Source organism: Nicotiana tomentosiformis, chromosome 6 (assembly GCF_000390325.3).
Source record: "Nicotiana tomentosiformis chromosome 6, ASM39032v3, whole genome shotgun sequence".
NCBI lineage: Eukaryota > Viridiplantae > Streptophyta > Magnoliopsida > Solanales > Solanaceae > Nicotiana > Nicotiana tomentosiformis.
The window spans coordinates 118,198,355-118,270,443 of record NC_090817.1 but is presented as its reverse complement, the minus strand read 5'-3'; the positions used below and the strand labels follow the sequence as shown (position 1 = coordinate 118,270,443).

Here is a 72,089-nt window from a genome sequence, read left to right as displayed (position 1 = left end):
ATATTTTCATTATTAGATTAAAATGCAATTTGTGCAAATTACATGATAGAAATTAAAGAGCTATCTTAGCTATTAGAAATAAATATGTTGATCAACTAAAAGGTTGATTGCTAAGTTTTATGGTAAAAATAAAATATTTTTCAGTTTTGACTCAGCAGAAGATGATACCAACAACAACTACCAAGAAGAATACTTAAATACTTTAATACGAAATGGCCTTCTATTGTATATGTTTGCTGTCAAGTTCATTATTTCTTGCGTATGTTAGTGTCATCATATATATAATAGACTAAGTTAAAATTGATCTTCCATTGCATATCGGTTGATTTTGAAGAAAAATATGCTTGTCATGCTACTGAAAACTTAGATCCACTGAATAGCTTAGGTAATAGTACGCATATGGTATATAGAAGTTTTGACAATAACGTCATACATGCAGAACTTATGATACTGATCAATGTGCTTCCAAGTATGTTTTTATCCCCGAATTCAACTTTCGTCTTCCGAAACTAAAGAATATCCTTTTAAATTTGTTTGAAAATAATTTTCAGTATGTTTATATTTTTGTAGTTATAATAAATAAAGCACAAGGACAAACATCCTAAATATTGAACTAAATTTACCACAATATGTTTTCTTATACGAATAACTATATGTTGCACTTTCAAGAGAGATATCAATATCGATAGCAAGAGTTCTGGTTATGGCAGAGTAACCAAAGCATTAGAAGGAAACATATACAAAAAAAACATCGTCTATAAAGAAGTATTCGATAAGATGCCATCACATTAGATACCTTTAAACTACAATACATAATTATCTAGTTAACATGACTAAAATTGATTATTTATGTAAGTTATGACGATATCCTTTCATTTTGAATTCACGTATTATGCTAATCTAACAATATTTTTCGATATTTAGATAAATGTTGTAGTATTATATATAAAATTTATCTCATTAATTAAATTTATTCCTTCATATAAATAAATATTTAAATCATCATGTGCCATTATTAACATGCAACGCACGTTTATAGATACTAGTTATTATAAAAGCATGAATAAAATGTTGGATTACAAAAATAACCTTTTAATACTAAGCATAATGACTCACAATAAAAGGACATAATCGAAATTTTAGACATTAGCTTTGTAATCTTATTAGTTTTAGGACATAATACTACACGTTAGGAATCCTACATGATTACCTTTAGGATTCCTATTTGTATAATTATTTTCGGGCATAGATATATAATACTACATGTTAGCATGTAAACCTAATATTTTTAGGAACATGTTAGATTTTCTATTAGTATAATTACTTTCGGGATATGGACATATTTTTAGCCATGTAATCCTATTACTTTTAGGATATACTTCTTAAAATATTTCTATTACTAATTTAATTTGAAAATGTATTATATTGGCCAAATCCATTTATAAACAGAAAAGCATATATTATTATAAAAGCACGAATATAATATTGATACACCAAAATAGCCCTAAATTATTTAACAGAAGAACTCATAGGGAAAAGACATAGTTGTAATAACTTATTTTTTTGGGACTACAACAACTTCTATGTTAATTTTTTTAACATTTAAGATTTTAAAATTAATACAATCTTGTCTATTGAATTCTTATTAAAAATATGTAGGAAGGTTTAATAAAATCAATTTCATAAGAATCCTCAATATTGGTAATACATTACCACTATATAATATTCAATACCAAAAAAAAATAAAAGAAATGCTAAACGGGCTGCTTAAAGTGTTGGAATTGAGAAAACAATCATCACAATAATATATTATTATATTATATTTGAACTGCTTTCCTACTCAAATAATATTTTTTATTATTAATTTTTCGTATAATATAGAAATATATACCCAATTATTAAAGAACAACTAAGAAAAATTTTTAAGAATATAAATGTGTGAGAAAAGAAAGAAAAAGGTTGGTAAGATCCAATACCACTAATGATTTTGCAAATATAAAGTTCTAAAAGTGGAATGTAAGATGGATCTTTTTACTCTTTGAAAATAAAATTTATGGTGGATAAAATTATAATTACGGTTAAATATTCAAACATGAGATGAACTAATATTAAGAATCTAAATTAATAGAAAATAAATTATATTTTATGTTAAAACTAAATAATTAAATCTTTTAATTAATTATTTAGCAAGAGAATCCAATTAAATTATTTTTTAAATTCATCATATGAGTATAATTATTTTTCAAGCTAAAACAAATCTTAGGGTACATAAATTTATTCCATAAAAAGAGTGTTAGAGATTAAAATAATATATCACAAAGTAAAAAAGATTAGTATAATATTAAGAAGGTCATGCAAGTATTTGAGGAAGCACAATCAAAACTAAACTCTGAACAAGAATAAGCTTTCAAGACTATATTATAAAAAGTCGACTCTGGTATTGTAATGACCCAAGCGGTCATTTTGACTTTTAGAACCCCGTTTCCCTAAATAAAACTTCCCGAATGTGTTTCTAATAATTTACGACTTGCGGGGATGATTGGTTCAGAATTTGGAAGTGATCGGGTTGAAATCGGAATAATTGGTTCCTTAGTTTGGCTTTAAAAGGCCAAGTTTGACTTCGGTCAACATTTTGAGAAAACGATCCTGGAATCGGGATTTAATGGTTCCAATAGGTTCGTATGATGATTTCGTACTTGGGTGTATGTTCGAATCGGATTTTGGATAAGTAGGGAGCGTTTTAGCGCTTAATAGTGAAAATCAACTATTTGAAGGTTTAAAGTTCTTTAAATTTGGTTTGGAATAGGTTTTGGAGTAATCGAGGTCCATTTTGAATTTTGAGTCTGGGAATAGCTCCGTAGAGTAATTTAAAACTTGCACACAAAATTTGGTGTCATTCCGAGTAGTGTAAGTATATTTCGGCGCATTCGGAGTAAGTTTGAAGAATTTAAAATTTCTAAGTTGAATCAATTTGGTTTGGGGTATGATTCTTAGATTTGATGTTGTTTTACACGTTTCGAGAGTTTGAGCGAGTCCGTTTTATGATTTTAAACCTGTTGGTATGTTCGGCCGGGGCCTCGGGGGTCCCGAGTGTTAGCCGGACGAGGCTCGGATCAATTTTGAAATTTTGAAGAAGAGTTGAAGCCTTCTGCTTCTGGTACATTCGCACCTGCGCTTGGACAGCCGCTGGTGCGACTCTCGCAGATGCGAGGTTTATGCGCAGAAGCGGAAAAGGGAAGGGGAGGCCATCGCTGCAGATGCGAAATTTTGGCGCACCTGCGATCGCGCAGGTGCAAAGCAGTGTGCGCAGATGCGAGCTTGGCCAAGGCTAGTGAGACTCGCACCTACGAGAAACTTCCGCAGGTGCGATAAATCCCTTCGCATGTGCGAAAAATCTGCTTGGACAGAACCTTAAAATGGACGAATCTCAGTCCATTTTTGTCCGTTTTTCTTCTATTGTTTTGCGATTTCAGAGCTTTTTGAGAGAGGATTTCAACTAACAACTTGGAGGTAAGTTAATTCTACACCCCTTGAGTTAAATACATAGATTATGGGTAGATTATAACCTTTAAATCTTAGAAATCAAGGGTTTAGATGAAAAACCTAGATTTTTATAAAAATGATATTTTAACCACGAAAATGGTTATGGAATTGGATAGAAATTATATATTTGAGTTCTTGAGACTAGGGGTAACGTTTTCATCCGAAACTTTCCGGAATCCGGGCATGTGTGCCCGGGGTGAATTTTAGGAATTTTACCATTTTGGATAGGGTAATTTATTTAATAGATGAATTTCGAATTATTGAACATATATTAATTATTTTATATAACTTTTGGATAGTTTCGGATTTTTCGGCATCGAGTTGATGTTTTTACGCGATATTTTGATCGGAAAGTGGACTTCGAGACAAGGTAAGTCTCTTGTCTAATCTTGTGAAGGGAAAATTACCCCATATGTGATTAAATTAATAATTATTGCTAATTGTGGGGCCTACGTACATACGAGGTGACGAGAGTCCGTATGTAGCTACTATCTATGCTAAAAGTCCGGGTAGTTTAGGACTCAAAGCATGAATTATGTGTGTAAATTGTATCCTTTATTTAATTAAATTATTTGAAATATATTGTGAATTGTTAGGGATAGATAGTAAAATATGGAAATCTTATATACTTAATTTTATGCTTAAATTAATTAATTGTTAAAAGAATTGTTCATCCTCTCGAATTTACCAATAATAAATATACTCTCCTTCCGGAGGTACATAAGAAAATGTCCTCCTTTCTTGTGGAGCGGGCCGAACACCTCGGTAGTATAGATACATCTATGGATCGTGCCGCACGTCCCTCGGCAATGTACACGATACTTTGGATCGAGCCGTACGACCTCGGCAGAAATCGTGCCTAATAATAATTATACGATGCCTTTTATTTTAATTGCAGTTTGTGAATTTAATTAATATATTGGAAATTATCGCATCGAAGGAATTTAATTATTTTTACTGGTTAAATAAAATTATTGTTAACTCTGTAAATCATGTTGATTTTGATATTGTAGTTTTATTTCAATTATTATTATTGACCCTTAGTGAGTGTCAAAGTCGGCCATCTCGTCTCTACCTGTGATGACCCAAAAGGTCATCTTATATTTTAGAACTCGAATATGCGCTCTTAAGCCTTTAAAATCTCATTCTTACCCTCCTTGATTTGCGTGCACAGTCCGGGCAGGTTTCCGAAAAGCTTTTATGTTGAAAACTAATGAAAATAATAATTTTTGCCTTAAAAGTTGATTTTAATTGACTTCGGTCAACTATTTTGGTAAGTGGGACCGGATCCGTGTTTTGACGGTCCCGGTGGGTCCGTATCGAATTATGGGACCAGGGCGTATGCCCGGAATTGAATTCGGAGGTCCCTAGCTCAAGTTATGAATTTTTTATGAAAATTAAAAGTCTGAAAATTAATTGTTTTTAAGAATTGATTGATGTTTGGCATTGTTAGTATCGGGTCCGTATTTTGGTTCCGGAGCCTGGTACAGATTCAGGAGCCCGATACAGTTTTAGTACGAAGTTGATTTGACGTGATTCTGACCTTCGGTTGAGAAAATAGTAATTTTAAAGTGTTCTTGACAATCTCATTCGATTTGGTGCTAAATTCGGAGTTCTAGGTGTTATTTTGGCGATTTGATCACGCGAGCAGGTCCGTATGATGTTTTTAGACTTGTTTGCATGTTTGGTTTGGTGCCCCGAGGGCTCGGGTGAATTTCGGATAGGCCACGGGATATTTGGGACTTTGAAAATCTGGTATTTTGCTGCAGCAGGTGTTCTGACATGTCCTTCTTCGCGTTCGCGAAGGTCCTCTCGCGAACGCAAAGATTAAACTGATGAGGCAGGTATTTCTTCTTCGCGAACGTGAAGGCTTGGTCGCGAATGCAAAGTGATGGGGGCGTTACCCTTCGCAAACGCGAAAAGCCCATCGCGAACACGTAGTGAGGGGCATTGGGGAGGGGGAGTCAGCCGTTCCTTCATCGCGAACGCGAGCAATGCCTCACGAACGCGAAGGCCAGGGGGGAGTAACCATCGCGAACACGAGCTGGGTCTCGCGAATGCGAAGGCTTGGCAGCCAGTACCTTCGCGAACGTGACAGTGCTATCGCGAACACGATGAACACTGTCGCCTAGCACTTAACAGAATCCAAAAACGGGATTTTAGCCAAAAAAACTCATTTTTCTCAAAAACCAAACGGTGAGAGGCGATTTGTCAAGAGCCATTTCTTCCCCAAATTGTTGGTAAGAGATTCTAAACCATTTTCTTTCAATTACCTATTACATTTCTTGAATTTTCAACCTAAAATCTAGAGTTTTCATGGTAGAATTAGGGGTTAGGGTAGAAACTAGGGATTTCGAGAATTTGGGGATTTAGACCTCAATTTGAGATCGGATTCCAAAACCAATTATATATTCGGGCTTGGGGGTGAATGGGTAAAAGGATTTTGATCCGAACCTCGGGTTTTGACCAAGCAGGCCCGGGGTCGATTTTTTGACTTTTTGGAGGAAAATTTGAGAAATTTAATTTATGCAATATATTTGATTCCTTTAGCAATATTTGATATTATTGAGTCGTTTTTGAATAGATACGAGTGGTTTGGAGGTGAATTCCAAAGGAAAAGATGTGATTGAGAATTAAGTGGCCTTCAGAGCGAGATAAGTGTTGTGTCTAACCCTGACTTGAGGGAATTAGGAACCTTAGATTACTTGCTAAGTGAAATTCATGTGAGCGGCATATATGTGAGGTGACGAGTACTTATGTGCCGCCAATTTACCTGTTTTCCATGTTTCTCTATTTTTCCTATATTGTCTCATTCCTATGCCTAATTGCTACATGTTTATACTAGTGTTGTTAAATTGATCGTCATTATTATGTTTACGGATTTTCTGTTGGTAATCGAGTATTTATTTAAAAGTTGAGATGTATATTGTGGAACCAAATGTTGAAGTTAGTGTTATTTTATCTCCCTGTTGTTATTTATGCATTGCATTATGGTAAGGGAGAGTGTTAATGCACGAAGGGTAATGTCGTGCCATGATATGAGAGTTAATACACGAAGGGTGATGACGTGCCATATTGTGAGTGTTTAATGCACGAAGGGTGATGCCGTGCCATATTGTGAGTGTAAAAGCACGAAGGGTGATGTTGTGCCATATTGTGGGTGTAAAAGTACGAAGGGTGATGCTATGCCATGATATGAGAGTTAAAGCACGAAGGGTGATGTCGTGCCGTGTCTATTGATTTTTTGGTAAGATTGAGAGTAAAAGCACGAAGGGTGATGCCGTGCATTTTTCCTTACTATATTCACTATTCATGTTGATTCATGGTATATTGACTGCTACGGTGATCATTTTGTTGTAGTTCTTTATCTTGTACTCCCCTCAGTATGTTCCCCTCCCGACATTTCCTGTTTAGTTCTTCATTTCTGTTCTTTGCATTTACACTTTTAAATTATACAGGTTGATTTGTAGGTGTCTTGCCTTAGCCTCGTCACTACTTCGTCGAGGTTAGGCTCGACACTTACCAGTACATGGGGTCGATTGTACTGATACTGCACTTTACACTTTCTATGCAGATTTTGATACCGGCTCGGGTTAATCGAGATTTTGCTATTGGTCCGCTGTCCGGAGACTCAAGGTAGATCTATCGGCGTTCACAGACCTTGAAGTCCCAAACTATCTTTTCTGTTCTACTATTTCTTTCATTCAGACAGTTGTATTTCTTTCTGACTATTACTTGTAGCAAATTCTAGAATGCTCGTGAATTGTGACTCCAGATCCGGGTGGTAGTAATTAATACAGTTTTATGATATTCCGCACCTATTATATTTCATCTTAGTTAATTATTGTTATTTACTGAATGGAAATAAGGAATTAGTTTAATGATTCTCTAACGTTGGCTTGCCTGGCAAGTAAAATGTTAGGCGTCATCACGGTCCTGTCGGTGGGAAATTTTGGGTCGTGACACTACCTCTTCGAGATTAGGCTTGATACTTACTAGGTACACGTTGTTTACGTACTCATGCTACATTTGCTGCACTTTTTGTGCAGGACCTGAAACAGGTGCTATTGTTGGACCTATCGACGCGCACCTTCGATATCCAGAGGCTTAGTGGTGAGCTGCCCTTCTCAGCCATTCTGCAGCAACTAGTGCCTCTTCCTGAATTTTTATTGTGTCTATTTCATTCCAGACAGTATTTGTAATTTTTGTATAATTTACTAGATGCTCATACACTTGTGACACCAGGTCTTGGTACATACACTTGTAGAATTTTTGGAACTGATTGTTTTAATTTACAAAAAATCTTTTCATATTGTTTAAATTCCTCCAATTAAGAAGAGTTTAATTACTCGGTTAATTTTAAAAGAATTGAATATGCGTTTAAATTACTAGTTGGCTTACTAGCTGTAGTGTTGGACATCATCACGACCTATAGGTAAAATTCGGTCGTGACAACATGGCATCAGAGCACTAGGTTCACGTAGGTCTCACAAGTTATGAGCAGACCTAATAGAGTCTTGTGGATCGGTACAGAGACGTCTGTACTTATCTTCGAGAGGCTATAGGGTGTTAGGAAACTACCTTTCTTCATCTTCCATCGTGCAATTGATGTAGTACTAAATATCTTTCTCTTATTCTCTCACAGATGGTGAGAACGCGCTCTAATGAGGTTCCAGACCTGGGAAGAGCTATTCCCCCATTTGCTAGAGGCCGAGGGAGGGCTCCAGCTCGTGGTAGGGGGCGAGGACATCCCAGGACTATTCCAGTTATGTTGCCAGTAGGTCCAGCAGAGAATCCCATTATTAGGGAACAGGGTGAGGTGCCCGTGGCAGAGCCAGCTCCGGTGGATTTCACATCTGCACCGGGATTTCAAGATGTCATGGACACTATGACTCAGGCAAGTTTATTTCCCGCAGATCCAGCCACATCTCAGGCGTGCGGGGGAGTACAGACCCCTACCGCGCAGGCTCATGGGCAGGCAGCTGTTGTATATCAGACCTAGGGTGCACTACCCGTGGGTGGAGCCCAACTAGTGGCAGTAGCTACACCTGAGACCAGGCTAGCTACAACCGTTGATCCGTAGAAACTATTGGACAGATGGACTAGACTATATCCTCCTGTCTTTGGGGGTGAGCGACATGAGGATCCCCAGGATTTCATTGATCGATGCAAGGATAGACTGTATAACATGAGGATATTAGAGTCTCGTGGGGTTGACTTTGCTACTTTTCAGCTAGAGGGCAGAGCCCGTAGATGGTGGAAGTCTTATCTTCTTGGCAAACTAGTAGATTCTCCTCCCATGACTTGGGACAGGTTCACCTGTATCTTCCTAGACAGGTATATTCCACCCTCCCAGAGGGAAGAGTTGCGGTTTCAATTTGAGTAGCTCCAACAGGGTCAGATGTCAGTGATCGATTATGAAGCGAGGTTCTCTGAGTTATCTCGCCATGCACTTATGATACTCCCTACTGAGGCGGAGAGAGTGCGGAGGTTTGTTGTGGGTTTACATACTAGAATTCAGGCCACTATGGATCGAGAGGTTGAGATGGGTACTTCTTATGAGCTAGTCGTGGAGATAGCCCGGAGGATTCAGGGTGTGCGTCAGCAGAGCCAAGAGCAGGTTATGAGAGATAAGCGGTTTAGATACTCTGGAGAGTTCATAGGTGCTCCGTCTTGGGGTAGAGGTCAGTTCATGAGAGGGCAGTCCATCAGGCCCCCATATCCAGCACCACCGCCTCCTCGAGGCGTTCCAGTACGACCTTATTTCAGTGCTATACCAGAGAGTTCTTATCGCCCACTAGCTATTCAGGGTTCTTCCAGCGGGTATTCAAGTCACCAGGGCCAGATTCTTAGTCAGCAGCCCATTGTACCTAAGAGGTTTTACAAGTGTGGGGATCTTAGTCACATACAGAGATTCTGCCCCAGACTTCGGGGTAGACCAGTGCAGCAGGGTCAGCAGCCTATGATTACCGCACTAGTTTCTCCACCAGTAGTTCGACCACCAAAAGGTGGAGGACAGGTGGGTAGGGGCCGTCCTAGAGGTGGAGGTCATCCAGACGAAGGCCAGCCAGTTGGCGCTCCAGCTCAATTCTATGCTTTTCCGACCAGACCAAATGCAAAGGCCTCAGATTCCGTGATTACAGGTACTATTTTTGTTTGTGGCAAAGATGCCTCCGTATTATTTGATCCAGGATCTACATATTCATATGTGTCCTCTCTATTTGCTCAATTTATAGGTGTTTCTCGTGAGTCCTTGAGTACTCCCGTTTATGTGTCCACTCCTGTGTGCGCTTTTGTTGTTGTGAATCGGATCTACCGGTCTTGTATTATTACATTATGTGGTTATGAAACTAGAGCAAATCTCCTATTGCTTGAGATGACCGATTTTGAAATTATCTTGGGCATGGACTGGTTATCTCCACATCATGTCATCCTAGATTGCCATGCCAAGACTATTACCTTGGCTATTCCAGAATTTCCTAGGTTGGAGTGGAAGGGTTCATCTCTTAGTGCATCTAATCGGGTTATTTCTTTTTATGAAGGCTCAACACATGGTTGAAAAGGATTGTTTGGCTTATATAGCCTATGTTCAAGATACTACTGCAGAGACTCAGACTATTGATTCAGTTCCTGTAGTTCGAAAGTTTTCTGATGTATTTCCTTCAATTCCAGGCATGCCACCTGATCGTGATATTGATTTCTGTATTGACTTGGCTCCACATACTCGGCCTATATCTATCCCACCATATCGCATGGCTCTGAAAGAATTGAAAGAACGACTTGAGGAGTTACTAGCCAAAAGGTTCATCAGACTGAGTGTATCGCCTTGGGGTGCGCCGGTATTATTTGTGAAGAAGAAGGATGGTACTATGCGAATGTGTATTGATTATCGCCAATTGAACACAAAGTCACTATTAAGAACAAATACCCATTATCGCATATTGATGATCTATTTGACTAGTTGCAGGGTGCTAGGGTGTTCTCTAAGATTGACTTGAGGTCGGGGTACCATCAGTTGAAGATTCGGGATTCGGATGATCCAAAGACTACTTTCCGGACTAGATATGGTCATTATGAGTTTCTAGTAATATCCTTCGGTTTAACTAACGCCCCGGCAGCGTTTATGGATTTGATGAATAGGGTATTCAGGCCATATATTGATTTGTTTGTCATTGTCTTCATTGATGACATCTTGATCTACTCGCACAGTAAGGAGGAGCACGAGCAGCATATGAGAGTGGTGCTTCAGACGCTGCGGGAACAAAAGTTATATGCTAAGTTCTCCAAATGTGAGTTATGGCTAGAGTATGTAGCATTTTTGGGGCATATTGTATCGTACGAGGGCATTAAAGTTGATCCCAAAAAGATTGAGGCAGTTCAGAATTGGCATCGTCCCACGTCGGCGACTAAGATCAGGAGTTTCCTAGGTTTAGCAGGTTATTATCGTCGGTTCGTGGAGGGATTCTCATCTATTGCAGCACCTTTGACCAAATTAACCCAGAAGGGTGCTCCGTTCTGATGGTTCGATGAATGCGAGGCGAGCTTTCAGAAGCTTAAGACAATATTGACTACATCACCAGTGTTAGTGTTGCCTTCCGGTTCGGGGATGTATATAGTGTATTGTGACGCTTCACGTGTTGGCTTGGATTATGTATTGATGCAGGAAGGGCGAGTTATTGCATATGCTTCATGCCTTTTGAAGCCCCGCAAGAAGAATTATACAGTGCATGATTTGGAGTTAGCTGCGATTGTTCACGCTCTAAAGATTTGGAGGCATTATCTTTATGGGGTGTCTTGTGAAGTTTACACTGATCATCATAGTTTTCAGCATTTGTTCAAGCAGAGAGACCTAAATTTGAGACAGCGCAGATGGCTTGAGTTACTAAAAGATTATGATATTACTATCTTATACCATCCGGGCAAAGCAAACATGATTGCAGACGCCTTGAGTAGGAAGGCGGGGAGTATGGGTAGTTTGGCTTTCATTTCAGTAGAGGAGAGGCCATTAGCTTTGGATATTCAATCCTTGGCCAACAGACTTGTGCGGCTAGATATTTCAGAGCCCAACCGAGTTCTTGCATGTATTATAGCTCAGTCTTCACTATTTGAACATATCAAGGCTCGCCAGTATGATGATCCACACTTAATGGTTCTTCGAGAAACGGTACTACGGGGTGGTTCCAAGGAAGTTACTATTGGCATGGATGGTATTCTGCGACTCCAGGATCGTCTATGTGTTCCTAATGTGGATGTACTGAGGAAAAAGATCTTAGAGGAAGCACATAGTTCTTGGTATTCTATTCATCCAGGTGCTACGAAGATGTATCGTGACCTGAGGCAGCATCATTGGTGGCGACGAATGAAAAAGGACATCATTGAGCATGTAGCTAGGTGTCTAAATTGTCAGCAAGTTAAATATGAGCACCAGAGGCCAGGTGGCCTACTTCAGCAGATGACTTTACCAGAGTGGAAATGGGAACGCATTACTATGGACTTTGTAGTCGGGTTACCGCGGACCTTGTAGAAATTTGATGCAGTCTGGGTGATTGTTGACAGGTTGACCAAGTCGGAACACTTTATTCCGGTTGTGACTACGTATACTTCATAGAGGTTGGCCCAGATATAGATTCAGGAGATAGTTCGGTTGCACGATGTGCCAATTTCTATCATATCAGATAGAGGCCCTCAGTTTACTTCATATTTCTGGAGAGCAGTACAGAGTGAATTGGGGACCCGTGTAGAGCTCAGCATAGCCTTTCATTCGCAGACCGACGGGCAGTTAGAGCGGATAATTCAGATTTTGGAGGATATGCTCAGGGCATGTGTGATTGGCTTTGGAGGTTAGTGGGATCATTTCTTGCATTTGGCCAAGTTTGCTTATAATACAGTTACCAATCCAGCATCGATATGGCTCCATTTGAGGCTTTATATGGTCGGCGATGTCGTTCGCCCATCGGATGGTTTGAGCCCAGTAAGGATAAGTTATATGGTACTGATTTGGTGAAGGATGCCTTGGAAAAGTTAAAGTTGATTCAGGAGCAACTTCGTACAGCGCAGTCTAGACAGAAGAGTTACGCAGATCAGAAAGCGCGTGATTTATCATTTATGATGGGTGAAAAAGTTCTCTTGAAGGTTTCGCCAATGAAGGGAATCATGAGATTCAGGAAGAAGGGCAAGTTGAGCCCAAGGTTTATAGGCCCATTTGAGGTGTTGAGACAAGTTGGGGAGGTTGCTTATGACCTTGCATTGCCTCCCAATCTATCAGGAGTTCATCCGATTTTCTATGTATCTATGCTCCGGAAGTATCATGTCGACCTATCACATGTGTTGAATTTCAGCACAGTTCAACTAGATAATAGTTTGGGCTATGAAGAAGAACCAGTTGCCACTATTGATAAACAGGTTTGCTAGTTGAGGTCTAAGAGGATTTCTGCAGTAAAAGTCCAGTGGAGGGGCCAACCAGTCGAGAAGCGACTTGGGAGGCCAAGGAAACCATACAGAGCAGATACCCACACTTATTCGGCACTCCAGGTACAATTCCAAAGTCGTTCGAGAACGAACTTTTGTTTAAAAGGTGGAGAATGTAATGACCCAACCGGTCATTTTGACTTTTAGAACTCTGTTCCCCTAAATAAAACTTCTTGAATGTGTTTTAATAATTTATGACCTGCGGGGATGATTGGTTCAGAATTTGGAAGTGATCGGGTTGAAATCGGAACAATTAGTTCCTTAGTTTGGCTTTAAAAGGCCAAGTTTGACTTCGGTCAACATTTTGAGAAAATAACCCCGGAATCGGGATTTGACGGTTCCAATAGGTTTGTATGATGATTTCGTACTTGGGCGTATGTTCGAATCGAGTTTTGGATAACCCGGGAGCGTTTTAGCGCTTAATAGTGAAAATTAACTATTTGAAGGTTTAAAGTTCTTTAAATTTGGTTTGGAATAGGTTTTGAGTAATCGGGGTCCGTTTTGAATTTCGAGTCTGGGAATAGCTCTGTATAGTGATTTAAGACTTGCACGTAAAATTTGGTGTCATTCCGAGTAATATAAGTATATTTTGGCGCATTCGGAGTAAGTTTGAAGAATTTGAAATTTCTAAGTTGAATCAATTTGGTTTGGGGTATGATTGTTAGATTTGATGTTGTTTTACACGTTCTGAGAGTTTGAGCGAGTCTATTTTATGATTTCAAACCTGTTGGTATGTTCGGCTGGAGCCCCGGGGGGCCCGAGTGTTAACCGAACGAGGCTCGGATCAATTTTGAAATTTTGAAGAAGAGCTGAAGCCTTCTACTTCTGGTACGTTCGCACCTGCGCATGGACAGTCACAGGTGCGACTCTCGCAGATGCGAGGTTTATGCGCAGAAGCGAAAAAGGGAAGGGGGCCATTGCCGCAGATGCGGAATTTTGGCACACCTGCGATCGCGCAGGTGCGAAGCAGTGTGCGCAGATGCAAGCTTGGCCAAGGCTAGTGAGACTCGCACCTGCGAGGAACTTCCGCAGGTACGAAGCCGCAGGTGCGATAAATCCCTTCGCAGGTGCGAAAAACCTGCTTGGACAGAACCTTAAAACGGACGATGCTCAGTCCTTTTTATCCGTTTTTCTTCCATGTTTGGGCGATTTCAGAGCTTTTTGAGAGGGGATTTCAACTAACAACTTGGAGGTAAGTTAATTCTACACTCCTTGAGTTAAATACATAGATTATGGGTAGATTATAACAGATAAATCTTAGAAATCAAGGGTTTAGATGAAAAACCTAGATTTTTATAAAAATGAGATTTTAACCACAAAAATGGTTATGGAATTGGATAGAAATTATATATTTGAGTTCTTGAGATTAGGGGTAACGTTTTCATCCGAAAATTTTCGGAATTCCGGCACGTGGGCCTGGGTGAATTTTAGGAATTTTACCATTTTGGATAGGGTAATTTATTTAATAGATGAATTTTGAATTATTGAACATGTATTAACTATTTTATATAACTTTTGGATAGTTTCGAATTTTTCGGCATCGAATTGAGGTTTTTACGACATTTTGATCAGAAAGTGGACTTCGAAACAAGGTAGGTCTCTTGTCTAATCTTGTGAGCGGAAAATTACCACATAGGTGATTAAATTAATAATTGTTCTTAATTGTGGGGGCTACGTACGTACGAGGTGACGAGAGTCTATACGTAGCTATTATCTATACTAAAAGTCCGGGTAGTTTAGGATTCAAAGCATGAATTATGTGTGTAAATTGTATCCTTTCTTTAATTAAATTATTTGAAATATATTGTGAATTGTTAGGGATAGATAGTAAAAGATAGAAATCTTATATACTTAATTTTCTGCTTAAATTAATTAATTGTTAAAAGAATTGTTCATCCTCTCGAATTTACCAATAATAAATATACTCTCTTTCCGGAGGTACATAAGAAAATGTCCTCTTTTTTTGTGGAACAGGCCGAACGCCTCGGCAGTATAGATGCATCTATGGATCGCGCCGCACGTCCCTCGGCAGTGTACACGACACTCTGGATCGGGACGTACGACCTCGGCAGAAATCGTGCCTAATAATAATTATACGATGCCTTTTATTTTAATTGCAGTTTGTGAATTTAATTAATAAATTAGAAATTATCACATCGAAGGAATTTAATTATTTCTGCTGGTTAAATAAAATTATTGTTAACTCTGTGAATCATGTTGATTTAGATATTCTAGTTTTATTTCCATTATTATTATTGGCCCTTAGTGAGTGTCAAAGTCGGCCATCTCATCTCTACCTCTTCGAGATTAGGCTTGATACTTACTGGGTACACGTTGTTTACGTACTCATGCTACACTTGCTGCACTTTTTGTGCAGGAGCTGAAAAAGGTGATATTGTTGAACCTATCGGCGCGCACCCTCGATATCAAGAGGCTTAGTGGTGAGCTGCCCTTCTGAGCCATTTTGTAGCAACTAGTGCCTCTTCCTGAATTTTTATTCTGTCTATTTCATTCCAGACAGTATTTGTAATTTTTGTATAATCTACTAGATGCTCATACACTTGTAACACCAGGTCTTAGCACATACACTAGTAGAATTTTTGGACATGATTGTTTTTAATTTACTAAAAATCTTTTCATATTGTTTTAAATTCCTGTAATTAAGAAGAGTTTAATTACTCGGTTAATTTTAAAAAAATTAAATATGAGTTTAAATTACTAGTTGGCTTGCCTAACTGTAGTGTTGGGCGCCATCACGACCTATAGGTAAAATTGGGTTGTGACAGGTATAGCGGGATTATCCTTTGTAGATGCCTCCTGCAGAATCGAAATAATATCATGTCATGCATTACTTGTAAATGTCAGATCAATAGGCATGATATTATTAGCAATAAGAACAAGTAGTATACCAACAACGATTTTACTATGAGGTCGTACAACTTACTTTAGATTTGATATATATCTTCAAATACCTGAAATAACCATCACAAATCAATCAAAGCTGAGCAACAATGCTAAATTTATAAGGAATGCAAAAGTGATAATATGGGATGAAGCGCTTTTGGCTAAGCGTCAAACTATCGAAACAATCACCCAGAGTTTTAGAGATATATTGGATATCGATGAACCGTTTGGTGAAAAAGTAATAGTTTGAGAGGTGATTTCTGTCAAGTACGATAAGTAGTTCCAAAATTGACCAAAGCAGAAACTATAAAAGCTAGCTTGCCAAAATTATACTTATGACCTCAACTAAAAAATATTCAAATGACAAGAAATATAAAAGTAAGAACATATCCAACATTCAGCGACTTCTTGCTTCGTGTCGGAAACGAACAAGAGCATATAATAAAAGATGATTTGGTTCTTCTAGAATATTTGGTTATCAATCCCAATGATAATAGTAGTGCATTTAGTAAGGAAAATAATTTCATCATTAGATTAAAACGGAATTTGTGTAAATTATAATAGAAATTAAAGAGTTATCTTAGCTAGTAAAAATGAATATGTTGATCAACTAAATAAAAGATTGATTGCTAAGTTTTATGGTAAAAACAAAATATTTTTCAGTTTTGACTCAGCAGAAGATGATACCAACAACAACTACCAAGAAGAATACTTAAATACTTTAATACGAAATGGCCTTCTATTGTATATGTTTGCTGTCAAGTTCATTATTTCTTGCGTATGTTAGTGTCATCATATATATAATAGACTAAGTTAAAATTGATCTTCCATTGCATATCGGTTGATTTTGAAGAAAAATATGCTTGTCATGCTACTGAAAACTTAGATCCACTAAATAGCTTATGTAATAGTACATATATGGTATATTGAAGTTTTGACAATAGCGTCATACATACAGAACTTATGAACCTGGTCAATGTGCTTCTAAGTATGTGTTTATCCCCAAATTCAACTTTCGTCTTCCGAAACAAAAGAATATCCTTTTAAATTTGTGTGAAAATAATTTTCAATATGTTTATATTTTTTAATTATAATAAATAAAGTACAAGGACAAACATCATAAATATTGGACAATATTTACCACAATATATTTTCTTATACGAATAATTATATGTTGCACTTTCAAAAGAGATATCAATATCGACAATAAGAGTTCTGGTTATGGCAAAGTAACCAAAGTATTAGAGGAAACATATACAAAAAAATATCATCTACAAGGAAGTGTTCGGTAAGATACCATCACATTAGAGACCTTTAAATTACACTACATAATTATATATATAACATGACTAAAATTGATTATTTATGTAAGTTCTGATGATGTCCTTTTATTTTGAATTCACGTATTATGCTTATGTAATAATATTTTTCGACATTTAGATGATTGTTGTAGTATTATATATAAAATCTCTCATTAATTAAATTTTATTGTTTCTTCATATAAGTAAATATTTAAACCATCATGTACCATTATTAACGTGCAACGCACGTTTATAGATACTAGTCTATATAAATATATAAAGCAAGGATTTGACAAGGTGATGTGGCATATCTATTTGGCCAAGAAATTCAATTATCTTTTTTATCAATTTTTTTGACTTTTATCCTTTTCCCCATGTATATTTTTAAAAATCCATAAGTCACATCTTTAAAAGCAAAAGTCACGTCCTTTCCTTTTCTTTCTCACTACGAAAAAAGTTTTTCAGAGGCAGAAATTCAACAAAATTAAATATGAAAAGTCACATGTTTTTAATTTCTGGACGTTTTTTTTTTCTTACAACACGTCCGTTGATAATATGCCACAGTTTAGAAAATTTCAATCTATGTAACGATTGCAGGGCTACCCGTATTTAACTTGCCAGAGAACTTTTTAGTCTGCTTTGGTTCAGATTTTGCAGAGAAACTTTTCGTTCTCTTCACAGCTTGAGGGAATAAATTTTTAAATTTATTATTTACACATTTTCGTATTCTGTAACCAAATTTAAAATAAATGCATACACCTTGGCCTTTAGCAACCTACAGATTTAGAAGATTAAGAAAAATTAATTGCTGACTTGCCACGGTTGTGGGATTAGAATTAACTATTGGTAAGGTAAAATATTCGTACCTTTCGTTGTTTCTCATTTTTTGTTTTCCTGAAAAGGTTGTTCTTTTGCACAGAAAATTCATAGAGGAGACTCCAGTTAATAGACATTGAGGTGTGGTTTGTATGGTTGTTACCTATTATATTGTATCGTATCGTTATTCTAAATACGATATTTGTTTTTATTGTTACTTAAATTTTATTGTATCGTATCGTTAAATTCGTCGTTACATAACGACGAAATGTGTCACTTTATGTAACGACTGATTTGGTGTGGTCGCGTTGTTACCTTGTCTTTTTATCTCAATCTCACCATTCATTATTATTAAATTTTATTTTATCATTTACATTTTACCCTATTTTTTATATAGTAATTTTACCCTGTATCATAATTTTTTTTTATAATATTGCAAGTTTATTCTTCATATTGCTGGTGTGTGATATCATGAAACGATGACAAACGACACAATCTATCCAAACATTGTACTTAGCAAACGATACGATACAATACAATACAATACAATACAATACAATACAATACAATACAGTACGATACGATACATTATGAAATGATACGTAACAACCATCCAAACAAGTTAAATCATTCTTTTCATATATTTATTAGATTTATTTTCTTTTTTATATGTGCTTCTGTATACTTTTATTTTTAAATATGAATAATAATTGTTATTTTATGCTTTCTCTAATGTTATTGAACACCAGAACTAACACTCTTTGTACTACAACTGATTTCTTCTTTATTACTCCCCGATCCACAATAAGTGATCAATTTACCTTTTTATTTTGGTCCAAAATAAGTGTCCATTTATATAATCAAAAAGAAATTAATTTATTTTTCCAAAATTTATCCTTATTTACATATTTCAATGTGTCAAGGTAATAATTAATTAAGGTTAATTTAGTAAATTTTTTTTTCTCTAGGAGTTTGTATTTCCTTAATGGGTGTGCCAAAGATAAAATTATCACTTATTGTGGACCGGAGGGAGTAATTAGGATTAATTTGTTTGTCATTTACCAACATTGATCGTGTGTATTTTTCCTCCTCTTTTTATATTAATCTGATATTTGATTTTGCATATTTTTGTTTAAATTAAAGGTAATTAAATTTGATTATGTATTTCTTTTACGTTTAAATGCATATTAATATGATTTAATTGCCTTAAACGGCTTGACACTGAATGATTAAGCATAAACATCAAAGAACCCCATTAACTTTTAATAGTTGGGAAAACAATATTACTTTTCATTTTTTATTTTTTTGAATGAGAATGATAATCCCCTAAAGAATATTTGAATATTTGATCCCAAAAATGGTGGATTTGATATTTTTCATGTTCTTTTTCTTTACAATTTTATTCTATCTTCTTTTTTGATATTCAAGTTTACATATACATATTTAAATGAATTGTTTCATATATATACAGTCAGACCTCTCTATAACAACACTTCACTATAAAATCCAAGCTTTTTCGAAACCAATTTTTATGTTATGTTATAATACATATTCTGTGATGACCCAAAATGTCATCTTTAAATTTAATAATTAATTATGTGCTCTAAGACCTCGAAAAGTACTATTTATCATTCTTCGACTTGTGTGCGCAATCCGCAAATTTTTATGGAAAGTTTTTAGGTGAAAAATGGATTAAAATGTGGATTAGAGCTTTAAAACTCAATTGAGTTGACTTTGATCAATATTTTGAGCAAACGGACTCGGATCAGTATTTTGACAGTTCTGGTAGGTCCGTATCGTGACTTAGGACATGGGCGTATGCCCGGAATCAAATTCCGAGGTCCCTAGCCCGAGATATGGAATTTTGAAGAAAAATTAAAATGTTTAAGTTTGAATAGTGACCGGATATCTAATTATGTGAAAACGACCCCGTAATAGAATTTTGATGATTCCAACAGCTCCGTATGGTGATTTTAGACTTAGGAACATGTTCGGAATTTTATTTGGAAGTCCGTAGTTAAATTAGGCTTGAAATGGCTAAAATCAAGAATTTAAGTTTGGAAGTTTGACCGATGAGTTGACTTTTTGATACCGGAGTCAGAATCCAGTTCCGAAAATTTTTATAGCTCCGTTATGTCATTTATGACTTATGTGTAAAATTTGAGGTCAATCGAAGTTGATTTGATAGGTTCCGACATCGAATGTAGAAGTCGAAAACTCTTATTTTCATTTAAGCTTGAATTGGGGTATGATTCGTAGTTTTAGCATTGTTTGATGTGATTTATAGGTTCGACTAAGTTCGTATGATATTTTAGGACTTGTTGGTATATTTTGTTGAGGTCCCGAGGGCCTCAGGTGAGTTTCGGATGATTAACGGATCAAAAACTTATAGTTAAAAAGGTGCTGCAATTTTTTCCTCTTCTATTGGACATTCTAGGCTGTGATCGAGCCCAGATGTCGAGCCCAGGTATCGAGTCCAGGGTTGATGAGGTACATGCTCGAGCTAGTGTATCAAAGCCAGGATCGAAGGTCCAACTCGAGGGCCAAGATTGAAGGTCCAACTCGAGGGCCATGATCGAAGGTCCAGCTCGAGGGCCATGATCGAAGGCAAGGCTCGAGGGCCAGGATCGAGACCCAAGATCGAGGGTCACAATCGAAGGCTCAAGCTCGATGCCATGATTGAGGCTATGATCGAAGGCCCAACCTCGATGCCCTGATCGAGGCCATGACCGAGGTCCAGGCTCGAGCCTGTGATCGAAGCCGCGATCGAGGTCCAGTTCGAGGACCAGTTCCGAAGGCTGCTGGGCAGTTTTATAAAAAGAGGGCATTCGTCCCATTGGCCATTTTTAACAAATAGGAGCTTGAGTAGAGGCGATTTTTGATAGATTTTCAAGGAAAAGACATTGGGGTAAGTGATTCTAACTTGGATTTGGTCTATGAACATCAATACATCATTGTTTTCACAATTCAATTAGTGTTTTGAGATTGAAATTTGAAAAAGTTTAGAAATCTCATAGAAACGAAATTTTGAGATTTCGGTATCAATTCGGAGTCGGATTTGAGTGAAACTGGCATGGTTGGACTCGTAATTGAATGGGTTATCGGATTTCATAATTTTCGCCGGATTCCGAGATGTGGGCCCCGCGGGCAAATTTTTAACTTATTTCGGGATTTTTATTAAAAATGTAGTATTTTCTTATAGAATTTATTTCCTATAATTTTTAGTGATTGTATCGAATTATTTTTGGCTAGATTCGAGCCAGATAGAGTTGGATAATCGTGAAAAAGGCAAAATTGTGGATTAAATTGGAGCAAGACGAGGTAAGTCTCTTGTCTAATCTTGTGAGGGGAAATTACCCCATAGAGATTAAAATTAAATAATTGTTGTTAATTGTGGGGGGCTACGTACGCACGAGGTGACAAGAGTCCGTGCGTATCTACTATTAATGCTAAAGTCCGGGTAGTTTATGACTCAAAGCATGCCTTACTTGTGTAAATTGTATTCTTTGATTTATTTATATTAATTGATATCTATATGAATATATTGTGAATTGTTAGATAAAGATATTAAAGGATGAAAATCTCATAGGCTTGATTGTTTGTTTAAATCAATTAATTGTTAAAAGAAATTGTTCTCCTCCCGAATTTACCTTATAATAAATATACTCTCCTTTCGGAGGCACATAAGAAAATGTCCTCCTTTCTTGTGGAGCGGGCCGAACGCCTCGGCAGGGATGCATCTATAGATCGCGCCGCACGTCCCTCGGCAGTGTACACGACACTCTGGATCGGGTCGTACGTCCTCGGCAGAAATCATGCTTAATAATAATAATTACACGATACTTTAATAATTTATTTCAGCTTATGAAGCTAATTAATAAATAGGAAAATCCTTGAAATTTAATGAATTATTATTCTTGCTTGTTTAGGAATTAAGTGTTACTCCTGTAAATGAGATTTAATTGATAAATTGGAAACTATTTGAATTGAAGGAATTTAATTAATATATTGAGAATTGTTACATTTGAAGGAATTTGATTATTTCTGCTGATTAAATAAATTATTGTGAATTCTGTAAATCATGCTGATTTAAATATCCTAGTTTTATTTCAGTTATTATTATTGACCCATAGTGAGTGTCAAAGTCGGCCATCTCGTCTTTACCACTTCGAGATTAGGCTTGATACTTACTGGGTACACGTTGTTTACGTATTCATACTACACTTGCTGCACTTTTTGTGCAGGATCTGAGACAGGTACTAGTGGAGGACCTATCATCACATACCCACGTCATCCCGAGGCATAGTGGTGAGCTGCCTTTCTGAGCCGTTCTGCAGCTACCAGTGTCTCTTCTTATACTTATATTCTGTCTATTTTATTTCAGACAGTATTTGGAGTTTTGTATAATCTACTAGATGCTCATGCACTTGTGACACCGGGTCTTGGCACACACATTGGTAGAAATTGGTATTTTATTATTTTCTTGGAATAAAAGTTTAACCAATATACGTTTGACTTATTAGTTGGCTTACCTAGCTGTATCGTTGGGCGCCATCACGACCTATAGGTAAAATTGGGTCGTGACAACATGGTATCAGAGCACTAGGTTCACGTAGGTCTTACAAGTTATGAGCAGACCTAATAGAGTCTTGCGGATCGGTACGGAGACGTCTGTACTTATCTTCGAGAGGCTATAGGGTGTTAGGAAATTACCTTTCTTCACATTCCATCGTGCAATTAATGTAGCACTAAATATCTTTCTCTTATTCTCTCACAGATGGTGAGAACACGCTCTAATGAGATTCCACACCAGGGAAGAGCTACTCCCCCAGTTGCTAGAGGCCGAGGCAAAGGCCGAGGGAGGGCTCCAGCCCGTGGTAGAGGACGAGGACATCCCAGGACTATTCCGGTTATGCCGCCAGTGGATCCAGCAGAGAATCCCATTATTGAGGAGCAGGGTGAGGTGCCTGTGGCAGAGCCAGCTTCGGTTGACTTCACATCTGCACCGGGATTTCAGGATATCATGGGTCGTATGCTGTGATTCATGGACAATATGACTCAGGCCGGTTTATTTCCGGCAGACCCAGCCTCATCTCAGGCGGGCGGGGGAGCACAGACCCCTACCGCACAGGCTCATGGACAGGCAGCTGATGTATATCAGACCCAGGGTGCACTACCCGTGGGTGGAGTCCAGCCAGTGGCAGCAGCTACACCTGAGCCCAGGCCAGCTGTAGCCGCCGATCCTCAGAAACTATTGGACAGATGGACTAGACTACATCCTCCCGTCTTCGGGGGTGAGCGACATGAGGATCCACAGGATTTCATTGATCATTGCAAAGATAGACTATACAACATGAGGATATTGGAATCCCATGGGGTTGATTTCGCTACTTTTCAGCTAGAGGGTAGAGCCCGTAGATGGTGGCAGTCTTATGCTCTTGGCAGACTAGCAGATTCTCCTCCCATGACTTGGGACAGGTTCACCCGTATCTTCTTGGACAGGTATATTCCACCCTCCTAGAGGGAAGAGTTGCGGTTTCAGTTTGAGCAGCTCTAGCAGGGTCAGATGTCAGTGACTGATTATGAGGCGAGGTTTTCTAAATTATCTCGCCATGTACTAATGATACTCCCTACTGAGGCGGAGAGAGTGCGAAGGTTTGTAGCCAGTTTACATACTGGTATTCAGGCCACTATGGCTCGAGAGGTTGAGATGGGTACTTCTTATGAGCAAGTTGTGGAGATAGCCCGGAGGATTGAGGGTGTACGTTAGCGGAGCCGAGAGCAGATTATGAGAGATAAGCGGTTCAGGTACTCTGGAGAGTTCAGAGGTGCTCCGTCCGGGGGTAGAGGTCAGTTCGTGAGGGGACAGTCCAGCAGACCCCCATATCCAGCACCACCACCTCCTCGAGGTGCTCCAGTACGACCTTATTTCAGTGCTATACCAGAGAGTTCTTATCGCCCACCAGCTATTCAGGGTTCTTTCCGGGGGTATTTAGGTCCCCAGGGGCAGACACTTAGTCAGCAGCCCATCGCACCGAAGAGTTGTTACGAGTGCGGGGATCCCAGTCACGTGCGGAGGTTTTGCCCCAGGCTTCGAGGTAGACCAGTACAGCAGGGTCAGCAGCCTATGCTTACCGGACCAGTTGCTCCACCAGTAGTCCGACCACCAAGAGGTGGAGGACAGGTGGGTAGGGGCCGTCCTAGAGGTGGAGGTCAGCCAGGCAGAGGCTAGGCAGTTGGTGCTCCAGCTCGATTCTATGCTTTTCCGGCTAGACCAGATGCAGAGGCCTCAGATGCCGTGATTACAGGTATTATTTCTGTTTGTGGCAAAGATGCCTCAGTATTATTTGATCCAGGATCTATGTATTCATATGTGTCATCTCTATTTGCTCCATTCCTGGGTGTTTCTCGTGAGTCCTTGAGTACTCATGTTTATGTGTCCACTCTTGTGGCCAATTCTGTTGTTGTGAACCGGATCTACCGGTCCTGTATTATTACATTCTGTGGTTATGAAACTAGAGAAGATCTCATATTGCTTGAGATGATCGATTTTGAAATTATTCTGGGTATGGACTGGTTATCTCCCCATCATGCTATTCTAGATTGTCATGCCAAGACTGTTACCTTGGCTATTCCAGCATTGCCTAAGCTGGAGTGGAAGGGTTCGCCTGTTAGTTCATTTAATCGAGTTATTTCTTTTATAAAGGCTCAACACATGGTTGAGAAGGGTTGTTTGGCTTATCTAACCTATGTTCGGGATACTACTGCAGAGACTCCAGCTATTGATTCAGTGCCTGTAGTTCGGGAGTTCCCCGATGTATTTCCGTCAGATCTTCCACGTATGCCACCTGATCGTGATATTTATTTCTGTATTGACTTGGCTTCAGATACCCAACCTATATCTATCCCACCGTATCGCATGGCTCCGAAAGAATTGAAAGAACAGCTTGAAGAGTTACTAGCCAAAGGGTTTGTCAAACCGAGTGTATCGCCTTGGGGTGCACCAGTATTATTTGTGAAAAAGAAGGATGGAACAATGCGGATGTGTATTGATTATCGCCAATTGAACAAAGTCACTATTAAGAACAAGTACCTGTTGCCGTGTATTGATGATCTATTTGACCAGTTGCAGGGTGCTAGGGTATTCTCTAAGATCGACTTGAGGTCGGGGTACCATCAGTTGAAGATTCGGAATTCGGATGTTCCGAAGACTGCTTTCCGTACTAGATATGGTCATTATGAGTTTCTGTTAATGTCTTTCGATTTAAATAATGCCCCGGCAGCGTTTATGGATCTGATGAACAGGGTATTCAGGCCATATATTGACTCATTTGTCATTGTCTTCATTGATGACATTTTGATCTACTCACGTAGTAAGGAGGAGCATGAGCAGCATATGAGAGTAGTGCTTTAGACATTGCGGGAACAAAAGCTATATGATAAGTTCTCTAAATGTGAGTTTTGGCTAGAGTCTGTAGCATTTTTGGGACATATCGTATCGGGCGAAGGTATTAAAGTTGATCCCAAAAAGATTGAGGCAGTTCAGAATTGGCATCGTCCCACTTCGGTGACGGAGATCAGGAGTTTTCTGGGTTTGGCAGGTTATTATCGTCGGTTCGTGGAAGGTTTTTCATCTATTGCAGCACCTTTGACCAAATTAACCCAGAAGGGTGCTCCATTCCGATGGTCCGATGATTGTGAGGTGAGCTTTCAGAAGCTCAAGACATCATTGACTACAGCACCAATGTTAGTGTTGCCTTCCGGTTCGGGGATGTATACAGTGTATTGCGACGCTTCGCGCGTTGGCTTGGGTTATGTATTGATATAGGAAGGGCAAGTTATTGCATATGCTTCACGTCAGTTGAAGCCCCACGAAAAGAATTATCCGGTACATGATTTGGAGTTAGCTGCGATTGTTCACGCTCTTAAGATCTGGAGGCATTATCTTTATGGGGTGTCTTGTGAAGTTTACACTGATCATCGCAGTTTGCAGCATTTGTTCAAGTATAGGGACCTAAATTTGAGGCAGCGCAGATGGCTGGAGTTACTAAAAGATTATGATATTACTATCCTGTATCATCCGGGCAAAGCAAATGTGGTTGCAAATGCCTTGAGTAGAAAGGCAGAAAGTATGGGTAGTTTGGCTTTCATTTCGACAGAGGAAAGGCCATTAGCCTCAGATATTCAATCCTTGGCTAATAGGCTTGTGAGGCTGGATATTTCAGAGCCCAGCCGAGTTCTTACATGTGTTGTGGCCCAATCTTCACTATTTGAACAGATCAAGGCTCGCCAGTATGATGACCCACACCTGGTGGTTCTTCGTGAAACGGTACTACAAGGTGGTGCCAAGGAAATCACTATTGGTGCAGATGGTGTTCTACGACTCCAGGATTGTCTGTGTGTTCCTAATGTGGATGAACTAAGGAAATATATCCTGGAGGAGGCACACAGTTCTTGATATTCTTTTCATCCAGGTGCTACGAAGATGTATCGTGACTTGAGGCAGCATTATTGGTGGCAACGAATGAAAAAGGACATAGTTGAGTATGTAGCTCGGTGTCTAAATTTCCAGCAAGTTAAATATAAGCACCAGAGGCCAGGTGGCCTACTTCAGCAGATGACCATACCAGAGTGGAAATGGGAACGAATTACTATGGATTTTGTAGTTGGGTTGCCGCGGACCTTGAGGAAGTTTGATGCAGTTTGGGTGATTATTGACAGGTTGACCAAGTCGGCACATTTTATTCCTGTTGTGACTACGTATACTTCAGAGAGGTTGGCCCAGATTTATATTCAGGAGATAGTTCGGTTGCACGGTGTGCCAATTTCCATCATATCAGATAGAGGCCCTCAGTTTACTTCACATTTTTGGAGAGCAGTATAGAGTGAGTTGGGGACCCGTGTAGAGCTCAGCACAGCCTGTCATCCGCAAACCGATGGACAGTTAGAGAGGACAATTCAGATTTTGGAGGATATGCTCAGGGCATGTGTGATTGACTTTGGAGGTCAGTGGGATCATTTTCTGCCTTTGGCCGAGTTTGCTTATAATAACAGTTACCAATCCAGCATCGAGATGGCTCCATTTGAGGCTTTATATGGTCGGCGATGTCGTTCACCTATCGGATGGTTTGAGCCAGGTGAGGCTAAGTTATATGGTACTGATTTGGTAAGGGATGCCTTTGAAAAGGTAAAGTTGATTCAGGAGCGACTTCGTACAGCACAGTCCAGACAAAAGAGTTACGTGGATCAGAAAGCGCATGATATATCATTTATGGTAGGTGAAAAAGTTCTCTTGAAGGTTTCGCCGATGAAGGGAATTTTGAGATTCGGGAAGAAGGGCAAGTTGAGCCCAAGTTTTATAGGCCCATTTGAGGTGTTGAAACGAGTTGGGGAGGTTGCTTATGAGCTTGCATTGTCTCCCAGCCTATCGGGAGTTCATCCGGGTTTTCACGTATCTATGCTCCGGAAGTATCATGCCGATTTATCACATGTGTTATACTTCAGCACAGTTCAGCTAGATAATAGCTTGGGTTATGAAGAGGAACCAATTTCCATTGTTGATAAACAGGTTCGCCAGTTGAGGTCCAAGAGGATTTCTGCAGTAAAAGTCCAGTGGAGGGGCCAACCAGTCGAGGAAACGACTTGGGAGGTCGAGGAAAATATGCGGAGCAGATATCCAGACTTATTCAGCACTTCAGGTATAATTCTAAACTCGTTCGAGGACGAACGTTTGTTTAAGAGGTAGAGAATGTGATGACCCAAAATGTCATCTTTAAATTTAATAATTAATTATGTGTTCTAAGACCTCGAAAAGTACTATTTATTATTCTTCGACTTGCGTGCGTAATCCGTAAAATTTCATGGAAAGGTTTTAGGTGAAAAATGGATTAAAATGTGGATTAGAGCTTTAAAACTCAATTGAGTTGACTTTGGTCAATATTTTGGGCAAACGGACTCGGATCAGTATTTTGACAGTTCCGGTAGGTCCGTATAGTGATTTGGGACTTGGGCGTATGCCCGTAATCAAATTCCGAGATCCCTAGCCCGAGATATGGAATTTTAAAAAAAAAATTAAAATGTTTAAGTTCGAATAGTGACCGGATGTCTAATTATGTGAAAACGACCCCGGAATAGAATTTTGATGATTCCAACAGCTCCGTATGGTGATTTTGGACTTAGGATCGTGTTCGGAATTTTATTTGGAAGTCCATAGTTAAATTAGGCTTGAAATGGCTAAAAACAAGAATTTAAGTTTGGAAGTTTGACCGATGAGTTGACTTTTTGACACCGGAGTCGGAATCCAGTTCCGAAAATTTTCATAACTCCGCTATGTCATTTATGACTTGTGTGTAAAATTTGAGGTCAATCGGAGTTGATTTGATAGGTTCCGACATCGAATGTAGAAGTTGAAAACTCTTATTTTCATTTAAGCTTGAATTGGGGTATGATTCGTGGTTTTAGCATTGTTTGATGTGATTTAGAGGTTCTACTAAGTTTGTATGATGTTTTAGGACTTGTTGGTATATTTTGTTGAGGTCCCGAGGGCCTCGAGTGAGTTTCGGATGGTTAACGGATCAAAAAATTGTAGTTAAAAAGCTGCTGCAATTTTTTTCTCTTCTGTTGGACATTCTGGGCTATGATCGAGCCCAGATATCGAGCCAGATATCGAGCCCAGGGTTGACGAGGTACAGGCTCGAGCTAGTGTATCGAAGCCAGGATCGAAGATCCAACTCGAGGGCCATGATCGAAGGTCCAGCTCGAGGGCCATGATCGAAGGCAAGGCTCGAGGGCCAGGATCGAGACCCAAGATCGAGGGTCACAATCGAAGGCTCAAGCTCGATGCCATGAATGAGGCTATGATCGAAGGCCCAACCTCGATGCCCTGATCGAGGCCATGACCGAGGTCCAGGCTCGAGCCTGTGATCGAAGCCGCGATCGAGGTCCAGTTCGAGGACCAGTTCCGAAGGCTGCTGGGCAGTTTTATAAAAAGAGGGCATTCGTCCCATTGGCCATTTTTAACAAATTGGAGCTTGAGCAGAGGCGATTTTGGATAGATTTTTAAAGAAAAGACATTGGGGAAAGTGATTCTAACTTGGATTTAGTCTATGAACATAAATATATCATTGTTTTCACAATTCAATTAGTGTTTTGAGATTGAAATTTGGAAAAGTTTAGAAATCTCATAGAAACAAAATTTTGAGATTTCGGTATCGATTCGGAGTCGGATTTGAGTGAAACTGGTATGGTTGGACTCGTAATTGAATGGGTTGTCGGATCTCATAACTTTCGCCGGATTCCGAGATGTGGGCCCCGCGGGCGAATTTTTAACTTATTTCGGGATTTTTATTAAAAATGTAGTATTTCCTTATAGAATTTATTTCCTATAATTTTTAGTGATTGTATCGAATTATTTTTGGCTAGATTCGAGCCAGATAGAGTTGGATAATTGTGGAAAAGGCAAAATTGTGGATTAAATTGTAGCAAGACGAGGTAAGTCTCTTGTCTAATCTTGTGAGGGGAAAATTACTTCATAGGTGATTAAAATTAAATAATTGTTGTTAATTGTGGGGGGCTACGTACGCACGAGGTGACAAGAGTCCGTGCGTAGCTACTATTAATGCTAAAGTCCGGGTAGTTTAGGACTCAAAGCATGCCTTACTTATGTAAATTGTATTCTTTGATTTATTTATATTAATTGATATCTATATGAATATATTGTGAATTGTTAGATAAAGATATTAAAGAATGAAAATCTCATAGGCTTGATTGTTTGTTTAAATCAATTAATTATTAAAGGAAATTGTTCTCCTCCCGAATTTACCTTATAATAAATATACTCTCCTTCCGGAGGCACATAAGAAAATGTCCTCCTTTCTTGTGGAGCGGGACGAACGCCTCGGCAGGATAGATGCATCTATAGATCGCGCCGCACGTCCCTCGGCAGTGTACACGACACTCTGGATCGGGCCGTATGTCTTCGGCAGAAATCGTGCTTAATAATAATAATTACACGATACTTTAATAATTTATTTCAGCTTGTGAAGCTAATTAATAAATTGGAAAATCCTTGAAATTTAATGAATTATTATTCTTGCTTGTTTAGGAATTAAGTGTTACTCCTGTAAATGAGATTTAATGGATAAATTGGAAACTATTTGAATTGAAGGAATTTAATTAATATATTGAGAATTGTTACATTTGAAGGAATTTGATTATTTCTGCTGATTAAATAAATTGTTGTGAATTCTGTAAATCATGCTGATTTAAATATTCTAGTTTTATTTCAGTTATTATTATTGACCCACAATGAGTGTCAAAGTCGGTCATCTCGTCTCTACCACTTCGAGATTAGGCTTGATACATACTGGGTACACGTTGTTTACGTATACATACTACACTTGCTGCACTTTTTGTGCAGAATCTGAGACAGGTACTAGTGGAGGACCTATCATCACATACCCACGTCATCTCGAGGCATAGTGGTGAGCTGCCTTTCTGAGCCGTTCTGCAGCTACCAGTGTCTCTTCTTATATTTATATTCTGTCTATTTCATTTCAGACAGTATTTGGAGTTTTGTATAATCTACTAGATGCTCATGCACTTGTGACACCGAGTCTTGGCACACACATTGGTAGAAATTGGTATTTTATTATTTTCTTGGAATAAAAGTTTAACCAATATACGTTTGACTTATTAGTTGGCTTACCTAGCTGTATCGTTGGGCGCCATCACGACCTATAGGTGAAATTGGGTCGTGACAACATGGTATCAGAGCACTAGGTTCACGTAGGTCTTACAAGTTATGAGCAGACCTAATAGGGTCTTGCGGATCGGTACGGAGACGTCTGTACTTATCTTCGAGAGGCTATAGGGTGTTAGGAAATTACCTTTCTTCACATTCCATCGTGCAATTAATGTAGCACTAAATATCTTTCTCTTATTCTCTCACAGATGGTGAGAACACGCTCTAATGAGATTCCATACCAGGGAAGAGCTACTCCCCCAGTTGCTAGAGGCCGAGGGAGGGCTCCAGCCCGTGGTAGAGGACGAGGACGTCCCAGGACTATTCCGGTTATGCCGCCAGTGGATCTAGCAGAGAATCCCATTATTGAGGAGCAGGGTGAGGTGCCTGTGGCAGAGCCAGCTTCGGTTGACTTCACATCTGCACCGGGATTTCAGGATATCATGGGTCGTATGCTGCGATTCATGGATAATATGACTCAGGCCGGTTTATTTTCGGCAGACCCAGCCACATCTCAGGCGGGCGGGGGAGCACAGACCCCTACCGCACAGGCTCATGGACAGGCAGCTGCTGTATATCAGACCCAGGGTGCACTACCCGTGGGTGGAGTCCAGCTAGTGGCAGCAGCTACACCTGAGCCCAGGCCAGCTGTAGCCGCCGATCCTCAGAAACTATTGGACAGAATGACTAGACTACATCCTCCTGTCTTCGGGGGTGAGCGACATGAGGATCCACAGGATTTCATTGATCGTTGCAAAGATAGACTATACAACATGAGGATATTGGAATCCCATGGGGTTGATTTCGCTACTTTTCAGGTAGAGGTAGAGCCCGTAGATGGTGGCAGTCTTATGCTCTTGGCAGACCAGCAGATTCTCCTCCCATGACTTGGGACAGGTTCACCCGTATCTTCTTGGACAGGTATATTCCACCCTCCTAGAGGGAAGAGTTGCGATTTCAGTTTGAGCAGCTCTAGCAGGGTCAGATGTCAGTGACTGATTATGAGGTGAGGTTTTCTAAATTATCTCGCCATGTACTAATGATACTCCCTACTGAGGCGGAGAGAGTGCGAAGGTTTGTAGCCAGTTTACATACTGGTATTCAGGCCACTATGGCTCGAGAGGTTGAGATGGGTACTTCTTATGAGCAAGTTGTGGAGATAGCCCGGAGGATTGAGGGTGTATGTTAGCGGAGCTGAGAGCAGATTATGAGAGATAAGCGGTTCAGGTACTCTAGAGAGTTCAGAGGTGCTCCGTCCGGGGGCAGAGATCAGTTCGTGAGGGGACAGTCCAGCAGACCCCCATATCCAGCACCACCACCTCCTCAAGGTGCTCCAGTACGACCTTATTTCAGTGCTATACCAGAGAGTTCTTATCGCCCACCAGCTATTCAGGGTTCTTTCCGTGGGTATTCAGGTCCCCAGGGCAGACACTTGTCAGTAGCCCATCGCATCGAAGAGTTGTTATGAGTGCGGGGATCCCAGTCACGTGCGGAGGTTTTGCCCCAGGCTTCGAGGTAGACCAGTACAGCAGGGTCAGCAGCCTATGCTTACCGGACCAGTTGCTCCACTAGTAGTCCGACCACCAAGAGGTGGAGGACAGGTGGGTAGGGGCCGTCCTAGAGGTGGAGATCAGCCAGGCAGAGGCTAGACAGTTGGCGCTCCAGCTCGGTTCTATGCTTTTCCGGCTAGACCAGATGCAGAGGCCTCAGATGCCGTGATTACAGGTATTATTTCTGTTTGTGGCAAAGATGCCTCAGTATTATTTGATCCAAGATCTATGTATTCATATGTGTCATCTCTATTTGCTCCATTCCTGGGTGTTTCTCGTGAGTCCTTGAGTACTCCTGTTTATGTGTCCACTCTTGTGGCCAATTCTGTTGTTGTGAACCGGATCTACCGGTCCTGTATTATTACATTCTGTGGTTATGAAACTAGAGCAGATCTCATATTGCTTGAGATGATCGATTTTGAAATTATTCTGGGTATGGAATGGTTATCTCCACATCATGCTATTCTAGATTGTCATGCCAAGACTGTTACCTTGGCTATTCCAGCATTGCCTAAGCTGGAGTGGAAGGGGTTCGCCTGTTAGTTCATTTAATCGAGTTATTTCTTTTATAAAGGCTCAACACATGGTTGAGAAGGGTTGTTTGGCTTATCTAACCTATGTTTGGGATACTACTGTAGAGACTCCAGCTATTGATTCAGTGCCTGTAGTTCGGGAGTTCCCCGATGTATTTCCGTCAGATCTTCCAGGTATGCCACCTGATCGTGATATTGATTTCTGTATTGACTTGGCTTCAGATACCCAACCTATATCTATCCCACCATATCGCATGGCTCCGAAAGAATTGAAAGAACAGCTTGAAGAGTTACTAGCCAAAGGATTTGTCAGACCGAGTGTATCGCCTTGGGGTGCACCAGTATTATTTGTGAAAAAGAAGGATGGAACAATGCGGATGTGTATTGATTATCGCCAATTGAACAAAGTCACTATTAAGAACAAGTACCTGTTGCCGTGTATTGATGATCTATTTGACCAATTGCAGGGTGCTAGGGTATTCTCTAAGATCGACTTGAGGTCGGGGTACCATCAGTTGAAGATTCGGAATTCGGATGTTCCGAAGACTGCTTTCCGTACTAGATATGGTCATTATGAGTTTCTGGTAATGTCTTTCGATTTAAATAATGCCCCGACAGCGTTTATGGATCTGATGAACAGGGTATTCAGGCCATATATTGACTCATTTGTCATTGTCTTCATTGATGACATTTTGATATACTCACGTAGTAAGAAGGAGCATGAGCAGCATATGAGAGTAGTGCTTCAGACATTGCGGGAACAAAAGCTATATGCTAAGTTCTCTAAATGTGAGTTTTGGCTAGAGTCTGTAGCATTTTTGGGACATATCGTATCAGGCGAAGGTATTAAAGTTTATCCCAAAAAGATTGAGGCAGTTCAGAATTGGCATCGTCCCACTTCGGTGATGGAGATCAGGAGTTTTCTGGGTTTGGCAGGTTATTATCATCGGTTCGTGGAAGGTTTTTCATCTATTGCAGCACCTTTGACCAAATTAACCCAGAAGGGTGCTCCATTCCGATGGTCCGATGATTGTGAGGTGAGCTTTCAGAAGCTCAAGACATCATTGACTACAGCACCAGTGTTAGTGTTGCCTTCCGGTTCGGGGATGTATACAGTGTATTGCGACGCTTCGCGCGTTGGCTTGGGTTATGTATTGATGTAGGAAGGGCAAGTTATTGCATATGCTTCACGTCAGTTGAAGCCCCACGAAAAGAATTATCCGGTACATGATTTGGAGTTAGCTGCGATTGTTCACGCTCTTAAGATTTGGAGGCATTATCTTTATGGGGTGTCTTGTGAAGTTTACACTAATCATCGCAGTTTGCAGCATTTGTTCAAGCATAGGGACCTAAATTTGAGGTAGCGCAGATGGCTGGAGTTACTAAAAGATTATGATATTACTATCCTGTATCATCCGGGCAAAGCAAATGTGGTTGCAAATGCCTTGAGCAGAAAGGCAGAGAGTATGGGTAGTTTGGCTTTCATTTCGGCAGAGGAAAGGCCATTAGCCTCAGATATTCAATCCTTGGCTAACAGGCTTGTGAGGCTGGATATTTCAGAGCCCAGCCGAGTTCTTACATGTGTTGTGGCCCAATCTTCACTATTTGAATAGATCAAGGCTCGCCAGTATGATGACCCATACCTGGTGGTTCTTCATGAAACGGTACTACAAGGTGGTGCCAAGGAAGTCACTATTGGTGCAGATGGTGTTCTACGACTCCAGGATTGTCTGTGTGTTCCTAATGTGGATGAACTAAGGAAAAATATCCTGGAGGAGGCACACAGTTCTCGATATTCTATTCATCCAGGTGCTACAAAGATGTATCGTGGCTTGAGGCAGCATTATTGGTGGCGACGAATGAAAAAGGACATAGTTGAGTATGTAGCTCGGTGTCTAAATTTCCAGCAAGTTAAATATGAGCACCAGAGGCCAGGTGGCCTACTTCAGCAGATGACCATACCAGAGTGGAAATGGGAACGAATTACTATGGATTTTGTAGTTGGGTTGCCGCGGACCTTGAGGAAGTTTGATGCAGTTTGGGTGATTGTTGACAGGTTGACCAAGTCGGCACATTTTATTCCTGTTGTGACTACGTATACTTCAGAGAGTTTGGCCCAGATTTATATTCAGGAGATAGTTCGGTTGCACGGTGTGCCAATTTCCATCATATCAGATAGAGGCCCTCAGTTTACTTCACATTTCTGGAGAGCAGTACAGAGTGAGTTGGGGACCCGTGTAGAGCTCAGCACAGCATGTCATCCACAAATCGATGGACAGTTAGAGAGGACAATTCAGATTTTGGAGGATATGCTCAGGGCATGTGTGATTGACTTTGGAGGTCAGTGGGATCATTTTCTGCCTTTGGCCGAGTTTGCTTATAATAACAGTTACCAATCCAGCATCGAGATGGCTCCATTTGAGGCTTTATATGGTCGGCGATGTCGTTCACCTATCGGATGGTTTGATCCAGGTGAGGCTAAGTTATATGGTACTGATTTGGTAAGGGATGCCTTTGAAAAGGTAAAGTTGATTCAGGAGCGACTTCGTACAGCACAGTCCAGACAAAAGAGTTACGCGGATCAGAAAACGCGTGATATATCATTTATGGTAGGTGAAAAAGTTCTCTTGAAGGTTTCGCCGATGAAGGGAATTTTGAGATTCGGGAAGAAGGGCAAGTTGAGCCCAAGTTTTATAGGCCCATTTGAGGTGTTGAAACGAGTTGGGGAGGTTGCTTATGAGCTTGCATTGTCTCCCAGCCTATCGGGAGTTCATCCGGGTTTTCACGTATCTATGCTCCGGAAGTATCATGCCGATTTATCACATGTGTTATACTTCAGCACAGTTCAGCTAGATAATAGCTTGGGTTATGAAGAGGAACCAATTTCCATTGTTGATAAACAGGTTCGCCAGTTGAGGTCCAAGAGGATTTCTGCAGTAAAAGTCCAGTGGAGGGGCCAACCAGTCGAGGAAACGACTTGGGAGGCCGAGGAAAACATGCGGAGCAGATATCCAGACTTATTCAGCACTTCAGGTATAATTCTAAACTCGTTCGAGGACGAACGTTTGTTTAAGAGGTAGAGAATGTGATGACCCAAAATGTCATCTTTAAATTTAATAATTAATTATGTGTTCTAAGACCTCGAAAAGTACTATTTATCATTCTTCGACTTGCGTGCGCAATCCGTAAAATTTCATGGAAAGGTTTTAGGTGAAAAATGGATTAAAATGTGGATTAGAGCTTTAAAACTCAATTGAGTTGACTTTGGTCAACATTTTGAGCAAACGGACTTGGATCAATGTTTTGACAGTTCCGGTAGGTCCGTATAGTGATTTGGGACTTGGGCGTATGCCCGGAATCAAATTCCGAGGTCCCTAGCCCGAGATATGGAATTTTAAAAAAATATTAAAATATTTAAGTTCGAATAGTGACCGGATGTCTAATTATGTGAAAACGACCCCGGAATAGAATTTTGATGATTCCAACAGCTCCGTATGGTGATTTTGGACTTAGGATCGTGTTCGAAATTTTATTTGGAAGTCCATAGTTAAATTAGGCTTGAAATGGCTAAAAACAAGAATTTAAGTTTGGAAGTTTGACCTATGAGTTGACTTTTTGATACCGGAGTCGGAATCCAGTTCCGAAAATTTTTATAGCTCCGCTATGTCATTTATGACTTGTGTGTAAAATTTGAGGTCAATCGGAGTTGATTTGATAGGTTCCGACATCGAACGTAGAAGTTGAAAACTCTTATTTTCATTTAAGCTTGAATTGGGGTATGATTCGTGGTTTTAGCATTGTTTGATATGATTTAGAGGTTCGACTAAGTTCGTATGATATTTTAGGACTTGTTGGTATATTTTGTTGAGGTCCCGAGGGCCTCGGGTGAGTTTCGGATGGTTAAGGGATCAAAAAATTGTAGTTAAAAAGCTGCTGCAATTTTTTCCTCTTCTGTTGGACATTCTGGGTTGTGATCGAGCCCAGATATCGAGCCAGATATCGAGCCCAAGTATCGAGCCCAGGGTTGACGAGGTACAGGCTCGAGTTAGTGTATCGAAGCCAGGATCGAAGGTCCAACTCGAGGGCCATGATCGAAGGTCCAACTCGAGGGCCATGATCGAAGGTCCAGCTCGAGGGCCATGATCGAAGGCAAGGCTCGAGGGCCAGGATCGAGACCCAAGATCGAGGGTCACAATCGAAGGCTCAAGCTCGATGCCATGAATGAAGCTATGATCGAAGGCCCAACCTCGATGCCCTGATCGAGGCCATGACCGAGGTCCCGGCTCGAGCCTGTGATCGAAGCCGCGATCGAGGTCCAGTTCGAGGACCAGTTCCGAAGGCTGCTGGGCAGTTTTATAAAAAGAGGGCATTCGTCCCATTGGCCATTTTTAACAAATTGGAGCTTGAGCAGAGGCGATTTTTGATAGATTTTCAAGGAAAAGACATTGGGGTAAGTGATTCTAACTTGGATTTGGTCTATGAACATAAATATATCATTGTTTTTACAATTCAATTAGTGTTTTGAGATTGAAATTTGAAAAAGTTTAGAAATCTCATAGAAACGAAATTTTGAGATTTCGGTATCGATTCGGAGTCGGATTTGAGTGAAACTGGTATGGTTGGACTCGTAATTGAATGGGTTATCAGATTTCATAACTTTCGCCGAATTCCGAGATATGGGCCCCGCGAGTGAATTTTTAATTTATTTCGGGATTTTTATTAAAAATGTAGTATTTCCTTATAGAATTTATTTCCTATAATTTTTAGTGATTGTATCGTATTATTTTTTACTAGATTCGAGCCATATAGAGTTGGATAATCGTGGAAAAGGCAAAATTGTGGATTAAATTGGAGCAAGACGAAGTAAGTCTCTTGTCTAATCTTGTGAGGGGGAAATTACTTCATAGGTGATTAAAATTAAATAATTATTATTAATTGTGGGGGGCTACGTATGCACGAGGTAACGAGAGTCCGTGCGTAGCTACTATTAATGCTAAAGTCCGGGTAGTTTAGGACTCAAAGCATGCCTTACTTGTATAAATTGTATTCTTTAATTTATTTATATTAATTTATATCTATATGAATATATTGTGAATTGTTAGATAAAGATATTAAAGGATGGAAATCTCATAGGCTTGATTGTTTGTTTAAATCAATTAATTGTTAAAAGAAATTATTCTCCTCCCGAATTTACCTTATAATAAATATACTCTCCTTTCGGAGGCACATAAGAAAATGTCCTCCTTTCTTGTGGAGCGGGCTGAACGCCTCGGCAGGATAGATGCATCTATAGATCGCGCCGCACGTCCCTCGGCAGTGTACACGACACTCTGGATCGGGCCGTACGTCCTCGGCAGAAATCGTGCTTAATAATAATAATTACACGATACTTTAATAATTTATTTCAGCTTGTGAAGCTAATTAATAAATTGAAAAATCCTTCAAATTTAATGAATTATTATTCTTGCTTGTTTAGGAATTAAGTGTTACTCCTGTAAATGAGATTTAATTGATAAATTGGAAACTATTTGAATTGAAAGAATTTAATTAATATATTGAGAATTGTTACATTTGAAGGAATTTGATTATTTCTGCTGATTAAATAAATTATTGTGAATTCTGTAAATCATGCTGATTTAAATATCCTAATTTTATTTCAGTTATTATTATTGACCCATAGTGAGTGTCAAAGTCGGCCATCTCGTCTCTACCACTTCGAGATTAGGCTTGATACTTAATGGGTACACGTTGTTTACGTATTCATACTACACTTGCTGCACTTTTTGTGGAGGATCTGAGATAGGTACTAGTGGAGGACCTATCATCACATACCCACGTCATCCCGAGGCATAGTGGTGAGCTGCCGTTCTGCAGCTAGCAGTGTCTCTTCTTATATTTATATTCTGTCTATTTCATTTCAGACAGTATTTGGAGTTTTTTATAATCTACTAGATGCTCATACACTTGTGACACCGGGTCTTGGCACACACATTGGTAGAAATTAGTATTTTATTATTTTCTTGGAATAAAAGTTTAACCAATGTACGTTTGACTAATTAGTTGGCTTGCCTAGCTGTAGTGTTGGGCGCCATCACGACCTATAGGTGAAATTGGGTCGTAACATGTTCTCCATAGCAGCACTTCGCTATAACATCCAAAAATATTCGGAACAAACGAGGTTGTTATAGAAAGGTTTGAATGTACTTTTTGATAACCATTTTGCTGCCACGCACAGAAATGGATTGATTCATATTTAATCTATATATTTATTACTAAAGATAGAATTTTATGTTGGATGTTAGAAAAATCATTAAAAATGAAAGAATCTGAGAAGTTTGTATAGTACAGATTGAATTTATTTTAAAACAATTATGCAATTAATAATTATTAATTATATTTTATTCTATTTTTTCACAACATCGCGAAGCGCGGGCTAATACCCTAGTTATAAATAACAAAGACAATTATATCTCTCTCTCTCTCTCTCTCTCTCTCTCATATATATATATATATATATATATATATATATATATATATATAAAGTTGGAAATTGGCCAGCTGATGTGACATCCTGTATAGCCAGCTTTCATATTTATCTTTTTCTGATTTTTTTGAATTTTTTCTGTTATTTCACTCCTTCACTCCATTTATTTCTAATAATAATTTATTAGCCCACTACTCAAAATAATAAATGCTACTAAACAGCCCAAAATACTAAGCCCAATAGCGGTTTTGTTTTACCTTTCACAATAAAAGTCCATAGACGTTTTAATTTGTTTCCTCTTACCTCACGTTCTGAGCATCTCTTCCCTCAAAGGTCAGAGCTTCATCCAAGGTAAAATTCCCAGCTGAAAATTATCTTCTCTGGTAGCTGAAACTTCAAGAACAGCCTCACCTAGCGATGGTAGGCTATATTGATTGAGGAAAGGACAGACTCGAACACCCAAACTTCCGTATTTTGACTAGGTTGGGTATGTTTGATATGGTTCTTACTCTTAGCTAATGAATTTCTACTTACCTCTTTGATGTTACTTATGGCAATTTATTGTGCATAATACTATGAGCCTGACTTGAATTCTCTCAAAAATTTACTAGACACTCTTTCTACTCTGTCTTAGTTTGCTGCTAAATTTGTTCATTACACTAATCTAATTTTTGAGAAAACAGGAAGTAAAAATAACAACAGGTATAAAGATGAGGAGAGCATCCAGGCAGAAGAAGCAACAACAGATCTTATGATAACAACACGATAGGGGTCCAAGAATTACTAAAGAAAATCAAAAAACGTGCGGAAGCTAAAAGAAAATAAAGAAACAAAAAAACAACGGAAAATTAAAGATAGATTGAATTCAAGAAAAAGTTTCTTGAATTCAAGAAGTCTATTCTTGAAGTTGAATCCTAACAACAACAATTAGCTAACAAAGAACTAATCGCCTTTGGTAGAGAATTAAAAATAAGAGATAGATTATGAAATCCGACTCTTTAGAATAACAAGAACAACAATAAGCCTAAACTTATCACCTTTCTTGAATACCTAGTAGTGATCTAAGATTTCGAAAGAGTTTAATATTACCACCTTAAGTTGAGTCTTGAAGGTTGAAGAATAAATCCAAGAGTAGCCACACACAAGAGTGCAAGAAAAATCTCACAATTTTTATTGATATTGTCTATAATAATCTAAAATCTAAAAACAAAGAAGATACCCCTTTATATAGAGAGGGGGTCACAAAATTCCTACCTAAAAATAAGGAAATAAAGTCCTAAACTACTTTGGACAACAAGTCCAAATACCTTAGGAAAAGAAAAAATACTAGGAAACAAAAACCAAGTCAATCTTGGAAAGTAACTCCAACAATCTTAGAAAAAGAAAAACATAACCTTAACTACCTAGGAAAGCAATAAATCTAGTACCAAAATATATGAAAATAAGTTAAAACCAATCTTGGACAGAATCTTGAAAGTCGCAAACCAATCATGGCTAGGATCTTGGAAATTTTGGAGGCAACTTGCAAGCAACTTGTACCCAACTTCTATCACGCCTATTGAACCTTGTTTGGGCAGCAAGTAAATCCTTTTTATGTTATAAAAATTTGGCTTCATGTAGGACTTATTGGGCTGCAAGTTTGGACACATTTTTAGGTGCCAAATAGGTCCAATAATGGCCTGATTTGGACCTTCTTCAGAGGATGTCTCTTGGGATCTAATCCACCTTTTCTTGGACATGAATTTGGACCATAAAATAATTATAATATCTAGACAACTCATATCCTTTATCCTTGAACTCTCCATCCCAATTAATAACTTTTTTATTTGCACTTGAAGTCTAATGACTTTGTTTTGAAACTCTTTAGCTTGACATTTTGTTAAAGGCCCTCTTTCAGATTCCAAAGCTTCATTCTTGTCCTTGAATAGATTTTAGCTTCCTAGGATGCTATAATTCCCCTCTTCTTGAAGAAAATTCGTCCTCGAATTTCGACCTTGCAAGAAAAAAAAGTCACGCACTAGTAAATGGCATCCACTAATATGAAAAAATGGTAGAAATAAAATAAGATAGTGACCATGTGTCCACTTAATCCAATTAAGCCTAATAGGTGTAAATACTCTTTTATAAAGCATATGGACATCATCATCCCAATAAAATTTATGCCTACTTAGAGTTGTCCAATAACAACCTCTCTTAGATGCACTATGTAATGAAATTTGCAATGCGATCTTGTCAATAAGGTAGTCCAAACATGTGCATGCCAAAGAAATTATAAAATATTGGTCATGCATCCATTTAACACAAGTATTTCTGCCACATGTATTAAATAAGACACTCTTATGATATAGCCAAGTATCAATTATAAATCCCATGGATTCTTCTACATGTACGTTATTCAAAGAAGTACATAAATTCTCAGAAAGGTCAGAAGAACCCATAAATTTTAAAATACAAATTTCAATACATTCAAGCTCATGATTATAACTTTCCCCAATAATATTCGCAACATCAATGGATTCTACATAATTGCTCAAACTGTCACAGAAAGAGTCATAGATAGGTTCATGAAAGAGTATTTGATCACTAACGTCACAATAATCATGCATATCCTCTTTAATAGTAGCAAACACTTTTACATGCTCACAATCAACATGCCTAGAGGAATGACTTCTCATCAAACAACAAAACTCACATTCTAGTAATTTATCACATGAAAACTCATTAGACACTTGAATAAGAGAAGAAAGAACATTTAACTCATTAGCAAGCCTCTTCTCATATTTCATGCCTCTTTCCTCCAAGTTGGAATGCATAATCATCTATGTCATACTCAATTTCAAAAGGAAGCAAATTACTCTTGCACTTTAACTTAGATATTAGAGTTAATGACTTGATATGTATCAAAATATCATCATCCACAAAAATTATAAAGTCACCAACATAAGAAATAAGAGTATAGTTCATTACCTCCAAAAATACCTTAGGTGTTCTAGGAAGGCCAAGAATGTGAATGAACCAATTATACATATCATACTTGGACTTATTTACTAATGGAACAACATCACCTTGTATTCTTTTATGTAATGATTCCAGCTTAGCAATGGCTTTAGGAAACTCCATGTCATAAACCTATAAATAAGAATTAAAATAGTCAAAAGGTTCAATAACAAAGAATTTAACCAAGATTTTATCTTCCACCATCCAACAAGAATTAATTTCGCCTAATTCATGTTGGAATCCAATTGGATCCTTTACCACCATTTCTCGCGCCTCACCTCTCCTTTCAAAAGGTCTTTCAACACGTGGCTGCACAAAATCACAAGAACTAAAACAAGAATGAGTTAATGGGTTAGGAAGTAAAGAAATTTTATTCTTGCTTACACTCTCTTTGGCTTTTATCACAAAACTAACTTTTCTCTCACCCTTAGCCTCTTTTCTCTCACTAAAGTTTTTTTTTTCTTCTTTACTCAAACCCTCTTGTTTTTCTCTCTCTACCTCAAAGACTTTTCTTATCTCATTGCCTTCTCTCTTTTCTTTTCTCTCAAGCTCACTCTTTTTCTCAATTGATATCCCATTCTCTTCACTCAATACAACCTCTCCTTTTTCCTCTCTTGGGATGTCAACATGCACTCCCTTGCTCCTCTCATTTTTTTCTCTCTCATATTTTTCCATATTCTCTTTAACAGTCTTTTCATCTTCATAAATTTGTGAGGGAGTCAAAGGTCCAAGAATAAGTTTCTTCCCATTAACCTCAAAAGAGTATCTATTTTTTTCCATGTTATATGAAGTTCTTCTATAGGTATACCATGGCTTTCCCAACAAGATATGATAATTATTCATGGGAATCACATTACACCAGATCGCATCCTCATACCTTCCAATGGAGAATAGTAATAACACTCTTTTATCTACCTTTACTCCTCTCAACATGTAGGGTTCAATATGCTCAACACAAGGCAAGTTTAATTTTTCAACCATATAAGTGCTAATTGAGTTATAGCCAAATTCTTTGTCAATTCTAAGGGCACAAATCATAGACATCACTTTAGCTCTTGTTTGAAAAATAATTTTACCATTGTCTTCCTTCCATTCGGTATACTGTAAGTTCGACTTTTCAAGTTGTTGAGTCATAGTTCGCCTCCTTTCACTATAACTACCTGTTTGAAATATCTTGAACAAAGATTAGAATAAATATGTATCTCTCAAATTTTGGCTTTTTCCTCTAATGTTCTAGCCTCTCTTACCTTTTTTCCACTCAAAGCAACTCTTGGTCGTTAAACTTTAGATTTATTAATAAACCTTACTAGTCACAACCCTTAGTGATAAGAATGTGGAGTTAGAAAAAGAAAAAGAAAGTGAAGGACCAAACCTTGGAAGAATAGGAATTGGCTATGTAGAAAAAATAAGGAAAGAATTTAGGAAACCCAAAACCCACAAGAATAAGGAAAGAAGTTACCTTAATCTTCAAGAACTAGGATCCCCTCTTCTTGTTTCCTTTCTTGACTTGGAAACCAAATAACACTTGAATTCTACAAATAATAATGAGCCATAATGCTTTTCTTTTGGCTGATTTTCATTTTTTTGGGTCCTTTTTTGCTCTGGGGTTTTGTTTTGCTCAAGAACCTCCTAAGATTATCAAGATTAAAATTTTGATTAGCCTATGCGCTGATACCACTTGATAACAATACGATAGGGGTCCAAGAATTACTAAAGAAAATCAAAAAACGTGCGGAAGCTAAAAGAAAATAAAGAAACAAAAAAATAACGGAAAATTAAAGATAGATTGAATTCAAGAAAGAGTTTCTTGAATTTAAGAAGTCTATTCTTGAAGTTGAATCCTAACAACAACAATTAGCTAACAAAGAACTAATCGTCTTTGGTAGAGAATTAAAAATAAGAGATAGATTGTGAAACCCGGCCCTTTAGAATAACAAGAACAACAATAAGCCTAAACTTATCACCTTTCTTTAATACCTAGAAGTGATCTAAGATATTGAAAGAGTTTAATCTTACCACCTTAAGTTGAGTCTTGAAGGTTGAAGAATAAATCCAAGAGTAGCCACACACAAGAGTGCAAGAAAAATCTCACAATTTTTATTGATATTGTCTATAATAATCTAAAATCTAAAAACAAAGAAGATACCCCTTTATATAGAGAGGGGGTCACGAAATTCCTACCTAAAAACAAGAAAATAAAGTCCTAAACTACTTTGGACAACAAGTCCAAATACCTTAGGAAAAGGAAAAACATTAGGAAAGAAAAACCAAGTCAATCTTGGAAAGTAACTCCAACAATCTTAGGAAAAGGAAAACATAACCTTAACTACCTAGGAAAGCAATAAATCTAGTACCAAAATATATGAAAATAAGTTAAAACCAATCTTGGATAGAATTTTGAAAGTCGCAAACCAATCATGGATAGGATCTTGGAAATCTTGGAGGCAACTTGCAAGCAACTTGTACCCAACTTCTATCACGCCTATTGAACCTTGCTTGGGCAGCAAGTAAATCTTTTTTATGTTATAAAAACTTGGCTTCATGTAAGACTTATTGGGCTGCAAGTTTGGACACATTTTTAGGTGCCAAATAGGTCCAATAATGACCTGATTTGGACCTTCTTCAGAGGATGTCTCTTGGGATCTAATCCACCTTTTCTTGGACATGAATTTGGACCATAAAATAATTATAATATCTAGACAACTCATATCCTTTATCCTTGAGCTCTCCATCCCAATTAATAACTTTTTTATTTGCACTTGAAGTCTAATGACCTTGTTTTGAAACTCTTTAGCTTGACATTTTGTTAAAAGCCCTCTTTGAGATTCCAAAGCTTCATTCTTGTCCTTGAATAGATTTGAGCTTCCTAGGATGCTATCATCTTACTCTCCTCAACTAAGGCAAAACATATTGATGGTAGTTTAGTTAAAATAATGAAACTGTCTATCTTTTTACATTTCAATTTGTTGATTTTTTTTATTGTTCATTATATTCTTTTAGGATGATGCAATTGGTACTGATGGAAAACAGGTTTAAAAAAAAATTAACAACAGATTCTACAGTAAAATTGACTGCACAAATTGAAATGGTAAGATCTGTTGGTTATGCTCCTTGCTTAGGTGTTCATAACTCTTCCATTTCCTTGGTTATCTCAAATAATTCCTTTTGCACTCACCCGTCATTCCTCTTGCCTCAGTTCTAACTATTTGTGCTGTTATTGTTTTGATTACTGACGTGCAGTCTTCACATCTAACGGTTGCTCTGCAATAGTGGAAAACATGGACAAGTCTGATTACCACACAATATATTCTACTATTATACTTAAAATATTATGTACAAAATGGACAGCACGAACAACTCAGTCAAACTTTTTAATAAATCAACTGTAATTATTAATTCGATTTAGATTTAATTAACGAAGAAAATAGTGATGATAGCAAATGAGATGTCCAGTAATATATTCCAATTTACTTAATGGATTAAGTTGTATATTAGAAAAGATTCCATACATTTAGAGACAACATAATGAAGCAGGTTTAATGTTATTTCCACTGTTAATCAATATAGAAAGACAGAACTGTGTAAGGGGTTTGTACGTTAGAAATATGATGTTGATTATCTTATGTAGGTAGCCTTTTGGTTTAAAGTGCACATTCATTTACTATAACCTTAGTAAACAAAATCATCTGTTTTAGTATAAGTGAAGTCAAAAGTAGAGAACAACGCCACATAATATGTCTAAGTTCAATTTTTACTATTTTTATAGGCCCTACTTCTTTATTGATCTCTCAGTTTAATTAAAAAATGTCAAAAACATAAAAGAAAAATGATTATTTATGCCTGTGTTAACATAATACGAATATAAGATGCAGTTATATATGTTTATTTTTATAGGTATAATAAGCATTTGTATACAATATTAAGCCTTGTGAAATGGAGTTCTCCATCTCGATAATTGTTGAATTGGTCTACAGGTAGTATGAATTGATCTTTAGGGCAACTTTTACAGTTGCGTTTTGGCTGAGGTACTTTAGTTACAAAAGTAACTTTTCTTATGTTGGTCCTAATACTTTACTGCTATCTATAATATAAATACAGTACAACAATTATAACATTAAATAAGTTTTAAAAACAATGACTGATTGATAAATATTGTCCCGTTTTTATGAATTTTACACTGGTGAGATTCCAAAAAAGATTTCGCTTTAATGTATGTTATCTTTCTTATTTATTGTTTTTCTTTTTATACACCTATTCTCTCATTTCTCTTTACCTTCTCATTAATCCGCCAAATCACTAACGGCTATTTCCTATTAAAAAAGGATAAATCACTAATCATCCTCCTATTCTCATTCAAATTTTTGATAATCTTTCTTTTTTTCAAAGATCTCGAGCCATTCAGACAAACCATTCAATTTACCCCTATAAATACAAGAAAGACAACATACAAGGAAGATGAGAGGGTGAATCAAAATAACACAAAACATAACAACATCATGAAGAGGAGTAGTTTTTAAACATCAGGTTTATTCCTAAACTATACATTATTCTTCTATTGTTCTACACAAATCACATTCCTTTGCACAAATAGATTTTGTCGCTAAAGTAGCATAAAGATTTAAGCATATAAAATAATACATTCTTATAGAGATCTAAATTAAATATACATTAATAATATAATTCAACGTATGGTTATATCTGCACAATAAAATTTGTCTTACATTATACAGGATTTCTACAATGGATAAACAGATTATAGATCAACGTCATCGAACTTCCTTGAATAATTGTCAAGGTAAATTATTGATGCTAAATTAAATAATTTTATTTCTTTACTATTCTTAGCTATATTAAAACTACAATTCGTCTTTTTTTACAGATGTAAAACAACCGGAAACTTCCATGGATGAGATGTATACAAGAATCACACAAATGCGGATAGAATATTTGAAGTATGAACAAGTACAACTTAGACACGAATTATATAAAGGAGTATTACCAAATAAATCATGCAAAGAATGACTATCTGTATATTCGAATATTATGTTATTGCATTTACAAAATTTAAGCTTACATTATTACAAATAAATATTATTTACCTCCCATTTATTCGACGTTGAAATTGATAGACTTCGTTTTTCATTTTCACCATATTTAATATCCAACGTGGGAATATGACTACAAAATTGTAGCATATTTTATTGATCGACGCGAAGCGCGGTAAAGTTCCCTAGTGTTAACATATTACTCGAACAAATTGTGCTAAATCAGAAGAAAACAATTAGGAATAAAAAGAAAAAGAAAACAACCAAAACAACGACGACCCAGTAAAATCTCATTAATGGGGTCTGAGGAGGGTAGTGTGTACGCAGACCTTACCTCTACCCCAAAAGAGTAGAGGTTGTTTCCGAAATACTCTCGGCTCAAGAAGACAAAACGAATATTCAAATCCAGCATACTGGTTGTTTGACATCTCTGTGTGAAAATGAAAATTGCAAAAGAGACATGTGACTCTCCTGTTTGAGGGGGAAACGCCTTTTAGAAGACAAAAATTGTGAATTTCAATAGGCTAAAGCGGACTATACCTCACAATTCATAATATAGATATTATAGGCACACACTAAGTTACTCTTCACATGCAGAGGCGGAACTAGGATTTTGAGTTTATAGTTTTAAAAAAAGACGGTTATACGCCCATCCAATGTATTAATAATGCATCAAAACATGAGAAAGAGTTGAGTAACAACAACCGGCTCAGTCTAATCTCACAAGTGGGATCTAGGAAAGCTAGTGTGTACGCAAACCTTACCCCTACCTAGTAAGGTAGAGAGGCTATACCATCTTCTTTGAATGCAGTTTTATATTTGTAATGTTATATCCAATCAATGGTACATATCTTACTTCCAAACCTCCTCCTTGATCGAACACATTTTTGAGAATCTTGTCTCTTAGAGCGTGCTATGGGAAATTGGTTTATGGCTAAAGCTCTTTTAATGGACGTGTTGAGAGTGTTTTGTGTATTTATGGTGGCTGATTTTGCATAGAAGATGGAGTGTGATGAGTCCCACGACAGGGTTCACATTTCACGAGAGAAATCAAAAATTTCTTCGCACAGAAGAAGATTATGTGAACACTTACTTGAGATTCCACTTATCAAATTCCATTCTGGAAGACACAATTTTTTCCGAAGAATTCGCCATTATATACATGATCCATACATAATATCATTAAAAATTTTAACTACTACCTACTATTGGCAATAAATCTGAAAAAGTATCTAAAAATATCAAAATTTAAATATTCGTATCCTGTCAAAATAAGGAACCATGGCATATATGTTTGGAATAGATTCTATTTTGAGAGAGTTGAAAGTAAAAATAGACAATTTCAGCTCATTTTAAGCTATTTATGCACTTAAAATTGTGTAAGTACGCTAGGATTTCTTCTTTTGATCAAACCCATTCTGAACTGAACAAGCTTTTTAAAAGTATATAGTACCTTTTTTCATGTAGATACTACTTAGTATTAACCATCAGGTTGGAAGATCTTCCCCTTCCATTTCTTGAGAGCTTCAGCTAAATCAACACTCATGTTTGTATTATTATTATTATGGTAACTACAAAATGGATTAAAAAACAGCTACCTATCCTTATTATTCACTAAAGAATGAGTTTGATATAAAAAATTTAAAAACGGGTCAAATATGGATAAAAACTATATTATCCAATTAAAAATTGAATAACTAATGAATAATTAATGAATTTTACTTTTACATTTGTAAAGACTCAAATTGAAGTTCCTCAAGTTTGGAAGACAAATCCCAAAAGTGTGATCATATTCTAAAAACGATGGATAATATAAATATCCATATTATCCGCCGGTTAACCGATTTTTTATCTGTATTAAATATAAGTCGGGTCAGATAATTTATCCAATTTTGCATTACCCGTTTGCCACCCCTAGTGATAACCACACTTGAACACCATCCCTAACACTGTTTTTTGCTTCTCAGTAAATACCCAAATATGCATTATGTCAACACTTTAAAGGGACATAGATGGAGAAACTTAAAGACTAAACACCCTTGTAAAATTTGGAAAAACTGATATGTACACTCACTGAACCAACTACACCTGATTATTCCAATTGATATAACCACTTTGGAGGAAAAAACATAAGCAGAAAGATGACAACAAATTTTCTTCTTTTAGGTTTTCATAAGATAAAGTTAGGTACCAGCAGTCAAGATGAGCAGGGGATGGGGTTAGTACACGGTTCTTTCAGGCACAAACGGAAAAATAACAGAATACAAAAGCTAATGCTAAATAACAGACACAAGACATCTCTTCGAAAACCAGTAAAAGATTTTACAGTGGACATACAACTAGGCTTGAGAAGGAAGCATGAATGATGGTACATATCTTACTTCCAAAGCTTAACAAACTTGTCATGACTGGCTGAAGCAACTAAACCTGCAACTGTCGACACAGCCAAGGAAGCAATTAATCCTTCATGTGCTGTGAGGGTCATTGTCTTGTTCTCATTCATGTTCCATAGCTCCAATGACTGCAAAATGCACTACATGCATTACAATTTGTGTTTCAATTCTAACATAGACAAAGAGCTGAGTGATTTCTTCCTCTCTGTCCAAGCCTTGGTGGACAGACTCATCAGTACTTTTACTAGTAGAAGATGGTAGGTAATCGGTGGAATAGTTAGAGTGCATGCAAGATGGCCCCAACAGCACAGTAATAAAGAAAAGCACCTCAATTACTTATCCTTTAAGGGGGGGTCACAACATCTGGGAATTTGGGTATGTGGAGTCAACTGAGTATTAGAAAGTTTTTGTTAGACTACGAACAAAATTAAAGAAATTGAAGGCTTAAGAAAGAAAAAGTTAGAAACATGGAAGTGAAGATATTCACATCACAAAGTCTTTCGATATTCAGTCATGAGAAGGAAAAAAGAAGATATTGACATAGTGAAGGTGCAATGAGAAATAGGTTGTTTTCCGGGACCTCCTTAAATCGTACAACCACATTACATGGTTAATTTCGAATATTCAGTGTTTAGCGAGACTAGTCTCTAGGATTTTTTTATTTTTTTTTAAAATGGAGAAAAATATATTTAACAAAATAAGCTGTTTAGCATATTCTCTATATCCACTATATCTTGGGGGAAAACGTGGAAGTTTTGCACAACAATGTAGACATGACTTGCCTGGTAACAGCCGATTACAAGCAATGATGAATACGTAGGGTGGAAAACACATGAGTGGAATTTGTTGCCATTTGAACTAAGCTCATGTAGACAGTCCCCTTCACTACCCGATCTCAATGTCCAAACCCTGACAGAGTCTTCACTAACCGATGCTAGGAGCTCGCCTGAGGGATCCCAGCAGACAGAATGAATTGGTTTTGTGTGACCCTTCAGAAACAATAGCAATATGTTAGCCACACCATAGTCTGGAAACACAAACAGAGCTATATTGAAACATATGATAAAAGTTATTAGTGCATGTAAGCAGCCTTGGAGAAAAGCAACTAGAGAAGTTATCATTTATCTCTCCTAAGACTTTCTATGTCAGGTCATACTTTATTACGGGTAGGTAGCAGGTGCCAGTTCTCATTAACCATGTGAAAATCCTAAACTTTGCAAATGTAATAAAAGCTATATATAAAGCAATCGTAACTAATGAAACAGAAGTTTCACGTCACTAAAAGAACCTTACAATTGTCAATCAAGCTTTTTGCCAAAACTCATGTTCTTAGCCTACATGGAAATTTGTTCGACATGATCCTATTCATATATTTGAAGGTTGGATAAGGAAAAAATAAATGATTAAATCTCTCATTTTTCTTCTAAATATCTTTGTTATTTTTCCAAGTTGTTGAGATGGATTAGCATCTTTCAACTTCCAAAAGAAATTAGAGAAACACTAAAATAAAACGAAGTTAGCAACTTAAGTTGTACGGGCTTGTCATTAAGGAACACCAACCTTTAACGAATGCCGACAAGCTTGTGTCTCCACATCAAGTATCGATACAACATTCTCGGCAGCCGCAGCAAGATATCTACCGATGCGGGGCTGAAATCTCACCTGAGCCGTCCCACCCTACTCGAGACATGAAATAACATTAAGAAGAGATGGAAGATCATATAATTGAGCATCAGTGTCCCCAATCCCCTGTTCCAATGTGCATATTGATATAATAGTAGATGAACAATTTTACCTTGAACACTCTTGTGCAGCTACCATTGTTAATACTCCAATATCTTATCTCACCATCACCATCACAAGAACAGATCAGATCTTCTTTATTGGGATGGAAGTCAAGTGACATTACACCAGCAGAATGCCCAGTGAAAGTCCGAAGCGAGTAGCCCGGCTGAAAATAATTACAGGGGGAGTTAGGAAAACTTCAAAAAGAACAAAGCAAGATGAGTAAGTCTGATTCTTTTCTTCTTTGGTCACTTAAGTTTACTGGACCATGGCCCTTCCAAAGATGTTCATTAATGCATTTTTTTTTCATGAAGAGATTCCTTGATGGCACCAAGAAGATGAATAGTATGTTCAGTAATGCAATTTTACCACAACCTCTCTTCGTAACCACTTAAATGAGTTTGAATTGACAAAATGAGTCACCAAAGTCTTCCACCCATTCTAAATAAGACAACTTGGTTTCTTTCAAGGTCGAACATGGATACAGGCCGTCTTCAAGGTAATTTAAATATCAATACATCCGCTCTTGATTAATAATATAATTAATCTAGATGGATTCCATCAATTTTAATCATATTTACCCCTTTTAGCGGTATATAAACTTCTTCCTGACCTCACAGCAAAAAACAAATAAAGAATATTGACACACAAAAGCTCAGTGGACAAACTAAATATTCTAGTAAACCGAAGATAATCTTACTTTATGCTCTGTTTAATTCGTTCGAGATGTTCTCTAGGAGAGATATCAAACTGAAAGAGACTAGAAACGGTAAAGATATATAGCCCAAAACAGATATAGAGCATACTCAAGGAAACAACTTGGATGGGAATAATCTGAATACGAACATAAAAGATGTTATTAATAATAAGAAATAAATTATCAAACACTAAAGACAGCATCAACTAACATTGTCAGCATCCCAAACCCTGACAGTTTTGTCAAAAGAAGATGTTGCAAGTCTTGCCATGCTTGGACTGAAACGAACATCAGTAATTAGTGACGAGTGCTCCTCAAGTGTTGTTTTTTGCTTTAAGGTATCAGTATACCATAAAACAGCCTGAAATGGAAGATAGACCATAAACAATAAAGTTATTTCTTTAAGAACCACTAAGACGGCATTAAGCACCATAACAATAATGCATTGCTTCGATGCTACAAAAATACACTTCGAAACGAAATCATTGATAAGTACACTAACCTTTTTGTCATGGCCTCCACTAGCTAGCAGTTTTCCATCAGAGGAAAAGTGACAACAAACAACTTTACTGGCACTAGCCCGAACAGAATTCACTTCATTAAATGTGAAACCTATAATCAAAGGTTCTTCTAGTCAGAATATAACCCCATTCATAATTCTAGATAAACTAGGAAGCCAACTCATTTCCTAGTTGACAAATTATAGATAAAGCATTCATGTTCTTTGCTAATAAAAAACACCATAAATTGACTTTAAACTACAACTCTCAACAACCAACACCCAATCTGCAGAACAACAATTTCATAAACCTTTATGAAACAGATACCATAGAGATACAGAGATATTAGAAAGTAAATGCACCGCAGAGGGTACATTCTTTTGTTGGTATTTTTGTACAACCATTAATCTCTTTCCTTTTCTTTTCTTTCTTTTTTATGGGGGGCAGGGATTAGCTGAACCAGAGGCATTCTACAGGGTGCGTGCAAGCTTTCAGAAATCAATGTACCAAACAGTACGTTAAGATTTGATTTAGATCTTGAAAGGCTTAGAGAGATGAAAGAAATGCAGATGTCACTGCCTAGTTAACAGAGCTTGTATAAATTTTGTCATAACTAAAACACAAAAGGAGGTGTCATATACAACTGGTGTTTAGTACATGACTACACAAAATTCAGGACTAAATTTAAAATCACGGAACCAAGTACACCTCACTAACCTTTACTGACATCCATACCGCGACCAACTGTATCCCGAGGATCGGCATCATCATGAGATAAAAATGACTCAACATTATCATCAAGAGAACCATCATCCACGAACCGATCCATATCAGCCTGCACAAGATCTTTGTCATCCCACTGCCAAAATTACATTAAATGAGGACTGGAACAACCCATTAAGGTTTCATCCACTGGCACAAGATAAAGTACTTCTATTACCAATTGATTCGATGGTGATGTAAGAGTGCCATTATTATCTGCTCCAAAGATCATTAATGGTTTTGAAGAACTTCCACTATGTTGCAAGGCAGGCATTGAAATCACATCTCCAGGCGTGTGAGTCGATGGTGTTGAGGGAGCAGAACTTGGGGAAGGTCCAGCAGTGTTTGCAGTTCCTGAGCTATTGGCAGGCCCTGAAGATGAAACAGGATGTTTTCTCTTTCTCCCAGTCTGGTTTTTTGAAGCCTTGAAAGACAAGAAATAGCATATTAGGAATCTTGATAACTTCAAGCCTGTGAAGTTGAGATTAACAATCTCCAATATGGTAATCTTTCCATTGATCCCTTTTAAGTCATGAGAGATCAAAAGCTCCCATCAATAAAGTATAAACATATTACATAGTATTTCCACTTCATATTCTATGGTGCTTGGGATGAAACAAACTAAGCCATTAATAGCATGTTAGGATCATCTAGCCAAAAAGTAGCACGCAAGGGTCAGCACAACCTGGATGAATTATTATTAACATGAGAAATCCTCTAGTTTCATAGCAACTTTGTTTATGCGTTTAATATTAGATAAGTGTTAACTTGAAAGAGCATCTTTTCAAACAAGTGAAGTGCTGAAGTCAAAGATATGCAAGAAGGAAATAAAAGGGAGGGAGGGGGGTATCCACGACTATAAACCCAAACACAACAAGGATACTGCAAAATAATGCATAAATCTTATCCCTAGAAATAGATTGGTCAATTTTCTCCACTGCCTTCTCTTTTGTTTTTGATAAGGATTGCCTTCTCTTTTATCATTCTTCTCCAATGTTTCCTCTTCTCCCCCAGTTCTTCTTTTCTATTGTTAATTCTCTTAGGATACTTTACATGGGCCCTCTAATTTCTTTCCCTTTGGGGGGGGAGGGTAACTAGCCATCTGCAAAATAGAAGGTGAGAGATGGAAGTGTTGACATTCCAAAAAGATAACTCCTCGGCCTAGTCCATCAACTCGATTCCTTAGTGCATCCAACAGCAAATGACTGAGAAAATTTCTCAATAGAATGCAAAACTTCATTGGTCGAACCAGACTAAGTTCAGAAATTATATGGTGCTTCTTTCATAAGAAAATAATTTCTGACTGTGCTACAGCATCAATAAGAATCTGGTTTGTTAAACAGTAAAATTTTATGACACTAAACAAAAGGACCACATGTTTTATGCCGCTAAAAAAAAGTCTCTATGATATAAACCAGAAAAGTAGAGACCTGATCATTTCCCCGAAAAGAATTTGACATGCTTCCATCTCCTGTAACACTGCCAGTGCCCATAATTTTATCTTGTTGCAGACTGTGATTTGAACTCTGTGGTTGCGGACCAGAAAGTGTGTGTTGAGGAAGCTGCTGCTGTTGCGACTGCTGTGGATTACCAGTATGCTGTTGCTGCTGCTGTTGCTGTTGGAATTGGGCCATCCTCAACTATACATGAAAAAGAAGTTCCAGTGATTACAGACGCTGATATATTATGTGATATGCTGCAATACATAGTCACATAGTTGACACATGCAAGACCTACAGCTGAGTAGCTAACATTTCACCAAGCGATAACAAGAGATGGTACCTTGAGCAAAATATCTTGTGGAGGACCAGGACCCTGTGAAGCTGAACTCATATTTGGAACAACATCACCAACTGAATTTGAAAGGCCATCTTTGCCCATACTAGAGTTCCGATTACTAAGGAGCATTCGTAGCCTTCTGCTTTCGACGTCACTAGCAGATGGTGAAGTCAAGTTCTGCTGTGCTAGGATAAGCTGTTGCTGGTGTTGAGGTGATAGCATTTGCAGTTGATGAAAGGGCTGGGGACCCTGCATAAAAGACTTTGGCTGCTGGAGAAGCCCCGACGACCTCAGCTGATCATAGCCCTGACAAGCGTGACAGAGAAATATACATTGTAAAATATCAATAAAGGTCCAAATATACATCTCAGTCCAGTAACGATAATACTCACTCTTCTTTTCAATTTATGCATCTTACTTTCCTTTTTAGTATGTTTCAAAAGAATGATACATTTCTATATTTAGTAGTTTTAATTCCAATATTCCCACCCTCAATGACACTCTCTTATCGGAATGACATGGCATGTTTAAGATCATAAGACTCGAGGGGTAATTCTGTATGTTATACAAACCTTTAGTTTAAGACCACAAGAATCAAAAGTCTTCTTTCCATTCTTAAACTTCATGCCTAGTCAAACTAGGGCACAAAATGAGACGAGTAATATATAACACCAATCTTTTATACACCCAAAAAAAAGAAACTAAAAAACTGCCTAAAAGATGGAAGTTTACAACTTTATATCCGTCAAAGTATAGGGTCCAATCACTTGATTTACCGAGAGAAACCTCGTACTAAGACACCCACAAAATAAGCATCAAATTGGGCGTGCTATTTGCAAGCTTCAATAGAGGAGGAATAATGAAGCATCACATTTAAAACTATATGTACAAACAATGTTTCCCATGAAAACCACTACGTTATATTAAATAATCAAATTCTGATACATTAGTTATGGTCTGCTTTAGGGGCACAAAAGGTCCACTGCAAGCTTAAGAATTCTCAGTAATTCCAAAGAAAAGATGTCCTTAAAGCATACAAAATTTCAAAACCCAATGCCTTTTTTTTATTTATAAGGTAATAGAATTTCATTAATGAAAGGCATAAATACCCGTATGCTAGATGTATACCAAAAAATAGAGAAACCTCACAAAAACCCAACGCCTTATTGGAGCACACTTCAAGGAAACCACTCATCAGCGGACAAGAGAAAAATTTAAAAAGTTTATAACATTGGGTACCCTGAACGCCTCCAATTTTGATAACCCAAAGTAGACAAATTTCACATTCATGTCTAACTGAATGTCAACAGGCACTCATCTCCAAAATTGCTAAAATAACTCTTTACCAACATCACGTAAAAGGTTCGAATTCAACAACGCTTCTAGACAAGTTGCAACAATGTAATCATGAAACAATGGAGACTTGAACGTGAAAAGGTTTCAGAGGCTATTTGCAGAAACACAATACAAAAACCTTTAATACTGCAATAAGGTATTGGCACAACCAGGTTTTCTGTCAACTAACTCCTTTCCCATCAAAAGAACATGTGGCTGCTTCCACTGAATCCTTGGCCAATACCATGTTATGACTACCATCCTTCAGGTAAACTCCACTATATTTTTCTATAAATAGGTGCACTTAGTTATCTTAATCGAGCCGTATACTGCCCATGTAAAAGTCATAAGAAAAATCACAGACACTGATCTTCCGAGACTCATTGTCATATAGAAGCCAATAACATATAACATTTTCTATTGTGATATGTAATCAAAAGGTATTTACAAGAGATGCACTGTCAAAAAAAGCTGAAGCAAGCATAAATTATAAGATAGAATGTTAGAAACCTACAGTGAGGGGCCATCCTTTCAAAGTCAAATTGTTGCCAGCTTGATTTGATCCTAACACAACATAGTTAAGTCAGTTCATCTCTTGATTAAAAAAAAAATCAGTTCATCTGTAAATCAAGAAATCTATGACAACTGATCCCCGATTTTCTGTTTCCTTTTTAATACCAGCTATTCTAATTAGAAACATAAGCTAGATATGAATTAGCAGGTCTGCAAAAAGAAGCAAAAGCCCCAAGGAGATCAACAAAGATAAGATACCAGGAATTCCAATCAGTGATCCTTCAGGACCTGCAGCTCGAGGATTAAGTATCGGATTGATTTCAGTCTTTATGTCCTGCTCAAATGAAGCAACAAACCATGTAGCCAAAGATTATAATTAGTGAAATGAAACTCCTGGAGCAAAGAAACAAGAGAAAGAAGAATACTGACTGGTGTAGACCCTGGAAGTTGCTGACTACGCCCCTGAACCTGTGGGGACATACTACCGCTGGTACCGTGCAGCATTTGCCTGAAAGTAGGAAACCAGAAACACCTTAGTCCAATTTAGACAGATCACTATGAATTACAATGCCTACAGTCAATTGAAAAAAAACTAAACTTCTTGGTTTAGACGCTAAAGAAATGAACCTATGCTCCAAAATAAACAATTAGAAAGATTCCAATAAAAGTATAAAACAGGTTACTTTATCACCTCCAGCTCCACAAGATGCATGAAGCCTTCCTAGTAAAAATGTTGAAAATTTTCAACAAAAAGTACATAGATAATACAACAACAACATACCCAGTATTATCCCGGGTCTGGGGAGGGTAGTGTGTAATAAGTACATAGATAATAAAATAGTGAAAACCAAATATTTTTCCTTGCTCTCCTTATTTTTCTATGCTAACTATATGTTTCATTTTGGTATGAACAGGTAAATAAATTTAGCTAATTTCATAAGCATACCCTGACGGCTGCCCAGCTGATCCTGCTGCTGCAGATTTCAGCATAGAAGCGTGATTTGGATCTAAAAGCTGACTGACATTCTCACCGAATCTTTGCTGAAAACAATAAAAATTCGAAGGTCAATAACTGAAAGGCATTAATGCTTTCCAAACCTCCATGCAAGACTGCTACCTTTATAGCTGCATCGTCTAGTCTTTCCTCATACATCTTCGTAGCTAATGCATTTGCAGTTCCAGGATTCTGTCTCAGGAGAGAGTCATTTCCAACAATCCCATTAGTTGTACCATTCAAGAGGTGGTTACCATCTCTGCGCTGCTGTTGCTGCTGAGCCTGCTGCTGCTGCTGCTGTTGATGTTGATGTTGTTGTTGTTGTTGCTGCTGCTGCTGCTGCTGTTGCTGCTGCTGTTGTTGCTGATGTTGCTGCCTCTGCATTAAAAGCTGCTGCATCTGCATTTGCTGCTGCTGTTGTTGCTGTTGCTGTTGTTGTTGCTGCTGCATATGTTGAGGCTGTTGGGCTTGCTGCTGCTGTTGCTGCTGCTCCCTTGCCTTCATTATTTGTGTCTGCAATTTCCAGATTTACATTATAGATAAAGCAAATGAAAAGCTGCGCAAAACCTTATAATAGATGAACTTTCAACAGCCAACCAATAATGTGGCATTCATCAAATAAACATTTTACTGGTAGAAAGAATGACAGCTCATTCTAGAAGCCCCATAGGAAACTTTTTATCCTAATGAATTAATTTACTAACTAAACTAGATTCTCTCTCGGTGTCAGATAAAGCCTTACAGATCCTAACATTTCATGGTCCAAACAAATTAAAAAGAATTTTTGATTCGTCTATTTGATAGTGCATTAAAGTTGTAGGAGGTTGACAGTGCATCTGCTGTACATTCACAGCCAAATCAAATCAAGCATCTCTGACCACATACCAGATCATTAACATGCTAAAAACTCGTATATCTAAATTCTAAACTAGATTATAGTAGGAATACAGGCACTTTAAAAGAGACTGAGCCTCTAGAATTCATTATAACAGGTACAGATGCTCGGTCAATAGATAGAACTGAATCCATTTTGAATTCCCGTACAGTAAGAATAAGAAAATTTCTGACAAATCTGCAGTCTGGTCATATGGACAAAGGCATGGACTGACAAGGACCTAAATATGAATGGGTTTATGCAGTTGGAGGACAAGATGTGGGAAGCGAGACAGATGGTTCGGGCATGTGAATAGGAGGTGCCCAGATACCCGCAAGAGGTTGACCATGTTAGGTCCGAGGGGTGGTAGAGGTAGGCCAAAGAAGTATTGGGGAGAGGTGATATGGCAGGACATGGCACATCTGCAGCTTACCGAGGACATGACCCTTGATAGAAGAGTATGGAGGTCGAGAACTAGGGTAGAAGGTTGGTAGGTAGTTGAGCTTTTCATTTTTAATACCTGTAGCATCATTATTATTCGCGGATTTCCTTACACTTAGATCTCTATTACTACCGGTTGTCTCTTTTGCTTCAGTTATTTTATTATCATGTTGTTGTTAATGCTTCTTGTTATTGCTTTGTCTTCTCAATTATGATGTAACTTTGCTTTTCTTGAGCCAAAGGTCTATCGGAAACAGCATCTCTACCTCCACAAGATAGGGTTAAGGTCTGGATACACACTACCCTCCCCAGATACCACTCGTGGGAATACACTGGGTTTGTTGTTGTTGGATGCAAGCGGTTGATGAGTGGACCAAGGACATATAGAATGTCCCAAAATGGGATTCTCCGCGGCAATCCCATGAACCGGACAATTGGAGGGAAAATACAACGGCCCCAACATCAGTTCATAAAACATACAAACCATATCAACAACAAAAATGACATTACTATTGAAGAGTTAAAAGTGATTATGTACCCAAGAATCCATGAAAAAATTTACTATTAAGGGTAAGGTCAATAAAGTTCAACTGACCTTTGCATAATTATCACAATTTGCACCAAAGGAAAGAAGCTGAGTAGTTTTTTCCACTAATCAGGTAATAGTTACTTGAAATTTTTATTCAGAAAAACCATTAAGTGAAAAGTTTAAGAAGCGTATATCTTTTGGCGCAGCTGGTGGCTCTACAAAATATTGAGACAAATGGAACCAACAACTTTCTAATCAAACAAACAACTGAATACAAGCCAAAAGGAAAGCATTTTTTAGCATCACTTTTATCTTCACAAGCAGTAACTCTACTTCCCAACAGTGTTGTCAAAGGCGCGCTTAAGCCCTAAAGCGAGGCTCAAAATATGTTGAGCGCTTCGCCTCGCTTTGGGGGCGCTTCAGTGTCGCATCAAGGCTCTAAGACATACTTTTCCTTGCCAATGAGTATAATCCTGAAAAGGAGACACTAAACAATTGATATTTCATTTTATCGTAATTCTTTTTCAATTTTTTTGTCTGTATAAGTATTATTCGTGCTTATAATTATTGGTCTTGGACTACATATATATATTTTTACTTTTTCTCCAATTGCGCCTTTTTTCATTAAAACCCACGCTTTATTTGCGCTTAAAGCCCCAACGGATCTTAGAGCTTTTTTGCACTTTTAGCATTTTATAACACTGCTTCCCAACAGTTCTCATGTAACAAGGAGAGCAAGCAAGAGAAACTATTGACGAGAACTCTAAGTAGTTACTTCGTAATTTCAGCTAGGGACTACAAAAGTAATCATATTGGAATAACTAAACTTAGGGTCCAGTTGAATAATAACTTTTATAAGATGGAAATTCTTTCATTAACCAACCTCGATATAAGAGGCAGCAACTTCGGAGTGCTTCTCATTGGTCCTTGCGATGAATATGTCCCAAAAAACAGACCACCACTCAAATAGAAAACCACCAGGAGCATCAATAGCTGAAAGAAAGACGATCCAAAGGTCAAAATAACGAAAACCAGAGAAAATCAAGTAGGGAAGTGCAACTCTTTTCTGCATAAGCTCAAATTATAATCTCACCAACAGGGTCAGATGACACTTTCCCTTCAGCTTGAAAGGCCTGAGCAGAAGCCTTTAAATCTCTCTTCACTAAATAATCGTGAATATAGACATCTAACCTGTAACCCAAAGTACCAAAGGCACTGTGTCAGTTAACACAATAGATATTACAGCAGAGATACAGATTGCTAAGAAACAGACACTGAAAACCTGATTGCATTCATCGCCAGGTGCGATCGAATTGATTGTAGATACATAAGTTCAATTAATTGACTGATTAGTTAACAAGGAAAAAAATATTCGGATGAGTAAATACTTGACCTTGAAACAACAACTACTTACCCATCCTATAAAAAAACCTCGTATACCTTCATTAACTTTTGATCACTAATTAGAAAATTGAAGAGAACCAATTTGACAGCTAGAACTGCTGGTTAAAAAGAGGCCTACTTTTTCTTCACTTGAGTCATGTTTCCAATAATCTAGATATGAGTATAATCAGAGAAAAAAAGATTTCTTTTTTACTAATTAAATGTGCTCAGTTCTCCACATTAATAGTATTGTCAATCACACTAAACCCTTAAGCACCCAAACACTAACTGCTGCATTCAGCCAAAGGGAAATCTTCATATTCAGATGGCTGAGAAAACACACACCTCTGTGTTTTTGTGTGTGTGTGTGTGTGTGTGTGTGTGTGTGTGTGTGTAGAGAGAGAGAGAGAGAGAGAGAGAGAGAGAGAGAGAGAGAGAGAGAAAGCAAGTGTTTAAGCGACAAAAATCACAAAACCAATACCATAATTAAAGCTTAAAGCTGTGCAAACCCTAGCAGCACAAGAGCTAGTAAAAAAAGACTCGAACTTTCTTCAACAAAATAAATACCAAACACATAAAACACAAAATTAAACATACACAGAACTGCAAATCTGGCTAATAGGAAATAAAACTATCCAAAAATTGGAACTTTAACACAAAAACCTAATACCCAAAAACTGAAGCAAACAAGAAAAGGAAAAATAAATAATGCACAAACAACAAACATATACTTCAATAAGAAAAGCTTACATTTTATCAGCTTCCCAGTTTGTTTGAGACATGTTGTTTTTGTCCAACAATTCAAACAAACCTTCCTTAATAATGTCAGATCCTTGAAAAATGAAAAAAACAATAATTTTTGGTTACTAATTAATTCAAAACAAAAAACAGAATAAAGAGTAGAGATAGAAAAGGCATAAGTGTGTTTGTATATAACCTTTTTACATTTGTGTTTTTTGCATATAAAATTGGAATCTAGGAGAATGGATGGACAGAAAGACTGATAAAAAAGAAAAAAATAACTTTTTTATTTATTTTCTACAGCTTTTTTTAGTGTTTTATTCAACTCTGTTTTTCTCAGGGAACTGAAATTCTCTTTCTTTTTCTGATGATGGGTTATGGAAAAAAATAAGGGGGTTGGATTTGCTGGAGCTGATGTTGCAGATATTGTAATTGTTCTGTAAGTTGAATTTTGCATAACAAGCCCTTTCTTCTTATCTAATTTTCAATAAAAGTCCTCGTAGAATAAAGCTGATTTATTCCTTAGTTCTAAAACGCCCTTTAATATTGAGTAATTAACCTTTATAACCATTTGTAAAATAGAGTTGATTTTTATAAATTAGCAGGGACAAAAATGTCATTTCAAATATTTAGTCTTTCGACAGATGGTACTAATGTTGCAGTATATTTGCATAAAAGTCCCTTAATTTTAGTGAATTTGCGTTTTCTTTTTCACATTCTAGATCTTCAATTCTTCATTAATTTAATCTAGAACCTTAAGAATTGATCAATGTCGGGTAGGTTGACAAACTGGAGAAATGACAATTTTATCCTCTGATGTCAAAAAGGGTCAAAGTGGTTTTGATTAAACTTATAGGAAGTTTTGTCATTTAACCTAAGTTTAAAAACAAGTCAATTGAGTAAAACTAGTGATAACGTCTTCTAAAAGTAGAATCTAGTGATCTAATTGGTTTTACTTGCAGGAATACAATTCTTGCATAATTAATGATGCGTATTAACATTTCACAAAAAAAAAAATAGAAATGAAAATATGAATTTTAGTTGGATATCAGACAGAACATATACACTGTGGTCAAAATTCGCATACAAACTTTTTTTTCCTCCTCTCTATGGATGGTACACAAATTTATACAACCAATTTCGACCAAATAATTATTTTAATCAAACAAATAAGTCAGAGATTATATAATTATACACATATAATGATTAAGATTACCGGTCAAACAATTACACTATGACTTTAATGTGTTGTAGCTGACACGTGATAGGTTCAAATCAAACATTCTTATTAAAAGTCTCACATATGCCTACCATGGCAAAAATAAATAAATTATGCTATTAAGTATGAAAAAGTAAAAAGAAACTTAATAATAGTTAATAGCAACGTTAAAGTTGTTGACAGTAAACAACTGCTCGAAAAAATATTTAATGAACATAATAGGAGAAAACTTTTATTTAAAGACGATGATTAAGGTATTACAATGAAGGAATATATGTAACCATCAATTGGATTGATTAATAACAAGAAGAATTATTTAGTTGTTGAACCTCAAAATATAAGAAATGTGAATTTTTGCTTAATGAATTGTGATTATAAAAATCAGGAGAGTTGACTAGTGCAGTAGGAGTTTAACATGTATATGGTAGACTTCAAAATCATATCATATTGTATGTATCATATCATCTGAGTAGAATTGTTTGGATTTTGAAGTCTATCATATTTGTAGGTGAAATATTGTATCAATTGAGTTCTTTGGGTTATTAAATAATGTTCAGACCAAAATATACAAATGATTTATATATACAAGAGGCCTCAATTCATATTGTTGTTCATTTTATAGATGTAAAGAATTCAAAAATCAGGAGAAAGGCTAACGATTTGAGCAATAGCATTGAACATGAAGTCGATTTTCCTTATAGTATAAGAAAATTAAAAGATAAGTGAATAATCGAAGATACTCCAAATAAATTATTCGCATACTTAACTATAAATCAAAGTGGTATCTTAAAATAATTGATTTGTGATCACACCCGATAGAGACTAGCTAATAATTCAATAATATATATTTTTGTGATAGCTAATTTATCCTCCAAAGGAGTACGAGAAAGAGAAAGATAAGTAGTCACAAAAATAGAGATATAGTCATGTTATGACAAAATAGATAAAGCGGTTTAATTTACTAATACAAAATACAATTTATAACTAGTCATTGTTTACTTTATAACTTTATTTTGGTTATCAAATACAGCGTAACTTCATAGAAAGACGGTGAAGATTTCCAACTAGGGGATATTGAAATTTCAGACGTGTTCAAATAAGTAATCACATAGAAGTCCAAAAAAAATTAAGAAGAAAAAAGAAATCAAGTCAACTTAGAGAAGGTTATGTCTCCTCTTCCTCCCCCCCTCCCCCCCGGCCAACCCAAATAAAAAAGAGGAACACAAAACAAAGATCCTCTGTTTATATGGTCAAAAATGTTTCTGAAAAATTCTTCTTAGAGAAAAAATAAGAACATGTTAAATAGAAATTATTTAATCCAGAAAATCTAAAGAATTTGATTTTAAAAAGGAAAAAGATCCTACAAAGCAAAGAAGATGAACCTATTGCACAATGATTAAGCGTAAATTAAGTAAATAATTGGGCCGGTACAATAAAGTTGGGCTTTCCCTTGATTACAGCAGTGGACTGGAAATTTTTACATGGTAGGTCTCTTATTTAAGACTATTTATATAAATAATATCACTTGTGGTTTATTTCATTAATGAAAGATTTTTTTACTATTTTGGCAGGGGTAAGAAAATAAATAGATCCCACTAAATCAGGGATTTATTTTATTCCCTTCTTCCTTATTAAATGTTTATCTCTCATCTATATGGTAATTTAGATCTATAAGCATGTATGAAGTAATGTAACTTAAATTCAGTAAATATGTATGAAACGTACATTGTATAACCACATGTTTTTTATTTAATAATTTTATATTCTATTACATTCGAATATAACAGTTACATATTCATCGCATCTTTCTAAAATAAATTTAAAGATTTATGTTATTCTTTTAGTATAAATTTTTCATAATAAATTTAAGAATCCTTTATGCCATGATTTTCTCTTCCTTTTCACCATTTTCTCTCCCTTCCACAAAATTCAATCACTAAATAAAATGAAAGGCTTTAAACGTGAAGCATTCATGAGTCATTTTTATACTTTATATATAATAGTAATACTATATAATATTTAAACAACTACAATGTGCTCTAAATATATAACATCTATACAATAAATATGTGATATATTTTATATTATAAAATTTAATATTCCAATATACGCCGTATATATTTATCATATTGAGAAAAAGAATACTAATAATATTTAATTTATACTTCATAATATACTTATTAAATAAACATTAATGTATTATATAAATAATATAATATATATAATATCTAAATATTATAAATACCACTTATTCATCCAAGCATGCACTATTATACAAGTATTCACATTTATCAATAAAATATAGTTATACTACCAAATAAAACATTACCATAATTGAAATAGAAAGAAAGTACCAATAAAATAATAATTAATGAGAATTTCATTATTAGATGGGAAACCGAAACCCTTTGATTTAATATTTAAGAAAATGAACACTTTAAATGCGTGATTGTAGGTAAGGGTGTAAAGCTTTCTGCTAGGAATATAATTATTTAGTTGCCTTGTATGTAAAATACATATTGCTGCTACGTTTGTGAAAAATTTTCTTAAATTTTGTCTATTTATATTTTTTTGCCCATTCAAAAATAATCATATTTACAAGTGGTAATTGAAAATTCAAAAGTAATTGAAATTTAGCCATTTTTCACGTAAAGATAAATATGAACGAAAACACTGTTCAAAACCTGAAAAATATTTCAGCATAATATACTGGAGTTCGAATTTTTTACATGTGAACTTCCAGCATAATATACTAGAGTTTCAGTATAATATACAGGAGTTCCAGCATAGTATACTGGTCCAGCATAGTATGTTGGAAGTTCATACACAGGTGCTCCAATCTCCAGTATCTTATGCTGAAACTTTTTGTGTGCTGGAGTTCCAGCATAATATGCTGGAAGTTCATATACGGGTGCACCAAAATGGTGGCTATTTTTTAATGATTTTGCAAACGTTTGTTACTTTTCAATTACCAGTCCGAAAACTGGCTAGCCCATGCTATTTTCACCCGTGGACCTCAACCTTATTCATCGAGCCAGCTATTCTCACTACGCTTACTTAATTATTACATAAATAGCCGACGAGATTGTAAACCCAAAATATTTTTTTAAATGCTTATTAATTATGAGACTAGATAATTTATTTTATTTATAGCTATTAGGTCAAATATTAAGTTAGTGGGAGGTTTATTATAATATATAAGATAGTATAGTAAATAAGTAATTAGTGGGTCAATTATACACTACTATTTGAAAATTAGAAGTAAGTAAATTTAATTATTATTTAAATGATTAATAAATGGGCCAAGCCTACCTTTTTTTAATCATTTGGGGAAAAACAAAAGAACGAATTGAAGGGACTTTGAATCAGACGTCAACGTGAATAAGGGACATAGAGGCGTTGAGTTGCCTTCATTGACAATAAAATTTAGAGCAAAAGATTTGCTGTGCACGCTCATTGACGGACGAAACTAAGAACAAAGACTTCAACTAATACTTAAACTTGGTATATCTTTTTAAATTAATTTTAATTAATGACAAGAATGACAACATGACATTACGAATTAATAATTATGTAATGATAGAAAGTAATTATATGGTATTGATTGGTGAGTTAGTTGAATTGAATTGATGCACTTCAGTTCCTGTTATCTTCAATTAGAAAGTAAAAATGATTTTTCCATGACTCGAGTAATAATATGGGCGTAACAATTATGTGATTATTCGGTCTCAACTATTAAATAAATAAAGATTAATAATTTGTAAGGATGAGATATGAGATTTGAATTTGAAAGAAGACTTCGTCACTGCTTTCTAAAATCTATTTGCAAAATAATATAAAGTTACTATTTGGAATTCTTATTATTATATTTAAGGATGAAATATAGGAATCATAATGCCATGATTAAAAATAATCATATGTTAATGATTAGATTTATATGTTAGAGAATGTTTTAGTACAAGGCACAGTGGTGTAACGAAGCCACTGTTTCAGCTATTTAGTTTGGCATTTAATTTTGTATTAGTTTTTATTAATTGGACTAAGGATTGACCAAATTTTGGCTTGTCCTAAAATTATGAAAATTATTCACCTAAACTAATTAGGACGTGATATTCAATTTTTTGGATAGATTGAGGTCATTGGATACCGTTTGGTTGGTGTTCTAGACATTAGAAAGTTGGAAAACTTCTCGTTTGCGAGGTAAGTGATACTTTAAGTTTTGATACTTGCTTTTCCAAAATCCGTTTTGAAAGTATGTTTTATCTGCATTGTCCATGTGTTGGGACAAGCATGCACTTGACTGAAATTATTTAATAAGTGATTTGTGGTGTGGTGTGATCTAGCGTAGCCTTGTGCTATGGCGTTAGAAATTATTTCTTCGCTGCCGTAATATATTTGGGACATTGTGTGTGACGTCGTGGACTCATTTGGGTGTTTGGTTAATTTTCTGCATTGCCGTTTATGACAAGTCCTTAGTATAGATTGTGCTGAGATATATAGTGTTGTGGATGAATAATTATTTGGACCTTATAAAGTAATTATATGGTGAAAGAATTTTTGTGCATATTATTTACGTGCTCGTTGTGTGTTTGTATTTTCTAACACTTGTTTAAGAGCTATTCAAAGTGACGGATCAGAACGAGGATCTTACTAGGTTATATTTACGTATAACTCACTCCTTACATGCATGTCCATGCAGATACTGTTGTCGAGGACGAGGCTAGTGGCTAACGAGTTTGTTGAGTGGATTCCATTGCTGAGGTGAGCTGCCGCATTCTTCGTGGATGTGGTTGTTTCAGCTCTTCCTATCTCACGTTTGTCACACCCCTTATTTTACCCTCAAAAGATAATGTATGTTATGGATTGTGGGTTAAAGAGTTTTTCCAATTAAAGTGACAAACTTGAATAAAGATTATTTTATTTACAGAGTCGCCACTTGGAATTGATTTTTGGTGTTCCAAGTCACATTTTATTTGAATCCCTAGTCAAATAAAGGTTTGACTCTTTTATTATTGGTTTGCAAAAACAAAGTCTGGATAAAGAATTCTATTGACTGGGGAGAAGGTATAAGGCATTCCCCGAGTCCCGTGGTTCTAGCACGGGCGCTTTAATGACTTAAACTTAGCTTGAATTAATTTATTTATTTTTGGATAAATTGTGTTTTATTTGCCTTAAATTACTATCGTCTAGTACCGCTTAATAATTAATTGAATTTTATTAACGTTGACCTAGGAGTGTGTAAGCACACAAGGTCTTTATTTAATTACTTGTACTAAACCAAGGAACGTGCCGGTACACATGGTTTAAATACAATTAATTACTGAAAAATATAATTTATTAATCAAAAGTCAAGGGGCGAGAATGCACACGCGACCATTTTATTAATTAAATGTTGACCAAGGAATAAGGATCGTGTATTAACACATGGTCTACATTTGAAACGCGCTTAAAATTGCCAATCGTTTAAATTAATTGATACTTAATTATTTACAAAAAATATTTCAGATTATTTATCCAAACCGTTATGAAAATATGGACCAAATTGTTTGCAAGTGTTTGAAAAAGAACCGGTCACCTCTCTTTAAGAATAAGCCAAATTATTTTATTCCTTTTAAAAAAAAAAACAAATGGGGCACCTTACGTGCAAATTACTAAAGGCCCAACATGAGTTCTCTTGAAAGATTACTTTTTATTTAAATTAATTTTCCTACGTCTCTTTTCTGCCTTAGTTATTTCAATTGGCTTTTCTTATCACCTTCAAAATTCTAATCCTAACCAATAAACGCTAGTCATCATCCACCATTAAAGGAATCTATCATCTTAATCAATAAAATTGGCATGTAGCATGAAATCGCGTCTTCAACAAACAAATAAAAAAACTGATTTTTTATATTACTCCACAATCCACTAATGTTGGCTGATACATATCTAATTAACAATTTATAAAAAAAAATATATATGCTAAATATATCCCAGTAAGATAACTATGTGAACAAGAGTTTTAAAATAAATTGTATGATCAAACAGGAAAACAGTTTCATCAATACTCATCTTTCACAACTAAAGGAACAACCAAAACGTGCATTACTAGATAGTCGTGAAGAGTTATATGTAGAGCCATGCCCATTTTATTACACTACGATAATCATATATGTTGCCTTTCAATTGAACTTTACTATAAAAGAAAAAAAAACGATTACTTCTACAACTGAGGCTATTTGGCCTTAAATTAAGATGGCAAATGCAACAAGAGTGGCTAGTTTTGAAAAATAAGCTTCTCAAATTTTTACAAATGCAACAGAAACCTTATAACCTGAAATTTGGCACAATAGAGGTTCACCAATGTCAATAATCCAACCTCTAACACTAAGATACCCTTTTTTTTCAACGCTAGCATATTCTTGCCTCGCTTATTTTTTAAGTGCACTATGATCTAAGTAATTCAAACTAACATCAAAGAACATGGATACTCAGCTCTGCCAACTACAAAATAAACCAAACTATTTGACTACAACAATAAAATGATCGCGGGGAGGCAGATTTTAGCACTCGAATATTCAGCAAATCCTTCGAAGAAAATTGCTGGAAACAAACTAAACAAGCCCATCTTTTCATCATCTTCTTATTAAAGAAAAGAACATAACTTACAAGTGTTTGGAAGGTTACCCGAAGAGCTGAAAATAAATACAACAGGGGAGGAATTGAAGCTCAGTAACAGAAAGCAACAGAGAAACAACAGCAAAATCAGCAGAAATCCAGCAACAAATCGTGTTTAAACAACCCGAAAACTTTAGAGAAGAAACTCAGAACTAACTCTAAAGAAAGACTTCTACTTTTCTAAAAGTTTGCACTCTAAGATTTACTCACAAAACGCAAAAATTTTCAGCTTATTAAAGTATTCAGCAGTTGATTTTTTGTTCAACCATATGTGTGTTCAAGCAACTCTCAAGATCTCTATATGTGTAAGATAGAGTCTGTCTTAAGTGTGGGAAGAGCAACCCCTTAAATAGGCAAATACAGTCACTTTTTTGGGACAGATTTTGGTTCACCAAAAATCTGTCCAAAAGTCTGACTTTGTGTGCTAAACACTATTCAAGATCTGTCCCAAAGGTGAAAGGACAGCCTAAAAATCTGTTGTGTCAGAAGCAAGGAGAAAAAATGTCATTTCAGCCACCCTACTAGTAAAAGTAAACTACTATTACCCTATTTTGTGATAAAATATACTAAACTTCAGATTTTAACCATCAACAACAAACTACTTGCTCAACACAAATCAAACTTGAACAATTATGAATTGACAAAGCATAGACGAGACTAAAAATGTAATTGAACTAAGTATTCAAACCAACTTGATAGGAATGAATTCGATTTGTGCAAACGAATTACTAAACAAACAACTAAATTCAGAAACTAATGCTCAAAACAGAACGAGCATCGTTAACAATCATACAACGACTAACAACAACTAAATAATCGACTAACTAAGTGAACGATTTAACTAATACACTAAAGATCATATTTAAATCAATAACAAATCTAACAAACCACTAAACTAAATAGAGATAACTAATTAAATAAACCTAACTTGAAACTCTAATTAACAAGAAACAACCGAAATAGAAAAATCAAAAATTAGAAACTAATCTACTAATATAAAAAATCAGAAATTAATTAAAGAGATGACGATTATACCTAACAAGTATGCTTGAAGATGTTCGAGCCACGAGAAGACGCCGTAGATGCTAAAAGGCAACTGACTTTGAAACGCACGTTTCTTTCGGGTAGATGCTAGAACGAAATGAGTTTCATCATCTCGCCAAAAGAAACGAGTGTCTTTGAGTCGAAAAATAGCTAAGATGGGGGTTCGGGGCATTTTGGCGGTGGTGAGGCAGTGGAGCCGCGGCGGCAGTGAGGAGCGGGCCGGCGGTGACGGGTATTTTGGGGGTGAAATGAGTAGGAAAAGATAGGTCTCGTGGAGCTTTATCCATTCATGTATGTGTTGTAGGGTAGTGTTGGCTGGAGCTTCAAGAATTTGGACCAAAAAGTGGCGGCTAAAGTTTCCTAGATCTAAAATTCAAGGAGTTTGAGGGGTTTTTGAAGGAATTGGTTTGGAGATATAGGAAGAGGAGGTTGTGGAGATTATATGGTGTTAATTTGGAGGTGTTTGGAGGTGGTCCGCCGCCGGTGGGTAATTTCCGGCGGCGGCGGAGAGAAGAGAGAGAGAGAAGAGAGAAGAGAGAAAGAGTTATGGGGGAAATGAGGGAATTTTTCAGATTTTTGAGGCTTTAAATACCGCTTGAGAGATAAAATATGGACCATTAGATCAAGGGGTGAGATTTGATCTTGGGTCACTTAATGAAACGACGTAGTTTTGAGGCAAAACTACGTCGTTTCAGACCCTTTCAAGGGCAGCCCCTTATCTTGCACTTTTGGCCACTTTCTCTTTCAAATTTGGCCCAATTTCTTTCTTAATCCTACTTATTAAATTAAATTTATACAAACAAATAAATTAATTAAGTAACTTATTCAAATGATCAATTAACTAGATTAATTCACTAATTGAATAGTTAGTTAATTCCTTAAATGCACAAATAAAAAGAAAGAACTATTTTCTAGTATTTTTATGATAGGAAATATGAAATCAAAGACACAAAAATTGGGAAAAATAATTAAAGCAACAAAACACTAATGACTTTAGGAGGTGTTAAAACAGTACAAAAATTAGGTATTCACAATTGCCCCTCTTTGCTCGAGAACATGA

General features: G+C 36.9%; 1 protein-coding gene and 1 long non-coding RNA gene across 7 annotated transcripts; one reads left to right on the top strand and one right to left on the bottom strand.

Moving 5' to 3' along the window:
- Positions 1–39,619: 39,619 nt before the first annotated feature.
- LOC104115354 (uncharacterized) lies at positions 39,620–47,460 on the top strand. 3 transcript variants are annotated; one of them, XR_011408820.1, is made up of 6 exons: positions 39,620–39,828; positions 45,339–45,426; positions 46,313–46,363; positions 46,725–46,862; positions 47,069–47,133; positions 47,218–47,460. It is a non-coding gene; the product is annotated as an uncharacterized lncRNA (long non-coding RNA). The 3 variants fall into 3 exon arrangements; XR_011408819.1 differs by lacking the exon at positions 46,313–46,363 and having other exon boundaries at positions 39,621–39,828; XR_011408818.1 differs by lacking the exons at positions 46,313–46,363; positions 46,725–46,862 and having other exon boundaries at positions 39,623–39,828.
- Positions 47,461–49,525: 2,065 nt separating this feature from the next.
- On the bottom strand, positions 49,526–62,531 carry LOC104115355 (transcriptional corepressor LEUNIG). 4 transcript variants are annotated; one of them, XM_033661070.2, is made up of 19 exons: positions 62,306–62,531; positions 62,119–62,200; positions 61,079–61,176; positions 60,869–60,978; positions 58,265–58,654; positions 58,094–58,188; positions 57,577–57,655; positions 57,406–57,481; positions 57,149–57,198; positions 55,303–55,605; positions 54,951–55,160; positions 53,699–53,929; positions 53,476–53,617; positions 52,761–52,870; positions 52,470–52,619; positions 51,572–51,727; positions 51,337–51,453; positions 50,559–50,765; positions 49,526–49,904 (listed from the first exon to the last, which is right to left on the bottom strand). In XM_033661070.2, exons 2-19 carry the CDS (start codon positions 62,148–62,150, stop codon positions 49,761–49,763), a joined length of 2,700 nt encoding a protein of 899 aa, XP_033516961.1. In that variant the 5' UTR covers positions 62,151–62,200; positions 62,306–62,531; the 3' UTR covers positions 49,526–49,760. The 4 variants fall into 4 exon arrangements, with proteins under 4 accessions (XP_033516961.1, XP_033516962.1, XP_070033832.1 ...); XM_033661071.2 differs by having other exon boundaries at positions 53,476–53,593; positions 53,699–53,944; positions 62,306–62,530; XM_070177731.1 differs by having other exon boundaries at positions 53,699–53,944; positions 57,149–57,211; positions 57,422–57,481; positions 62,306–62,530.
- Positions 62,532–72,089: the final 9,558 nt, after the last annotated feature.

Coding starts and splice junctions, on each gene's coding strand:
- LOC104115355 (XM_070177730.1), bottom strand. CDS start 62,150: ATGTCTCAAACAAACTGGGAAGCTGATAAAAT. Junction 61,177..62,118: donor AACTGGGAAGCTGATAAAAT/GTAAGCTTTTCT, acceptor TTTGGGTTACAG/GTTAGATGTCTATATTCACG. Junction 60,979..61,078: donor AGTGTCATCTGACCCTGTTG/GTGAGATTATAA, acceptor TCTTTCTTTCAG/CTATTGATGCTCCTGGTGGT.